A 72,089-nucleotide genomic window follows, 5' to 3' on the forward strand; every position below is an offset into this window, starting at 1 on the left:
GCTTGTACTGCCTGGGACTTAGCCACGCCTAGCAGCTGTGGCAGGTGGAACCCCGGGCCAAGTCTGTGTTTTGGACCGATTTGTTGGGCGGTTGATCGCCGATTATTTCGTTAAATTAGGCAGACGGGTTGTACCGCACTGGCAATTGGTTGTACCACCACCGTGTAAAAATGGTTGTAACGGATAGAAATTGGGGGGGGGCTATATAAGGAGGGGTTTCTTCCTCCTCCCTCTTATATCTTACCTGTCTCTCTCCACCATTGATGCACTCAATCCTTCTTGCCCGATCTCTCTCCCTAGCCACCCAAACTTGTTGTCTTTCTAGGGATTGAAGGAGGAGATCTATATCTACACTTCCACCAAAGGAAAATTGATTCCCCCAAGTTCGTGTGTGGATTTTGTCACTCTTGGGTGTTTGAGCACCCTAGACGGAAGAGGTCACCTCGGAGCCAGATTCCATTGTGCTGAAGCTCCGTGGTTTCGTTGGGAGCCTCCAATTGAGTTGTGGAGAGAGACACAACCTTGTTTGTAAAGGTTCGGTTGCCACCTTCAAGGGCACCACTTAGTGGAATCATGGCACTTCGCATTGTGTGAGGGCGTGAGGAGAATACGGTGGCCTTAGTGGCATCTTAGGGAGCATTGTGCCTCCACACCAATCCAACGGAGATGTACTTCTCCTCAAAGGGAAGGAACTTCAAGAACACATCCTCGTCTTCATCGGTTCCACTTGTGGTTTTTTCTTACCTTCACTTGTATTTACTTCTTGCTTATTATTGTTGTTGTTAGCATCATATAGGTTGCTCACCTAGTTGCATATCTAGACAAGCTATTTGTTGCTAAACCTAATTTGTTTAAAGAAAAGCTTAAAATTTGTTAGTTGCCTATTCACCCCCCCCCCTAGTTAACCATACCGATCCTTTCAACTCCGTTGACCAAGATTCTAATCGAAGCCGTTAACAGCAACCCACATATCCAGCTGATCCACCTTGGCCTGCAACACCTCGAGGAGGAACGGCCATTGTATGGTATCAAAAGCCTTAGATATGTCCAGTTTCACCAAAACGACAGGGTCACGAAGCGTGTGCAGCCGACGGGAGGTGCGATGCACGAGCATGAAGCTGTCGTGGAGTGATCTTCCACTACGAACAAACTCTGATAGTTGCCTACAAGGTGCGGCAACTCCTTTTTCCAATTGCGACATGAGCGCCTTGTCGAAGATCTTGAGTGCACCATGCACAAGGATAAATGTCCTAAAGTCCATGAGATCGACATCCCGTGCTTTCTTAGGCAGCAAGAGTACGATCGCCTTGTTGATCGCTGGCAGTCCGCGCATGTCTCCTCGGAAGAACTGGTCCATTATGTAGTGGAACGTTGGATGGGAAACAAAAACAAATCCTATGCACATACAATATATATCCATGGTGATGAGCATCTACGAGAGGAGAGATTGGATCCACATACCCTTGTAGATCGCTAAGCGGGAAGCATTAAGAAACTTGGTTGATGTAGTCGAACGTCTTCGCGATCCAAATCGCAAGTCGTCCCGCGATCCAATCACAATCTAGTGCCGAATGGAACAAAACCTCCGCGTTCAACACACGTATAGCTCGATGAAGAGATCCACCTCCTTGATCCAACAAGCAAGGGCGGAGAGGTAGATGATTTCTCCGGTAGCACAATGGCGTGGTGGCGGTGGTGGTGAACTAATCTGGCAGGGCTTCGCCGAGCTCTACCGAACTAATCAAGAGGAGGAAGACGATCTAGAGAGGAGAGGGTATCACGTGGCTTTTCAGATGATGGTTGCCCTCAAAACCTCCACTATATATAGGAGGAAGGGTAGGTAGGGCTAGCCTTGGCCCCTCCTCCAAGGAGAGAGGGTTCGGCCGAAGTGGGGAGGAGTCCTCCTCCCACAAGGGAGGTGGACACCCTAGGGAGGAGTCCTCCTCCACCAACTCTTGGCGCATTGGCCTCTTGGGGTCGGCTGTCCAAGCCCACCAGGGGATGGTACGCCACCTCCTAGACCCATGTGCCCCCCGGGGTGGGTGGTCCCCTCCCGGTGGACACTCGGAACCCTTTCGGTGCTCTCGGTACAATACCGGAAAACCCTAAAACTATTCCGGAACTCGAATTCCACTTTCCTGTATATAAATATTTACCTCCGGACCGTTTCGGAGCTTCTCGCGACGTCCGGGGTCTCATTTGGGACTCCAAACAACCTTAGGTCACCAACACAACTCAATAATACCGAAACGTCACCGAACCTTAAGTGTGCAGACCCTGTGGGTTCGAGAACTATGCAGACATGACCGAGATACTCTCCGGTCAAAAACCAATAGCGGGACCTGGATGCACATATTGGTTCCTACATACTCTACAAAGATCTTTACCAGTTAAACCTCTATGCCAAGGATTCAGTTAATCCCGTATGATATTCCCTTTGTCCATCGGTATGTTACTTGCCCAAGATTCGATCGTCGGTATCTTCATACCTAGTGCAATCTCATTACTCGCAAGTCTATTTACTCGATCCGTAATACAAGATCATGTGGCAAACTCTTTAGTCACGTTGATTGCAATCTTGTTGTGATGTTGTATTACCGAGTGGGACCCACGATACCTCTCCGTCACACGGAGTGACAAATCCCAGTCTTGATCCATGCCAACCCAACACACACCCATGGAGATACATGTAAAACACCTTTATAGTCACCCAGTTATGTTGCGACGTTTGATACACACAAGGTATTCCTTCGGTGCCAGTGAGTTGCATGAACTCATGGTCATACGAACACATACTTGACATGCAGAAAACAATAACAATAAACTGAGACGATCATATGCTACGTTCATAGTTTTTGTCTTGTCCATCACATCATTCTCCTAATGATGTGATCCTGTTATCAAATGAAAATTCATGTACATGGCCAGGAAACCTTGACCATCTTTGATCAACAAGCTAGTCCTTTAGAGGCTCACTAGAGACGGTGTGGTGTCTATGTATCCACACATGCATTTGAGTTTCCAATCAATACAATTCTAGCATGGATAATAAACGATTACCATGAACACGGAAATATAATAAAAACCATTTTATTATTGCCTCTAGGGCATATTTCCAACACATTGCCCGCATTAAATCATCCTTGATGATGCTCTAGCAAGAGGCATAGAATCTGCCCGTGAAGCCGTCCGGCCCGGGGCTTTGTTCAACGACGTACCTTTAATGATGTGTTCCATCTCTTCCTCCAAGAAAGGATCATCCAGGTGCGAAAGATCGCACGCAGGAAACTCCAACTCATCTAGCCTGATCGTGTGTTAGAGCATATATCTCCATATGTGGTTTTGGTAATTGATGACAATTCCTATGGACTAATGGTTGCCTTAAGTTATATTTATAGGATTTGTCCATAGGCACTTCTTGAAGTCCATCTGTTGGGTTCAAGGAGTTTATATGTTGACCAAGATGTTATTCAAGGTATTATCCAAAGAATGGTCATAGAAACACTAGGTTGATCAAGATCTCAGACAAAGAGTAAATCAAGATGATCAACACACAAAGCGTATAAGATGTACCGAGAGGGATCAAGTGATCCCATGGTATGGTAAGCATTGTCCATTACGTGTTTGTGTACTAACCCATGGTCTTTGTGAGACTCCTATGTGGGGGTTAGGTGTGTTTCCATTGGGCTTGCGTCAAAAGGAAGATCTCATACAACCCATGAAGGATGACGTCAAGTGGTGATCGTCATCAAGATTGTGGTGTGCAAGTTCCATTGGGCTTGCGTCAAAAGGAAGATCTCATACAACCCTTGAAGGATGACGTCAAGTGGTGATCGTCATCAAGATTGTGGTGTGCAAGTTCAAGTGGATCAGCACGAATATATCATTGAAACTATTGTCAATGATCATGTGTTGATAAGGACAACCTCATGTGCTAACAAAGACAAAATCAAGATAAGCATTCCTGAGCACTAGATGCTTGATTCTTGTGGATGTTCACATGGTGGACAAATGAAGATGAATACATAAGCTAGGCTTTCCGCATTATGTATGGGAAAGCTACTTGAAGACTTCATCATGTCTTGCTTTCAACTTGAGCCAAGAAGGAACAACAACATCAAGCTCAGGTGAAAGGGCTAACTCAAAGATATCAGCTCCTTTGACGTTAGTGGTGCGGAGTGATGATCAGCGAATAAAAGTATACACTCAAGTATGGATCATCAGTACTCTTTTATGATTCTTGAGTCCTTAGGGATCCTGCACTATTAAGAGGGGATCACAAGTTTTGCGATGTACTTGCTCAAACTACTACATCTTCACTTTCTGCTTAGACCACATCTCCACTGCTTTGCTGTTATCTGAAAACAGAACCAGTGCCTCGGACATCCGGCTTCCTCCGGACGTCCGAGGGCCGGACGACCGACTACCTCGGAAATCCGGAATCCTATACCAGAGAAATCAGAGCCATATAACTCGGACATCCGACTCCCTCCGGACGTCCGAGGGCCGGACGACCGGCTGGCTTCGGAAATCACAGCCCTTCACCAGAAGTTTGTGAGGCATATAACTCGGAAATACGGCTCCCTCCGGACATCCGAGGGCCGAACGTCCGGCCAAGCCCCGGAAATCCGGAAGCCTGCACTAGTAGAAGTTGAGTTTTATAACTCGGAAATCCGGCTCCCTCCGGACGTCCGAGCGCCGGACGTCCGACCCCCGTCGGAAATCCGGAACCTACCACCAGTAGAATTTGAGTTGTATATCACAGATTTCTGGTCTACTCCGGACGTCCGGACGCTGATAAATTCAAAATAATTCCAGCCGTGCCTACAGGCCTCGGACGACCGACCCCTGTCGGTCGTCCGGCCCCTCGCGGACGCCCGGACTTCCGGCAACTGTCGGACGTCCGGAACCTGTGTGACTTAAAGCACCTCCAACGGCTGGATTTCACTCTCCACTATAAATACCCCCCTCCCACTTCGTGAGAGGGTTGCCCAACACAGCCTTATCCTCATAAGAACACATTTCCACCTCACACACATTTGCTCACTCCAAATCTTAGATCCCAAGAGCATTTGTGAGCCCCTTTGAGGTTTGTTCCAATCAAAAGATAGATCGTCTCCCTCTCCTTCTCTCAACCCAAGCTATTTGTGATTTGAGCAAGTTTTGAGCATTCCCCGTGATCTTGTTACTCTTGGAGGTTGGAGACTCCTAGGCGGTAGGAGTTCTTCGGAGAGGAATCAATCCGTGTGATTTCCCCCGGAAAAGTTTGTGAGGGTTTGGAAGCCACCTCAAAGGCTTACCACTAGTGATTGAGAAACGTCTTCGTGGTGTTATCTCAAAGGGAGAATAGGGTGAGCCTTCGTGGCGTTGGTGTGCCTTCGTGGTAACATCCACCTCTCTAACGATGACTAGCTTCCCTCCAAGGAAGTGAACATCGGGATACATCTTCGTCTCAGTGACCTTGGTTATCCTTAACCCTAACTCCTTACTTGTGGTTTATTTGTGTTATTTGAGCATACATACATTGCATATTGCTTGTGCTCATTACATTGTGTTGGTCATTTCTTGTACAAGATTAATCATTCAAGCATACCCTCTATATCCACACGTTTATACTTGCAGCCCTTGATACATCGTGTTGATATAGTGTGATCTAGTATCTTGTGTTGTTCACCTACTTGTCGTGTGATATAGCTCAAGTAAGTTTGTGTAACTTACTTGTGCTTGTTAGTAACTGTATTGTGTCCATCTTGGTAGATCGTGTTGTTGATACACGTTGCAGTGCCTAGTGCATTTAGGATTTGTGCCTGACAAGTACCCTCTTAGTTTATTTCCGCATTAGGTTCAAGCCAAATCCGAAGAAGTTTTTAAATAGCCTATTCACCCCCCCCCCCTCTAGGCGTCATCGAGGTCTTTTCATCGTGTGCTCGAGGTCTGGAGTGGTGTCTAGAAGCCTCGTGTAGAATTCTTCCACCGGTGTCGCAGTCTCCTCGTGGCCCGTGAGGGTCTTCCCCTCGTGATGCAATGAGATGATGGCAATCTTGCGCTGCCTATGGAAGGCCTGGCGGTGGAAGTATGACGTGTTGGCCTCACCTTCCCTGAGCTGCAGCAGTCAGGATATCTGCCTCGCGATCGATCTCATGAGCGAAGCCAACCCAAGCAGCTTCCGCTTGAGCACATTGCACAACGCGTGCTCTTCGACAGAGAGCACCCGGCAGTCCATGGCCTCATCAAGTCTTGTGATCACCTCCAGAGCAATCAAGTTTTGCAACTTCACATTTCCGATCCATCGATCTCTCCACCTTTGGAGTGCCTTAGATGTGGCCCGTAGCTTGTTGTTCAGGGCCAAAAATGTGTTACCGCTCGAAGGGACTGATTGCCATGCATTAGTGACTGTGTCATGGAAGCCATCCGCCTGGGGCCAAAATGCTTTGAAACTGAATCGTTTGCCCATGAAGAAGTCTGCATTCAGATTTAGGAGCAAGCGGCAATGGTCGGAGACTATCGACCCTAGTGCGGTGAGGAGGCACACGCGATGAAGATCTTCCCAACACCTCTAGACGAAGACATGGTCAATCTTATCTAGGGTTGGATTTTGTCTCTCATTAGACCACGTGGACATCCTCTCGTTCAAGTAAAGCTCCCGGAGCTCCATCATGTTGATCTTTGCTCGGAACCGAGCCATCATTCGATGGTTCACAATGTCGTTGCTTTTGTCCTCGGGGTTCACCAGGAGATTGAAGTCCCCAGCAATCGCCCAAGGGCCCGCGTGTAGGTCCCCTATGTCAATCAATTCCGGCATGAACTTGAACCTGTCTTCATTCCCCTCAGGCCCGTAGACCCCAGTCAGCCACCACTGGCCACCTGCCATCGGCTTAACAAACATTGTGAGGGTGTTTGCAGTTTGGTGCGGGTTGGAGGCCGCGACCATTGTGCCATCCCAAGCGATCAGAATTCCACCACGAGTTCCCAAAGCCGGGAGGTACTCAAAGTTATCGAATCTATTGCCCAGGCAATGCCTAACAAGTTTGGGAGTTACAACTTGGAGCTTAGTTTCCTAGAAGCACACCACTGCAGGATTTGCGCTAGCTACAACTTGGTAGATGGAGCTGCGCCTCGCTGGGGAGTTCATCCCCCCGACGTTCCACACTAGGACTTTGGAAGGTTGTATGGCCATGAGGGAGGCCCACCAACTAGCCGACTGACACTAGGCCGCTAACTACCCAACACCTCTCCAACCACCTCGTCCTGTATTGGCAGGATGGAGGCATCCCATCCGAACAATGCCAAGATTGCCGCGATCTGGGCCTGGGTTAGCTACCTTTTGAACACTTCGTCGTACATGATCAGGTCTTCGTCCATGATCTCTTCGCATTCATTGGCTAGGCACAGTCTACGAATCACCACCCGCTGCTGCTTGGTTACGGTCGAGCCCTTGCCAACGCCCTTGGCAAGATGCACGCTCCTTCTCGGGTTAGAGATCAGGGATCTCCTCCTCCTCGGCCTCCTCACGGGTGGTGCACGGCCTGGTGGGCAGGCGAGGAGAGGCATGAGTGTGCAGTGCACCTCAGCACAGAAAGTTGCCGCCCGAGTGCATGCCGGGGTGGCCCACTCCGGAGGTGGGGCCGGGGTATGGGCAGCAGCAGCAAGAGTGCATGATGGTGAGCCTGGATCGGCGACAGGAGAAGCGGGCGAAGAATCCCTGGAGAGGCTGGCCATGCACAAATCCCCGTCGTGCATGCATGTGTCCGCAATCCCCAACTAGATGGACGCACAGGTGGGACTCGGGCCAGGCGACAGGCCAGCCTCCCCCATCGAAACGTAACTCGAGAAGCTGGCCCCGCTATATGAATCATCGTCGAGCAGTCGGTCCTCGGGTGGAATCAGCATGGGGTCTGCCAGCTACCCCTCCCCGCCCCAGATAGGCACGTCCCATGCACCCAAAAGCATCCTGGAAGAGGAGGCTATGGGATCCATGTCCCCCAATCTTAAGCATTGCATCGAGCCATCCTCCATCTGCACCCGGTGCGTGTCGCGAGCTGGCTGGAGGACAGAGTTAGAATATATTGTATAGAGATAGAAAAGTAGTTCAAACCTGTAATCCTTTTCTATCTCTACTCCTACCGTCTCTCTCTCTGTGTGTGTGTGTAACCCATCGTTTAGCGATCGTTCTCATCATCTTGTAAGCCAAGGAAGCCCTTGTATAAATACCAATGTGGCCCGAGCAAAGGGTTCAACGCTTTCACAATCTTTCACATGGTAACACAGCCTCTTCCTCAATAGATTGAAAGAGATCGCATCTATCTACCCTCCGCGGCCGAGAAGATGTACGGCACCGCCACGACTCCCAGCACCATGGGCGCATTCTCCACCGCCTCATCATCCACCTTTGCATCCTCCTCCACAGCCACGACCACCCCTCTCGGACCGCTGCCTCAAGAGAAGCTCACGAGGGGCAACTTCCTGCTATGGAAAGCCATCGTGCTACCCCAGATCAAGGGTGCACAGATGAAGCACCACCTCGATGTGAAGAGCCCAGCACCACAGGCGACTCTCACCATCACCAAGGACAGGAAAGAAGAGCAAGTCGCCAATTTCACCCGATCCCTCTGGTATGCACAGCAGCAACAACTCCAAGGGTATCTGATGGGGTCTATTTTCCGTGATATCCTTGCCTAGGTCGTCATGCTCCAGACGTCGGCCGAGGTGTGGCGCGCCATCCACGCCATGTTTGCTACTCAAAGTCAAGCTCAGGCGATCAATACTCGTATTGAGCTCACAAATCTGCAAAAAAGTACTATGACTATGGCTGAGTACCTTGGACAAACTAAAGCTCTTACAGATGAAGTTGCTTCTATCGGTGTCGCCCTCTCTGATGTGGAGATCACATCCAAGATCCTCGCCGGCCTCGATTGGAATATAATCCAGTCATGTCGATGCTCGCGGCTTGGGTGGAGCCTATCACGGTTCAGGAGATCTACAGTCAGCTTCTGAGTTTTGATGCCCGCCTCACCCTCCTCCATGCCACTAATTGTCGTCAATTGTACGCCAACTCTGCCTACCGCAGTCATGGTCGTGGGCGTGGGCAACAACACGGCGGCAGTCCTGGCTGTGGTGCCTCTCCGGGTGATGGCGGTCGCTCTGTTGGCGGCGGCTACGGTGGGTCCTCCGGCAACACCAGCGGCGGCGGCGGCTTCAACAACAACAATAGCAGTCGCACCTCTTCTTCTCGTGGACGGCCTCGCTGCCAACTATGCAAGAAACTCGGCCATGATGTGATGGACTACTGGCACCACTACGATGAGGATTGCGTCCCCGATGCATGCCATGTTGTTGCTGCCATGCATGATTAAGGAGGCGATGGTGTTTGTTACGTTGATTCCGGCATCACAAATCACGTAACCAGTGAACCTAAGCAACTTTCTCTCTAAGAGAAGTACCTCGACAATGATCAGATTCATACTGCAAGTGGTGGAGGTATGGCTATTTCTCACATTGGTCAAGCTTCCATTAGTTCCCCTACTCTTAAACGTGATCTTATGCTCAAAGATGTTCTTCATGTTCCTCAAGTTGACAAAAACCTTGCCTCTATGTCTAGTTTAGCCACTGATAACAATGTTTTCTTTGAAACTCACCCTCGTTACTTTTTCATAAAGGATCATGTCACGAGGGAACTTCTCCATCACGGTAGATGCATCGGAGGACTCTACCCAATCACACGTGGAGCACTTAGACACAAGAATCGTCGGGTCTATTATGCCATCAAACCATCTTTGGCACGGTGGCATCAACGCTTAGGACATCCTTCATCGGTTATTTTCAAACAAGTACTCAAATAAGGCAATCTTCCATTGTCACATAGTTCTGTGAGTGAGTCTATTTGTGAAGCTTGTCAATGTGCCAAGAGTCACCAACTACCTAATCCCAAGTCAAGTAGTGTGTCTCGTGCTCCTTTAGACCGTATTTTTAGTGATGTATGAGGTCATGCCCGAGATTCCTTTGGAAGAAAGAAATACTTTGTTAGCTTCATTGATGATTACAGCAAGTTCACCTGGATTTATTTGCTTAAGTATAAATCTGAAGTGTTCTCTGTGTTTCAAGCATTTCAAAAGATAGTTGAGAGACATTTTAACAGAAAAATTATCTCGGTCCAAAGTGACTAGGCAGGGGAATATGAGAAACTGAATTCCCTTTTCCGCAGCATTGGCATTGGACATCATGTATCATGTCCTCATGCGCATCAACAGAATGGTTCTGCTGAACGCAAACATAGTCACATTGTAGAAGTTGGCCTTTCCCTTTTAGCTCATGCCTCCATGCCTCTCAAATATTGGGATGAAGCTTTTATTACTGCCACATACCTTATCAATCGTCTTTCGAGTAAAGTTATTGGCAATTCTACTCCCTTAGAGCGTCTTTATCATCAAAAACCAGACTATGCATCTCTAAATAATTCTGGGTGTGCTTGTTATCCCAACTTATGTCCCTATAATTCTCATAAGCTTGAGTTTCTCTCCACTCAATGTATCTTCCTTGGATACAGTAACCTTCACAAGGGATACAAATGTCTAGAAATTGCAACCGGACGCATCTATCTCGAGGTGTTGTTTTTGATGAAACTCTATATCCGTTTGCAAAGCTTCGTCCTAATGTAGGAGCTCTTCTTTGTGCTGAAATCGCATTTCTTCCGGACTATGTTCCCCTTCCTCATCATGGGGGTGAATTAAACAAACTTGATCATGTGGGAAATTCCATCGAAACAAGTAATCTTGTTGATACATGTGCATCTTCAGGTCGTCATTTTATGTGTGGAGAACCAGACAACGATGGCGCGCGGTTCTAGGCTGATTCGGCTGATGGCATGAGATCCTAAGCAGATCAGCGCATCAGTCCTCATGATTCCACCAGCTCAGGGACGTCCAACCAACAAACAGTGACTGAGCCTAGTACGGTTGTTGTGATGAATATGCCTGAAGGGGATCCAGGGAATGCGAGACAGATTCAGTTGACTGGATCGTTGGTTGCTTCTGTGCAAAAGTCTGCTGGCAGTCAGGAAAAATCTTCTGCAACAGTCTTTGAAGAACTTGCAGTCTGTGACGAACCTAAAGACCCTCAGCCTCTGAAGAAGTTCTTCACCAAGACGTTCCTATAGGTCCAGTTCAAGTTCTTCCTCGAAGGCATACCAAGTCTCAGTCAGGTGTTGTCAAGGAAAAGAAATACACCGATGGCACAATAAGGTATGATAAAACCAAGCATGCTTTTCTTGCGACTACTTGTGAACCAAGTAATTTGCATGATGCTCTTGCTAACAAAGATTGGAAAGCGGCTATGGATAGTGAATATAATGCACTCATGAAAAACAAAACCTGGCATTTAGTACCACCTACACATGGCAATAATGTTATTGACTGTAAGTGGGTATATAAGATAAAGAAAAGGGCTGATGGAAGTATAGATAGATACAATGCTAGATTGGTTGCTAAAGGTTTTAAACAAAGATTTGGAATTAATTATGAAGACACCTTTAGTCCTGTTGTTAAATCTGCCACAATTCGACTTGTATTATCTATTGCTATCTCTAGAGGATGGAGTCTACGGCAGCTAGATGTTTAGAATGCGTTTCTTCATGGTGTTCTTGAGGAAATAGTGTTCATGCGGAAACCACCTGGGTATGAGGATCAAAGCAAACCACACCAAGTTTGCAAGCTGGATAAAGCATTGTATGGTTTGAAACGGGCCCCAAGAGCTTGGTATTCTAGGTTAAGCATACAATTACAACAGCTTGGGTTTACCCCATCCAAAGCAGATACCTCTTTATTCTTTTACAGTAAAGAAAATATAACTATGTTTGTCCTTGTTTATGTTGATGATATTATTGTTGCTAGTTCAAGTTCACATGCTACTACTTGCCTGCTTAAGGATTTAAAATTGGAGTTTGCTCTCAAAGACTTGGGTGATCTTCACTATTTTCTTGGCATAGAGGTCCAACAAATTAAAGATAGCATACTTCTCACACAAAATAAGTATACTACTGAGATTCTCCGAAGAGTGGGGTTGGAAAGTTGCAAGCCAATAAGTACACCAATTTCCACTTCTGAGAAGCTTACAATTGAGTGTGGAGAGCCTCTTAGACCGACGGATACAACAAACTACAGAAGTGTTGTAGGTGCCTTACAATATTTGACACTTACTCGTCCTGACATTTCTTATTCAGTGAGCAAGGTATGTCAATATCTACATGCACCTACTACTACTCATTGGACTACAGTAAAAAGAATTTTGAGGTATCTCAAGTTTACAAAAGGGCCTGGACTTCAAATTATCGAGTCCTCTTCTATGCTTGTCACTACATATTCACATGTGGACTGGGCAGGGTGTGCTGATGACAAGCGTTCTACAAGTGGTTTTGCTATGTTTCTGGGCACGAATCTTGTATCATGGAGTGCAAGAAGACAAGCTACAGTTTCACGGTCAAGCACTAAGGCTGAATATAAAGCTTTAGCAAATGCCATAGCTGAAGTGATGTGAATACAAACACTACTTTATGACCTTGGAATTAAGAGTCCACAAGCTGCGAGATTATAGTGTGATAATGTTGGTGAAACCTATCTCTCAGCTAATCATGTTTTCCATGCACGAACGAAGCACATTAAAGTTGATTTCCACTTTGTAAGAAAAAGAGTAGCTCAAAAGCTCCTTGATATTCAGTTTATACCTACAGGAGATCAACTTGCTGATGGCTTCACAAAACCTCTCAGTATGAGAAGGTTGGATGAGTCTAAGTACAATCTCAACCTTGGCAAGGTTTCTTAGAGGTTTAGATTGAGGGAAGTGTTAGAATATATTGTGTAGAGATAGGAAAGTAGTTCAAACCTGTAATCCTTTTCTATCTCTACTCATGTCGTATCTCTCTCTCTATAACTAATCGTTTCACGGTCGTTCTCATCATCTTGTAAGCCAAGGCAACCCTTGTATAAATACCAATGCGGCCCGAGCAAAGGGTTCAACGCTTCCACAATCTTTCACGGGCAGAGGCTGGGGAGGGGTTCCTGGTCTCACCTCGGATCACCCACAAGCCAACAGTTAGCAGACAGGAGGCAGAGGATGACGCCTTCGGGGCCCTCCCACTTTCCACGTGGCGCAGCGACATAGGGTCGCGAACCTGCGCCACTGCAGCTTTGAACTGCCCAGACAGCACCACTGACTGGTCAGCAGTGACCGTTTGAATGGTACTCTGCCTTGCCGCATGGGCCGAGCCCGTCGAGGAGCGAGGGGACACCGGCGAAGGGCCATGGCCATGGCCCGCCGCTCCAGCGTGAATGGCTTGTGAGCCACGCGTCCTCGAGTGGCCGCGGCGGCTCCCCCGATCTTCCGGCTCGTCCAAGTCCTCCTTGTTCGCCGGCGAAGACGGCGGCGGCCCTCCACCGATCCTCGGGGTGACTGTGGGAGCCTCCTGAATGACTTCACCAGCTACCAAAGGGCGTCTCGGGCGCCATTCTTCTGGCGAACCGCTCGCCGTTCTGGTTCCTCGACCACCAGGATGCGGTGCGAAGGGATCCTCGCGGGGTCGTTCGTGCGCAACCAATCCCGGAATGCCGACATGCATTCCCGCGTGGATGTGCACTCAGCCACCTTGACAATGATGTCGAGTCCCCAGAGCAGCAACTCTGTTGCGCGACGAGTCCACGTATTGGGGTGACACCCCTGAGAGCTAAGGGCACGAGGTAAGGCATAGAGGCGTCTATGTCATGAGCCTAGCGCACCCATGGCCGCAGCGAGAGCACGAACAGATCTAACATGGCGTGGCCACCTGCGACCAGGGTGTTGCGCGTGTTGATGTCTCTCCACGGAACTAGGAAGTCATTGGGGTAGAACGACCGGATGGAGAAATCCATGGGCCTTAAGCTGAAGTCTGCGTGGATTGTCGCAGCCTCGGCCGCCGAGTCGACTTTCAATCGTGGCACGTAGATTGTCACCACTACCGCCCTGGAGAGCTCTGCCTCGAGAGTGCGGGTGTCCTCCGGATCCTCCGGGAAGCAGCAGTCCACTGTCTTAGACCACGCCGGAGAAGGGGGTGGCGACGGCTCCATCGGAGTGCGGAATTGGAGGCCAGCCACACTGCGCGTCGTCCCGATGCTAGCGACTTGCACCCACGATTCAGGGTTGGGCGATGGCAGGGGCAGTCCTGTAACGGGGGGTAGGCGTGTCGCGCCAGCAGGCGGCGTGCCTGGGGGCGAAGGCGGCAACGCCGAAGGGTGCCAGGGCCGGAGGGCGAAAGTGCGTGTTGTAGTCGGGGGGTTGCGACACCGGGGAAGAGCTGCGCGGCCTCGTACAGCCCCGCGAGGTGTGGTTCTCGCTGCCGTAGTGGACGCACTGCATGGGGTTGTTGCATTCAGCGGATATGTGGCCCTCCCATCCGCAGTTGTAGCAGCATCCGTAAAGCTCCGCGGGGAGCCGCGAGTCCGGCCTTGTCCTAGCGGCGGGCAGCACGCGAGAGCGCTTGGGTGGAGGGGCGTGCCTCCACAGGGAATGAGGTTGAACCTGTCGGCGGCGCCGATGCAAGGGACGAGCTACAACCTGACCAACTGAAGGAAGGTTCGACCTCACGTATAGCTGAAGAAGGCGGGAATGATTCGAGACAGTATGAGGCAGCATCGCACGCCAAGACCCAAGCCGACCCAAGACAACATCACGTTCGGAAGGTGGCGCGGCCCAAGTGGAATTCTGGCCCATAATGGACTGTAGATAAATAGCCCTTGAACGCATCGTAAATGCTCGCGATTTGGACGAGGCTCAGGCCGAACCTGTCTAGTTGTATCCCTCTTCATGTAAGAACACGATGAACGTGCCGTAAGCGAGCAAGCGAGCGATCTCCTCACGCTGCCTCGCCACGAACCCTAGCCACTTTCAATCTGAGATCCACCCTCTTACACTTGGTATTAGATTCTTTGGTCCTGGAGCTTCCCCGACACTCATATGTGACATGGTGGCGTGACTGGCGCAGAGCGGCGGCGATGGGCCATCTCTCGGAGGAGAGTCGTGGCGTGTATTCGCTGCTCCGTGCGAATTTCACCGCTGACTTGGACCAGCGCTTCAAGGGTCACGGCGAGCTTCTTCTCCAAGCGGTCAACAAGCTCATCAAAGACAACACCGCTACACTCGACGGCTTGTTGATAGCCCGAGTGGATGGGGTGCGGGAGGAGCTTCATCTCGAGCTTGAGCATCATCGGAGCGATTGGCTACGGGAATCGTAAGCACGAGGGGAAACAATCGCTTCTTGCCTTACTGGGGGTGGCCGCAACTGTGCAGCTGACTCCCTTGGCATGGATTAGGATAACTGGGGGAAGGCACATATTCCATATGTCCCTCCTCGGGTCAGAGGTGCGTGTGATTCTACTTTCCGTGTTCGATCTCCGTCTCTGCGAGATGTTTCTTTTCCCGATGTTGCTGATGCAATGTCATTTGGTATTCGTGCGGATTTGCCCCGATTTGATGGTACCAATCCTCGTCTGTGGCAAACTCGTTGTGAGGATCAATTTAGGCTCTGGTGTACTCCTCACCATCGATGGATTTCTCTTGCAACATCTCAGTTTGAGGGTGTGACTGCTCGTTGGTTAGATCCATGCAGCGTCGTTGTCCACAAGCCTTGTGGTCTGAATTTTGCTCCGGTTTGCAGAGCCGATTTGGTAGAAATCAACATCAAACATTGTTGCATCAGTTATTCAGAATTTCGCAGACAAGTACTGTTCTGGATTATGTGGACAGATTTGCAGATCTATATGATCAGCTGTCAGCTTATGAGGAGGAGCCTAACCATCTACATTATATTGCCCGTTTTTCAGATGGTCTGAAGTCGGGTATTTGTGTTGTAGTTTCCTTGCAGAAGCCCAAGGATCTGGACTCCATGTATTATTTGGCTCTGTTGCATGAGAAACTTGGCAGTGGATCCACTCCTCCGAATGGTTATGTCCATCGTTCAGGTGCACTTTCGCTTCCTCTTCCTCCGAAACCTCATACAACTGATGACAAGAAACAATCTAAATTTGTTAAGACACATGTGACTTAAGATATATGGTATGCCTTACGTGCTTATCATAAATCCAAGGGACTTTGTTTTGTATGTGGAGAGAGATGGTCAAAGGACCATGTGTACAAATCATCAGTCGATTTACACTTGGTTCAGGAGTTGATTGACCATATTCAGATGGATGAAGGGGATACATCTCGTGTGGTTGACTCAGAGCACCTGTCTGTTTGCAGTATGCATATCTCTACTGCTGTTGTGGGAAAGAAAAATAATGAGCCAACTCTGCAACTCTTAATTGATATGCAGGGAATGGAGTTGATATTTCTGGTGGATTCTGGAAGTACACATTTATTCATTGGCAGTGATCTTCGGCATAGGCTCACTGGTGTTCAGAAGACTAGTCATGTTTCAGTAACTGTAGCTGGTGGGGGTACCTTGCAATGTGATTCAAAATTACCAAAGGCTTCATGGTCTTGTGGTGCAGTAACATTCACTAGTGATTTCAGAATCCTGCCATTAGCTAGCTATGATGGTATTATTGGAATGAAATGGCTAGCTCAGCACAGTCCTATGCAAGTTGATTGGGTTCAGAAGTGGATGTCGTTTCCTTATTGGGATAAAATGGTTACACTGCAAGGGTTGTTGCCTGAAGAAGTTACTGTTACAGTTTTCTCTATCACCTTAATCAGACCTGCTACAAAGAAAGTTCATTCTCCAGAGTTGCAGGTGTTGTTAAACAAGCATGCAGTAATGTTTGAGACTCCAACAAGTTTACCACCTAGGAGACTTAAGGATCACACTATTCCATTGATTCCAGGGGCCATGCCAGTGTCAGTAAGACCTTAAAGAATTGCTCCCCACCTCAAGGATGAATTGGAGAAACAAATCAAGGACATGCTGGATTCAGGTATGATTAGGCATAGTAACAGTGCTTTCTCTTCTCATGTGTTGTTAGTCAAGAAAAAAGAAATAGGGGCTTGGAGGATGGTGACTGATTACACGCAACTAAATGATATCACAGTGAAAGGCAAATATCCAGTTTCTGTCATTGATGAACTTCCGGATGAGCTGGCAGGAGCTTGCTGGTTTTCTAAATTAGATCTTAAAGTTGTCTATCATCAGATCAGGTTAGCACCTGGAGAAGAGTATAAAGCAACATTCCAAACACATAATGGACATTATGAATTTAATGTGATGGGGATGGGTTTGATAGGGGCTCCAGGTACATTCCAAGGCACAATGAATTATGATCTTTCACCTGTTCTGAGGAGATGTGCAGTGGTTTTCTTTAATGATACACTGGTCTTTAGCAAGACCTTGGAGGATCACTGGGATGATGCAGATGAGGTGCTATCCATTTTGAATAAGGAACAATGGAAAGTAAAGATGTTTAAATGTGAATTTGCTCAGCCCAACATTGCTTACCTGGGGCATGTTATTTCAGCAGAGGGTGTTTCCACTGATCTTGACAAAAATTTAGCAGTTCAAAATTTGCATGTTCCAAAGAATGTCAAGGAAGTTAGGGGATTCCTTGGCCTCAGTGGGTATTACAGGAAGTTTATTCAGCATTATGGTATTATTGCTAGACCACTGACTGAATCTTTGAAGAAGGATATTCCTTTTGTTTGGACTAGTATCACACAAGAGGCTTTTGTTGCACTCAAACAAGCCCTGGTGTATGCTCCTATTTTGGCCTTACCTGATTTTACAAAGACTTTTGTCATAGAAACTGATGCTTGTGAGTATGGGATTGGGGCAGTATTAATGCAGCAGGGTCATCCTTTGGCTTTTATCAGTAAAACACTAGGTCCAAAGAATAGAGCTCTTTCAGTTTATGAGAAGGAGTATTTGGCTATTCTATTGGCAGTTGATAAGTGGAGACCTTATTTGCAAGTGCAACAATTTATCATCAAGACAGATTAGCGAAGTTTGGCTCATTTACGGGATCAGAGATTGCATACTATCTGGCAACAGAAGTGTTTGACAAAGCTTTTGGGATTGAATTATCAAATCCAGTATAAGCAGGGAAAAGAGAACAGTGCAGCTGATGCTTTGTCTAGGAGACCTTCTGATGGATCTCAATTGTTTTCTGTAACAAGTGCTCAACCAACTTGGATGGCTGATATTATAGCTAGTTATGAACAGGATGATAAAGCTAGGACTATTCTGCAACAATTGGCTATAGCACCAGCTTCCAAGCCACCATATACAGTGGTCAATGGGTTACTGAAGTATAAGCTGAGTATTTGGATAGGACCTGATCTTGAATTGCATCAAAAGATTTTTGCAGCTTTTCATGATAGCCCTATGGGTGGTCACTCAGGGTTCCCAGTAACTTACAGGAGGATCCATTCACTCTTTTCTTGGGCTGGTATGAAGACTTTCATTTTACTTCAGGTACACTCTTGCTTGATTTGTCCGAAGGCAAAACCAGAAAGGGTGCCATATCCTAGGTTGCTTTCCCCAATGCATGTTCCAAAAACTGCTTGGGATACTATTTCCATGGATGTTACTGGTGGGCTTCCAACTTCTTCTCACTACAAGTGTATCCTGGTAGTTATTGACAAATTTACAAAATATGGGCATTTTATAGCTTTGAAACATCCCTTCAATGCTCAGAAAGTTGTTGAAGTTTTCGTGGATAATGTTTACAAACTGCATGGAATGCCCAAGGTGATTATTTCTGATAGGGACCCTCTGTTGACTAGCCAGTTTTGGAAAGTATTGACCAATAAAAATGGTACTCGGTTGAACATGAGCACATCAAATCATCATGAAACTGATGGGCAAACAGAAAGGGTTAACCAGCAGATTGAATGCTATCTCAGGTGTTTTATCAGTGCTCAACCCTATAAATGGAGCAAATGGCTATCACTGTGTGAGTTCTGGTACAATTCCAACTGGCATTCTGCTTTGGGGAAATCTCCTTTTGAAGTCCTGTATGGTTACTCTCCTAGATATTTTGATATTAGTGAGACACATACTATTGCTCCAATGGAAGTACAAGATTGGATGCATTCCAGACAATTGGTCACTGAAACAGTTAGGCAACACTTGCTCAGGGCTCAACAGAGGATGAAAAATCAAGCTGACAAGAAAAGAACTGAGAGGACATTTCATATTGGGGATTTTGTGTTCCTTAAATTGCAACCTTATGCTCAAAATTCTGTTTAATCTAGGCAGAATCATAAGCTCGCATTTAAATTCTTTGGCCCTTTCCTGATTGTAGACAAGATTGGGGAAGTGGCCTACAAATTGGAACTTCCAGAAGGCAGCAGGATTCATCCAGTGTTTCATGTTTCACACCTCAAACGGTTTCTTCCCCGTACAATCAGTGCTAAGAAAAGTTTACCTTCTCCTCGTGTGGCATTACAAGTTCCTCTTCAGATTTTGCACAAGAGAGTATGCCGGAGGGGTGACAAGGTGGTGGCTCAGGTTCTGGTCCGTTGGTCTGAGTCTTCTGTTGATGCTGCTACATGGGAAGTGTTGGAATTATGCCCTAGAGGCAATAATAAATGTATAGTTATTATTATAATTCCTGTATCAAGATAATAGTTTATTATCCATGCTATAATTGTATTGAATGAAGACTCATTTACATGTGTGGATACATAGACAAAACACCGTCCCTAGCATGCCTCTAGTTGGCTAGCCAGTTGATCAATGATGGTCAGTGTCTTCTGATTATGAACAAGGTGTTGTTGCTTGATAACTGGATCACGTCATTGGGAGAATCACGTGATGGACTAGACCCAAACTAATAGACGTAGCATGTTGATCGTGTCATTTTGTTGCTACTGTTTTCTGCGTGTCAAGTATTTATTCCTATGACCATGAGATCATATAACTCACTGACACCGGAGGAATGCTTTGTGTGTATCAAACGTCGCAACGTAACTGGGTGACTATAAAGATGCTCTACAGGTATCTCCGAAGGTGTTAGTTGAGTTAGTATGGATCAAGACTGGGATTTGTCACTCCGTGTGACGGAGAGGTATCTCGGGGCCCACTCGGTAATGCAACATCACACACAAGCCTTGCAAGCAATGTAACTTAGTGTAAGTTGCGGGATCTTGTGTTACGGAACGAGTAAAGAGACTTGCCGGTAAACGAGATTGAAATAGGTATGCGGATACTAACGATCGAATCTCGGGCAAGTAACATACCGAAGGACAAAGGGAATGACATACGGGATTATACGAATCCTTGGCACTGAGGTTCAAACGATAAGATCTTCGTAGAATATGTAGGATCCAATATGGGCATCCAGGTCCCGCTATTGGATATTGACCGAGGAGTCTCTCGGGTCATGTCTACATAGTTCTCGAACCCGCAGGGTCTGCACACTTAAGGTTCGACGTTGTTTTATGCGTATTTGAGTTATATGGTTGGTTACCGAATGTTGTTCGAAGTCCCGGATGAGATCACGGACGTCACGAGGGTTTCCGGAATGGTCCGGAAACGAAGATTGATATATAGGATGACCTCATTTGATTACCGGAAGGTTTTCGGAGTTACCGGGAATGTACCGGGAATGACGAATGGGTTCCGGGAGTTCACCGGGGGGGCAACCCACCCCGGGGAAGCCCATAGGCCATGAGGGTGGCGCACCAGCCCTTAGTGGGCTGGTGGGACAGCCCAAAAGGGGCCTATGCGCCAAGGATAAGAAATCAAAGGAAAAGAAAAAAAAAGGGAGGAGGTGGGAAGGGAGGGGGACTCCCTCCCACCAAACCTAGTCCAACTCGGTTTGGGGGGGAGAGTCCTCCCCCTTGGCTCAGCCGACTCCTTGAGGGTCCTTGGACCCCAAGGCAAGGCCCCCCTCCCTCCCACCTATATATACGGAGGTTTTAGGGCTGATTTGGAACTACTTTCTCACGGCTGCCCGACCACATACCTCCACGGTTTTTCCTCTAGATCGCGTTTCTGCGGAGCTCGGGCGGAGCCCTGCTGAGACAAGGTCATCACCAACCTCCGGAGCGCCGTCACGCTGCCGGAGAACTCTTCTACCTCTCCGTCTCTCTTGCTGGATCAAGAAGGCCGAGATCATCGTCGAGCTGTACGTGTGCTGAACGCGGAGGTGCCGTCCGTTCGGTACTAGATCGTGGGACTGATCGCGGGATTGTTCGCGGGGCGGATCGAGGGACGTGAGGACGTTCCACTACATCAACCGCGTTCTCTAACGCTTCTGTTGTACGATCTACAAGGGTACGTAGATCACTCATCCCTTCTCGTAGATGGACATCACCATGATAGGTCTTCGTGCGCGTAGGAAAATTTTTGTTTCCCATGCGACGTTCCCCAACAGGAAGATGTGGAATTTCTATGGCAGAAGTTTCCTCGTGCACCAGCTTGGGGACAAGCCGCATCTCAAGGAGGGCGGAATTTCAGCGGCACTGATGCAGGGGACGAGCTACAACCTGACCAACTGAAGTAAGGTTCGACCTCACGTACAACTGAGGAAGGAGGGAATGATTCGAGCCAGGATGAGGCCGCGTCGCACGCCAAGACCCAAGCCGACCCAAGACGACGGCCCGTTCGGAAGGTGGCTCGGCCCAAGTGGAATTCTGGCCCAGAATGTACTGTAGATAAATAGTCGTTGAACGCATTGTAAACGCTGGCGATTTGGACGGCGGCTCAGGCCGAACCTGTCTAGCTGTATCCCTCTTCCTGTAAGAACACAATGAACTTTTCGTGAGCGAGCAAGCGAGCAATCTCCTCACGCTAGTACGCTACCTCGCCATGAACCCTAGCCACTTTCGATCTGAGATCCACCCTCTTAGGCCTTGTTTGGCACACAGGGATTGAGAGGGTTTTTAGTGGATTTTCCCCGTTGGGCTTAAAAGCCCCTAAAATCCCAAAAGAAGCGTTTGGCACACCGGGCCTCAACCGGCCCAGCCCCAAATATCCCGTCACATCCTCCCCAATCCACGGGGCTTTCCAGCATCGAGCCAGACCTTGCGGCTCGCACACCCCGCGCGAGACGCAAGCCACGCGCCGTCACCGTCGCCTCCTCAGCCTCCGTCGCCGTCGCCTCCTCAGCCTCCGTCGTCGTCGCCTCCTCCGCCTCCATCGCCGTCGCCTCCTCCGTCGCCATCGCCTGCTGCGCCTCCGTCATCGTAGCCTTCATCGCCGCCTCCGCCTCCGCCATCATCACCGGGCGCCTGCTTCCTCTTCTTTCTAGGGCAAACTGACCTTCTCCCCCAAGGTACATGGCCCCGTCCCCTCCCGTCCCACTCCCCTCCACTCCATCTCGATCTAGGGTTTCTCAACATTGGCGTTGGTGGCTGCAGCAGCAGTCTAGATACTAGTTGCAGCAGCAGTCTAGATACTAGTTGCAGCAGCAGTCTAGATCTAGGTACATCCGCCGTTTGCCTCGTCATCCTGTTGCAGCAGCAGTCTAGATACTAGTTGCAGGGATTGAATTTGGTAATACCCTCAAACTGAAATAAAGGTGCTGCAGCAGTCTAGATACCATCCACCATCTTCCACTGGTCACTACTCATGCTAGTCTAAATAAAGGTGCTGCAGCAGTCTAGACATGTTAATTCCTGTTGTTCCTGTTGTTCCACTTTGTGTTAGATATTGAATACTGGATGTAGTGCAAAAATGTGAGGGGAGAATCATAGTGCTGCACATAAGTTTCATTTGTATATCATCAGTCTTATTATTTCTTAATTACTTACAGTCAAAATGAATTCACGGAGCCTTGAGAGAATTAGGAAGAGGAGGGAAGAGGATGAAGATGACATGATCTTTTTTATTTGGCCAACACTGTACCAGATCCTTAGTAGGATCGACAAAAATCAGCGACATAGCTCTGTCCTGTATGGCAAGAGGCGTGTTAATGAAATCCTTCAAGGTCATGTCAAGAATTGTCTGGTAGCTTTTAGGATGGAGCCCCACATCTTCAAAGTGCTAGCATCATATCTTAGAAGGGAAAATTTGATGAAGGACAAGACAATCAAGGTGGAGGAGAAATTAGCCTTTTCCTTTACATGTTGTCTCACAACGCGTCTTTTCAAGATCTACAACTAGAATACCAACATAGCGGGTGGAACTTCCATGAATACATCAAGTCTTTCTTCGACATCGTCCCGACTCTATCTTGTCAATTTTTAAAGCATCAAAGCATCGATGAACCTCATCCAAAGATTGCTGGAGATCCAAGATTCTTCTCATACTTTGAGGTTTTCACCTCAACACTTTCACTTCTTGTCTTATCTACATCTTCAGATTTTGTATATTGACTTGCAATCAATATATTCGCAGAATTGCATAGGCGCCATCAATGGAACTCATGTTCCTATGACTGCAACACCTGACAAAGCCGCTCCTTTCCGGAATAGGAAGGGAACTCTCAGCCAAAATGTCATGGTTGCATGTGACTTTGACTTAAATTTCACATTCATCTCATGTGGTTGGGAGGGGTCGGCTACAGATGCTAGAGTGCTCCAGTCGGCCTTGAACCGCGGCTTCAAAGTACCTGAAGGAAAGTTCTGTTTGGTTGATGGTGGTTATGCAAATACCACATCTTTCCTTGCACCGTATCGAGGTGTACGATATCACCTCAAGGAGTTTGGGCATGGGCGCCATCGACCACAGAACTACAAGGAGTTATTCAATATTCGGCATGCCGTGTTGCGCAACCATGTGGAAAGGGCCATAGGAATTCTTAAGAAGCGTTTTCCAATTCTTCACGTTGGTACATTCCATCAAATCGAAAACCAAGTCAAGATCCTAGCAGCTGCAGCCGTCTTTCATAATATCATCAGGATGCATAAGGGCGATGAAAATTGGCTTGATAATCAACCCAATAACATACCTCCCACTGAATTTGTTGACCTTCCAGATGATAATGATCACCAACACGTTAGCAACCAAGAGAATAACATCCCAGGTGACAACTTGAGGGACGAGATTGCTAGGAGGATGTGGGATGATTTTCAATGATGTGGGATGAACTTTTTTATTAAGGTCTTCATGTTGTAATGAGCTCTTTTGTTATGTTTGTCATGTAATAGTGAACCCTTTGTTATGAATACTTGAATGACGTAAGATTGATTCTAGTTTGATGATCCATTGATAATAGGTTGCATTTCTGCATGCCAATAATGAGCTCTTTGTTATGTTTGTTATGTTTTATGATGCTCTTTGTTATCATGTAATAATGAGCTCTTTGTTATCTTACATGTTCATCATATAAGATATGTATGCTAAAGGTTCTCCAAAGTTCAACTTGATGCAAAGGAAAGGTTTGCAGAAAAAACCTTCACCAAAGGCAATGAAAAGGGTTACTTCACCAAGAGGTATTTTCCATATTACCTGCATCTCAACTTGTATCTTTTGAAACATATTTCTTTCATCTGCACTTCTCTAATACTTGTGCTTGTGTAGTTGACAAGCCAAGGGCCCAATGGAACCGAGGACTTGAGAAGTCTTTGGTGGATTTGCTTCATGAGCATGATGATCCCTGTTTTAGAGGTGACAATGGCTGGGGAAGTGAAACATGGAACCAGATGGTCAAGCTATTCAATTGTAGGAATTATGTGAACTTTACTAAGAATCAGATCCAAGAGAAGGAGAAAGAAATGAAAAGGGACTACAGGGCTCTAAAGGAGGCTCGAAGACAAAGCGGTGTTAGCTGGGATGATGTTAGATGCACACTAATTGCCGATGAAAACCTTTGGAAAAATATGATCCAAGTAAGTTACTTTACCAACATTGCAACAACAGCTAGACAGTTGGTATTATTGTGGTATTAATCATTTTCACTATTCTTGTTTGTAGACATGGAAAAGAATTGGAAAATTCAGGAGAGGATCTTTCCCCCTATATGACAGACTAGGCGACTTATATGATGGTAAGCATAATTTGAAGAAATTAATACTGGTGTGTTGGATATTACTGCTGCTTGTTATGTCTATTGCTGCTGCTAGTTATGGGTATTATGTGTATTGCTGCTGCTAGTTATGGGTATTATGTAGTATTATGCTGCTGCTAGTTATGTAGTATTATGTTGCTGCTAGTTATGTAGTATTATGCTCAGTATGTGCTTTTAATGCTTCTTAGTATGTGCTTTGTGCAGGCCATACAGCTGAAGGAAATTACAATTTCATATCTTCTGAACCATCACATCAAGCTGGGCTGTCACAAGTACCAAGTATTACACAAGTGGAGGATGAGACTGAAGAAGAGCAGGTAGAAGAGGTAGATGCTGATGAATTGTAGATCCTAGAGGAAGAGGATATTGCTGCTGCTAGAGTTGGTGAAAAGATGGTTGCAGACGTTGATCCTGTAGGAACTGATGAACAAGTTAGTGAAAAGAGGGTTCCTGCTGCTGCAAAAATGAAGCCTCGTAAGGAGGCAAAGAAGGCAAAGAAGACTGGAGATGCGATGGTGGAAGTGATGCAGCAGTACGTGAACATAAAGAAGAAACAAGCGGAGGATGAAATCGCCCTGCTGACAAAAGAGAGTGCTGGATTAACAAATGGGCATGAACTCTCCATCAGCAGGTGCATTTCTCTAGTGCACAAGATGGGAGACATCGCACGCCATGAGAGAGCCAGAGCATATAAGGTGTTCAAAAATGTTGAGAACCGTGAAACCTTCATCACTTCCGCTGCCGAGGATGAAGCGAGTGCAGTCGAGTGGCTTCGGAGCAAAATGGATGAGTTGGCTACCTAGAAGAGGTAAACTTTCTTGGAACTTGAATATTGGATCGGTTCATAATGTTCTTGCTTGCTTGGTTTGGTTCTTGAATATTGCTTGATATTAGAGTTTCTTGCTTGCTGTAGTAGTACTTGTTTGTTGTAGGTCCATGGCTCTCTGCTCTCCGCTCTCTGGTTTTGATTTTGCGTGCTAGTCCCCAAATGCTTGTAAGGGTCATGACGTGCCTAGCTGTATGTTCCTTTAGCATGCCTAGTTGTATGTTCCCAGAGTTTATGGATTGCTGCTGATTGGGGGCAACAACAGTGCATTCATCCACAATTGCGGTGCTTGTAATTTGGGGGTTTTGTTTTGCTGTACTGGTTTTGATTTTTCTTGAACAAATGCAACTGAAGAAACGAAGAAACATACCCCCTTGTGATTCCATTCTTTCAACATGTCTCTGAATCTTACTAACATTACAAAAGGAAATGGCAGAACTAGGCCCACTAGAAAAACACAACACTGTGAGTAACTCCTGTTTCTACACATCAAAGGCGAAAAAGGTCATAAATCAAGACAGCAATGTTGCAGGTTCGTGCAGTCGAGCTTGTTTCTTCAACTTGTTGCGGAAACTTCTTTTTCTACTGAACGCCCTCTCCTGATTATGCCCAAAAATAAAGGTTATTTTCTGTAAGAATTTTTGTACAACACAATTTATCACTGCATGACATGATGATTAGAACAGAGAAGAGCCTTACCACTGGCTGGGCCAGCTCCTCTGCTTGACGAACTGCTCTCACGAGATCACGGTTTGCATCTGTATATAGGCTAGTTACGATTCCAGATTGGCCAGCTCTAGTTGTGCGACCCACTCTGTGCAAAAAGTCCACAACACAAGCAGCAAACTCCGCCTGCAGGTATAGGTAGCAGCGTTGAAAAGAACTTCTAATGAGATGATGCAAAGGAGTACGACTATCAACTATGGTTGGGTAAACAAAGGGTTTTGTTTTGCTGTACTGGTTTTGATTTTGCGTGCTAGTCCACCATGATTTCGTACCCTTGTTATTCGACATAGTTGATTTTTCATCTGGCTGTAGAATTATCAGCGGTGAAAGCTACTTCAGCTGCTAAAAGTGATGGAGTTGCTGTCACTTCCTGTTTCGTGTTATTGCAACAGCTGTTACAAAGGATTGAGCAGTAATAGATTACTGTCCATGAATTTTAGGTGTTATCTATTCCCAAATGATGCGTGTCTGTCTGTGAATTTTAGGTATTATTGATTCCCAAACGATACATGTATCCTTTTCAACTGTCTAAAGCAAGAACTTTGAGCATAATTTACTAGAGTATCACTATTGGAGCTTTGCGGTTTCCAGTTTTTACAAATTAGTTTAGGCAATTGCGTCGATCACCGTTCTTTGTTTTATCGTGTATAAGAGTACTATACTAGATCTATTGTTGTATACCATGTGTCTGATGAAACTATGTTTTTCCAGGTGATATAGTGGCAAGTTTTAGGCTGCAGAAGAATGTTTCCGAGCTCACAGGAAACATGTCTAAGCTCGCATTGGACATCTATGCGGAAGTTCACGACGATTCTTTGTCTTTGATGGAAGTTCCACCCCGTATGCGCTGCTTCCATACTTGACTTGTTATGATGGCATGATCTTTTTCTTGATTTATTTGACTCAATGGTGTGAAAAAATGATGGTGATGTTGCTGGAATGAACTGTTGTAATTGACAACTGTCATAATTATTTTTATTTGACCCAGATGTGAAATGATGGTTGTGATAAAAATCACATTTTTACATGCTGTTGGTATGATAAAAATCACATTTTTATTCTATTGTGCATCCAAAGGCTATCCCCGGCCAAACAACAATTTTATGTGTTTGAGAATATTGGGGCTGGGGTGGGAGGGAATGTAGGGAATTATAGGGGATTGATGAAGGGGAGGGATTCACCTGAAAATCCCCAGCCCCTTTGGGGCTTGAAAGCCTCCAGCGCCAAACAAGGCCTTACAGAGCCTCCCTGCAGTGGCGACCCCACTTGGTCTGCCACGCCACAGTCGCCGGCGCCGAAGCGCGGGAGGGGCCGGCCCCAGCAGTGCCGCCCTAGACAAGCGGGTCGAAGGCCGAGCCGACGACCGGTGGAACCACGAGGGAGCGAAGGCGCGGCCTAGGTGGCGGGGGCTGGGAGGGGGCGTCCGGCGAGAAGGATCCGAAGAGGGAAACTTGGAAGGCCATGCGCGCCAGGGGTGGCCGCCGTCTCTAGAGTGGAGGGCGGCGGGTGAGGTGGCCATCGAGGCCGGGTTGGTCGATGGCGCAGGGGCGAGTGGTGGGAGCGGCCATATGGATGCGTCGCTAGATTCTACTGCCTACTTGCGTCATCTTCATTGACCTCTTTTCTTTCTTTCTTTTTGCGGGATTTCATCTCCATTGATCTCAACATGTGAATTTTCATAGTTTTCGTATGTTCGAGTCTTTGACTGGTTAGTTTATTTGAGACAACTTGTTGGCGGCCGGTAGAGTAACTTACTCTTTGATAAAATCTGTTTCTTCTTTTTTTTCTCTGGATAAATGCAAGCTCACCTTTTTTTTGCAAGGAATAATAATATTTAATTATGTTTGATCGATCCAGACCATATCACACCACTTTGATGTTGAAACACACACACACACATCCCGTCCAAAATTAATTACACTAGCATATCATGCATGGATGCCCTTACGTATGTAAGTCTTGGATCAATAACGGCGGCGAGGACGTAGGTGCCGACTCGATTTGGTTCCAAGTTACAAGCGGGACGGCATGACGCCGAATTTGTCGGCCTCGGTGACGACGTGGTTGCGGGTGATGTCTGCTAGCGAGTTGCAGCCGCTGAGCGCCATGGTCAGCTCGAACTCGTCGCGCAGCATCTTGAGCACGTTGCTCACCCCGGCCTCCCCGGCCACCGCCAGCGAGAACACCACCGGCCTTCCGATCTGCATGCCATGCACACTTTTTTCACACCTAATATCATGACTTACTGAATTCGCTAGCTAGCCTAGCTCAGGACAAGAGCATGCACTGCAAGGCACTTACGAAGACGCCGGCGGCGCCGAGAGCGAGCGCCTTGAAGACGTCCGTGCCGCGGCGGACACCGCCGTCCAGGAAGACGGGGATCTGCCCGCGAGCAGCCTTCACGACCTCCTCCAGGGCGCTGATGGTCGCCGGGACGTAGTCCAGCTGCCGGGCGCCGTGGTTGGACACGATGATTCCGGCCGCGCCGTTCTCCACGGCGAGCCTGCTGTCCTCTGCGGTGATCACTCCCTTCACCAGGATCGGCATCGTGGTGATACTCTGGAGCCACTTCACATCCTGCACACGACAAGGCTACATCTTCAGTTCACACTGTTAGGTTGATCTCTTTTCTCAATGGGCCCAACGGTCCATTGAACCTTGACTCACGCCCTGATCGGGGGCGTCCAGCCCAAGTAAGGCTGGTGGGCCCCTGTCGCGCAGTGCTATAAAGAGGAGGTAGGGACCATGGCACAAGAAACGAGGTAGGGACCATGACACAAGAAACGAGGTTTGCCGCCGCCACTGGTTCCCCACTCTCTAACCCTAATCCGATCTAGAGGGATGCACTGAAGCGATGGGAAGTCCATCACCGTCACTACCGGATCTCTCTCTCCTTCCCCACCGTCGTCACCATCTCACGACGGTCGCCGGAGGGAACTCATCGAGAAGCTACAAGGTATTAATCTACTACCGCCTCCGAACACATCTAGCCTTGGCGATCCACGGGATCTATCAATGGTATCAGAGCCACGAGGCTTTAGATGAGTTTCGGTTGAAACATGTACAAGAAAAGTTTCCCCTCCCCGATATGAACCCTAGAAGGGCAAAGTTCAAAGAAAAAGAAAGCTTCACCGAAGTTCTCTCCGGCAAAGAAGCGCCGCCTCAGCCGCGCCTGTTCCTCTCGATCCCCACACGCATCGGCAAGCCGAGGTGTGGGGAAGAAGAACCTACCTCCTCGGAGGCAAGGAATGGACCTAGATCCAAAAGAAAAACAAAGAAATAAATTGGATCGGATCCGAAAAGGCAAAAAGAAACGGGATGAGGGGAACATGCAAAGAAAGGGCAAACGAAATATCACCCCACAGGGGCAAAAAGCTTCATCACCAAACCGCTCGACGGCGGCACGCTCACCGCAAGGTGGACGTGCAGCTGGCGAGGGGGATGGCAACGGAGCTGCCAAGAACCGAAAAGTAAAGGTCTGCAAGATCTCTCTCTCTCCATCACAGTAAAGAAAGGAAGAAGAAGGAACCACAGCCGACCGCTCGACGGCGGCGCACCCACCGCAAGGCGGATGCGCAGCCGGCGAGGGGAAGGTCATGGCTCCGGGGGAGAGATCAGGAAGGCAGCATGGCGCACAAGGCGCGGGACCTTTCGGTCGCCGCTGACCGGCGGCCACCACAAACCACGGCAAGAAGCCGTCGGGCGAAGTAACAGCCGAGGAGAGGCAATATGCGCCGGCCAGGAGGCTCGGCCACCACGGCGACGGAGTCCCCTACTCTCGGGCTACAAGCACAGGAGAGAAGGCTCGGCCGCCGTGGCAACAGAGGCCCTGGCCTTGAGGGCCACCGCGCGAGGGCAAGGAGAGGGAAGAGAGGCGCGGCGTGATGGCCGGCGGCCTCCTCCTCGACGGGGCATGGCAGCCACCGGCGCGAGGAACAAGAGGGGCTCGGCCACCCACGGGATTGTCTCGCCAGACGAGAGCAACGAGGAACGAACGAGCGGATGAGGGGGCAAATGACGTTAGGGTCTTGGCAGGGGATGGGCTCTAGCCCTTTTTGTTTTACCGAAAGCCACGCCTGACCGTCGGATCTCATCCGACGGCCGAGGCTGAAACCCTAGCTAAAAGAGGCTGCAGGCCACCACGGGTCTTTTGGGCCGAATCCGCCGCGCCAGGCCGAGGCCACCTAGGGCTGCACAAGAGTTGCGGCGCGCCTGGCCGAGAAGGGGCAATGCAGGCTGGCGGCACCCAGGCCGGCCCATGCTGGCCTTTTCTTTTTAAATGACAATTTTGTTTTCTGTCAAGTTTTTGGCAGAGTCAAAAGTTTTTTCTAGGCATTTTTTCCTACGAAAATATGTTTAGAAAATAGCAAAGAAAAATGTTCGAAGTTTCAGTAAAAGCAATGTTGATTTTTCTGAAAAGAAAAATAAATGGTTCTGAAAATAAAAGAAGATTTTCAGAAAAAGAAAAGTTCATGAATTTTATAAAAGAGATTATATATAAAGTTCATGAATTTTTTAATTATGACAGAACATTTTTCTGTTATAGTAACATGTTTTTTATGAAAAGAAAAATAAAAGATTCTAAAAATAAAAGAAAGATTTTCAGAAAAAGAAAAATTCATGGATTTTATAAAAGAGATTATAAAGTTCATGAATTTTTAATTTTAACAGAATATTTTTCTGTAAAGGTGCATGAATTTTCATATTCACGTTTTTCTGCTGCAAAGTAAAAAGGTTTAGTCCTCCAATTAAATTGGAACCAACGGGAAAATTTAATTGGAAGAACTGTTATTAGCAAAGTTTTTTCCTTGTGGTTGAAATAAGATTTAAACAGTTTCCGCTATGACAATAGAATGATGATTGTTTTAAAGTTAAATATGGTATTGTCATTTTCTGACCAACGTTGATGATAACAATACTATATTTGTATGAGTCATCTTATGTTCAAAGCTTAAATCTCTGATAAATTTTGTATCAAAGTGATCAATTTTCAGAGCACAGATAAAGAAATGCATATTTCGCATATTTCTGATGCAATATGGTTAATGATGATGAATATTTCATAGCAAAGTTGTTCAATAAGAATACTATCATCACATTGTTTATGAGTTATATGCATTATTTCCATTTCTGCTCAACGGTGATATGGAATTAATGTAGAAGGATGATGTTTTATTCTAATTCTGCCACCACGGTGATTTAGAATATTCCAGAAAGTTCAAAAAGGTTTAATGTGCATGATTTTAATCAGACCAACGTAGGGTTATTTTTATGCTCATTACCGTTGTTTATTGGCTAAGTTTTCTCAGACTAAAAGTTATTCAACCTTTCACTCATGAAAGCGAATGTTGGGTACTAGTGACCCGAAAGATTGAAAAGAAAGGTCATAACTTGAGGGAATAAATTCTCTCTAAAGAATGGCTTCAAAAGAAAAGAACTCTTGGATATTAAATCAAGAAAAGAAAAGAGATAGATCATTGAGAGTCTTGGTTGACGAATGTCTTTCTTGTACTCTCTATGATGGAGTCTCCTTTTTTTCAGTCAACATGATTGAAATGAAACAAGCAACATGCATGTTTAATTTGACCAACGTCGGATCAAACATGTGTGTCAAAGATAATTCAGATTTATTTCTGAATTTGATGCAGTCAAAAGAGCCAATTATGGCATTTATGTCCCTTAAAGGGAATTACCCGCATGGCGGAAAAAGTCTGGGAAGAATGCCTGCGTAACCGGGTAAAGTTGACATTGTATTATGTCAACAATCCGTGTATGGCGGGAGAAATTTTGGCAAAAGCCTTATCCTGTATGACACGAGAAAGTTATGATGACTCATGTGCGGTTAATGTGTCCCACTATGGGAGAAAAGTATGGAGTAGCTATTAAGCTTTCCTATTATCGACCGTACACCTTATGTGTAACGGTCATTACGCAATCACTAAATCCAGAAAGGATAAAAGTAACAGACGAACCTAAAGACAAGAATGATATGCAAGTGTGGCTTGCAAAAGTGACAACTATAAAGAACTCTGTTGAGTTTCTGAAATGAAATGAGGAAAAAGTACTCCCATACTAGTTAACTTATAACTTCATTTTACATGAAGTGATAAGATGAATGAGCTAGATAATCGAAGTTTCCTCATTTCACAAGAGCTATGAATGGGTTTTGAAATTGTGGCAAAAAAGTTCTTGCCACATTTCGAGGGGGAGAAAGAGACATGAAATACATTGTAGTGTATTTCATGACTCCTCTGTGCATTACATCATCTAAAGTGATCCATTACCGTCATTATGATACCCCTAAAGAAAAGAAACAGTTGTATTTTTGGATCTTTTATAGTTCTGAAAGCAGACTAAGGAATACAACGGTGGTGCTTAAAGTGCCATAAAGAAGAAAGTTTAAAGATACGCCATTTCTTCAGTGAAGATGGAGTAATCTGGGGGAGCATGTTGTATGACCTATATAACACCTGTTGTTAGCTCTACAAGGGATCTTGTGATACAGGTCCCTGTAAAACCTATTGCCTTTTGGAAATGGGTGACTATAGAATTAATTTGCCTTTTGGCAATGACAGAGCAACGACAACCCCATATGAAAGAAGTGCGAGTACTTGAGATTTTAATGGTCTCTAGGAATGTGAAAATCAGATACTTGTGATTACTATAAAGTCTATGTTAGTGAAATTCCACCATTTGTATTTCACTAACATAGACTTTATGAAGGGTCTACAAGGCAAATGTGACTCCAAAGGAAATATGTAAATGTGTAAAACATGACTTAAATCGGAAGATTTTGTGCAAAGAAAATGAGAGGACAATTGCATTCATGCAAAGTTATAGAATGGGAAATTCGTTTCCCAATTCCTATGTATGTGGATGATGTCCTACTTGCTAGTGGTGATGTCAATCTATTGCAGGAGGAGAAAAGAAGTTCTTGTCCTCAAAGTTCAAAAGAATAAAAGGGGGTATTAGGAATGTCGCATGGACATGCTAAGAAAGATCTCTAAAGTATGCATACGAGAAAACCTACGCCTGTTCTTATAGCCAAGGGTAATGGAAGTGGAAACTATGGTGTTCCAAAAGTTAATAAGAAAAGATTGTAAATGGATATGGTACCATATGCTTCAGTTGTTGGAAGCTCAAGATATTACCCTGACACAGTTCACGTATATATCCGGGTTGTTTTGGCAATGTCCATTCCATAGATAAATCAATGGAATGGAGTCAAAGATATCGGCCTCATGCTAAAAGAAATAAGTGCTCTCAAAAGATTGTGAGTACAAAGGAGGACTTGTGAAATGTATAGCGAAATTCACAATTGTCGCTAACTTTCATACTCGAAGTTTTGTGTGGAAAATCTCCAAATGAGTGAAATTATTGTCATCAATGTGATGCAATGATATGTTATAGCTTGATATGAGGCTAAGGGATAGGCGAAATGGTTAATGGCTACCTATACCTAGAGTGGATAATGGTTGACAACGACGATTACCATTTTAAGTTCTTTCGCTCCTATCACAACGAATCAAGTGTTGATGCCAAACACACTGACAAAGAGTTACATGTTGTGAAGGAGAAAGTCCGGAATTATGGAAAAATGCTTGAAGCATAAAAGCAACAAACAAGTGTTTGCAGATCTGCTTATCAAAGACTTACCGCTCAGTGTGTTCGGAGAACACACAGTCGACATGGGTTTTATGGTATAGTCTAATATTTCCGGACAATAAAGGGCCCAAGGTTAAAGAATCTGTCTCAAAATAGAGAGGTACATTGTGGCTGTCTGATTCCATCGGCAATTCAGCCGTGACGATGAAACATGCCCTATGTATTGATCTGTTACGAAACGGGTAAAGTTAAAAGTATATGATGAGATCAAGGGGGAGAATGTTAGGTTGATCTCTTTCCCCAATGGGCCCAACGGCCCATTGGACCTTGACTCACGCCCTGATCGGGGGCGTCCAGCCCAAGTAAGGCTGGTGGGCCCCTGTCGCGCAGTGCTATAAAGAGAAGGTGGGGACCATGGCACAAGAAATGAGGTTCGCCGCCGCCACTGGTTCCCCACTCTCTAACCCTAATCCGATCTAGAGGGATGCACTGAAGCGATGGGAAGTCCATCACCGCCACTACCGGATCTCTCTCTCCTTCCCCACCGTCGTCACCATCTCACGACGGTCGCCGGAGGGAACTCATCGAGAAGCTACAAGGTATTAATCTACTACCGCCTCCGAACACATCTAGCCTTGACGATCCACGGGATCTATCACACACTTCAGAGCATGCACGCCACCGGTACGAATAGTTTTTTTTTTTGGGTGCCGGTATGTACCGATGAGTGATCTATCTACCACACAAGGTTGCATTTAGATCGGTGCTGGGTTGGACCCACCTAGATTCTGTTTTCTTTTTTTCCGATGATGATACAAGACGTATACGAAAGGAATACATCGACAGGGCCCAACGATAAACCTCCTTCTCTAACAACCAGTAACGAATCTAGAACGAAATTGCAACGTAGGCTCAAAACATCATGTTTTTAGTTTAACTAGTAAATGCATTGCAATTCATACTATATAAACACCTTAGTATAATTGTCAAGTATTCCTTTCGTCTCAAAATAAGTGTCGTTGATTTAGTATATAAAATTTATACTAACTTAATACAACTTTTACGATACTTATTTTGATATGAACGGAGTAGTATATTTAGCTAAAATAAAAAAAAATTGAAGGATAGGCTTAGGCCCTGTTTGATAACAAAGAATTTTCGTAGTATTTTTAGAATACTGCAGTTTTGGAGATTATCATAGTTTTATTTACAATGAGGTGTTTGGTTGCCTCTAAGAATTGTGATTTTAAAACTGCAGTATTGAAAAAACTGTGGTTTTTTCTCTGCATAAAAAAAAGAACCCCAGACCTCTTTTTAAAAAACAGAGAAGGCGAAAAGAAGGGGTGGGACGTCGTTATCTTCTTCCCGTGTACTTGCTCGATCTAAACTACAGTAATATGTGGCGTAATCAAACAGTTTCTCTACATTGTGAATACTGCAAAAAATGTTGTTATATTAAAACCATGGTATTTTCTATCTACACATAAAATTACTGCAGTTTTTAATACTTTAGTTTTTTTACTACTTTGTTATCAAACAGAGCCTTAAGCTTATTGAAACCTCCTAATGGAATCGTCAGCACACCGTACCAGCAGAATAATCGATGGGGGATTAACTAGGCGCCAGCCCCAACTCCGGCCAGCGGGTCCACTTCCCCGTCCAGTTGTCAGCCCAGCTACGGCGGATTCATGGTCGGACGACCTTGTCTTCACCCGAGATCCAGCGAAGCAGTTTGGCGGCGACGACGTGGCTTTCCCGGCCAGCGGGAGGCCCCCGTCCTCCTTCGTCCTTGCTGCCCGTCCGCTGTCCTCGCCATGAGCGGATCTTGCAGAGCGTCCACCACGACGCGTCCCTGCGGAAGGTCGCCTTCGGATCTGACTAGTCCAATCATGGCCGCCACCGGATCCCTTCCCCTTCCCCTCTCTCGCGGACCCGACTGCACCGCGATGAACCAATGGCCATGCCCGACCTCTCAACAACAGGAACCCTTCTGGCGACCTCTCTGTGTTCCTCATGAAATTGGTTTTGTTGTGCATGATTTAAACTTGCCTTGTTTTTTTTCTAGATGGTTGGCATTCCCTGCTTCGTGAAATGGATATGAAACAATTTGTTCTGAACTTTGTGAAATCGTTCACAAATTTGTGGAATCATGGAACATATTATCAAATCTTGAAACTGGTGTGTACAAATATGCAGAACGTGTGAAACTAGCTTCAGAATACGTGTGAGATTTAATTTCTGGTATATGCCTTTGTGAAAACAGGGACAGATGCATCATAGTTTGAAAATTGGCCTAACTGACATAACATTGTACGATAATAAAATTGTTGTTGAAAGGATTGAAATCTTATTTTTTAAATAGTAACTTTCAGTCTTTTGTACAGTATGACAGTGAATTTGGTTTTCACAATGAATGAGTGAAAAAATCGAGAGCAACTAGGTAGCGAACGCTTCTTTAGGAGCTCCTAACGAGCACTCCCACGCGCCGTCATTTAGCGCGTTTTCAGCCGCCGTCATGTGTCGCGTTCTAAGCGATTTTTTTGGATTTTGTTTTTTTATTTTTCCACACGCGTTTTCAGCTATTTAGATTGTTTTTTTTGTGTGTGTGTTTCGGTGTAAAAGGTTTTTCACACGTCTTTCACACGCCACTCGTTTCAAATATGTACTCCTCTCAATTAAAAACTGCCTCCCACGTTTCGAAGGGGCGACCCTCAGAATTGGTCCGAAATCACTCTCTCGCAAAACATACCGCTTCGGCCCGCGAAATAGAAAAGGAAGCCAGCCAGAAGGGGAACGGGAGGGGCGAACAAGAGCCGACCTAGCAGGCAACCAGGCGGCCGGCGGCGGGGGCGACCACCACGGCGGCCAGTGGTGGTGCAGGTCTGTCCCTCCCCTCTAAAGCAGGTCTGGTAAGTCCTTTTTTCAACCCATACCAAAGCAGCTAATCCCGTTGAAATACTTGATGCACTTAGCTTGATACCTGATTTGGCCGAGGAAGACATGCTTCGATGTTATGGGAAGTTGGTACTCAATGATCGTCTGTTTCAAGCTCTAAAGGAGCTGCCCGTCACCATGAGGAAGACATGGCTGCTAATGGTGCCTTGAAGCTTGATGCTTTTCTGATATGTGTGTGTTCTTGTATGTCTTATTGAACATCGAACTATCTATTTTATGCCCTATTGAACTTGGAACAATTTATGTACTACTGCCACGCACTGTTTCTGTTAAGCATTTGGACCTATCCATTTGAATGATTGTGATTTATGTCCTGTACGAGACCATATTTGAGAGTATGTGCTGTTTGTTATTGTATTAAATTTGTGTTATGTTATCGTAAGAAAATATTGTTGTCATTGTATGGCCATTTGCGTTTTCCTGGTGCATTTTTAGAATATTTATTTTATGTTTATTGCTATAAATTCATTTGTAGTCAGATTTCATTTTTGAGTCATGTAGCTATGCAATTCCAAAGTTTGTCATCCAAATATGATTTGGTATTGAAATCTGAGAGGCATTTCAAGGACCAATTCACTGGACAACCAAAGAGCTGAATTCGCATTCGTGTCATTTCATTTTCCTCCATTGATTTGGAATTCAGACCAATTCAATATGGAGCTCTCCAATGGAGACATCCAAACGAAGCGTAACTGAAATGACAATGTAGAAAATTAAAATTGTTTATGCCACTCTTTTGAAAATAGTAAGTTTCAGTCTTTTGTACAATATGACGGTGAAATAGGTTTTCACAATGATTGAAATCTTCTTTTTGAAGGATCGAAATCAGTTCTTTGACAGTTTGAAATAATTATTTCAGGCATTGTGAAATATGAAATTGGAATTCCAATAAGTTAAATGACATGGTAGAAAATTGAAATTGTTTATGCCACTCTTTTGAAATAGTAAGTTTTAATCTTTTGTACAATATGACAGTGAGCTAGGTTTTCACAATGAGTGAAATCTTCTTTTTGAAGAATTGAAATAAATTATTTGACAGTTTGAAATAAGTAGTTTCACTCATTGTGAAATATGAAATTGGAATTGGAATAGTCGAAATCTGTTTTAATGTGTGAAGCTTGTAAATTTAATGTGTGAAATCCTGAAAATGAGTTCTTGAAATTATTGAAATCAGTTTTTGAAATCATTGAAATCAGTTTTCGGAAATGAGTGAGATTTGTTTTCTGAAGGAATTAAAAATAGTTTTCAAATGAGCGAAATCAGTTATTTGAAAGTTGTCCTTTGAAAGAATTGGATTTACTTTTTGGAATTATTGATATATGTAAAAAATATCTCTAAGTAAAATCAAATGAAAATCAGGAATTAATATTAAGTTAAATGGATTTCTTAATTATAATGATTATTAAATTAGCTGCTTTGGTATGGGTTGAAAAAAGGACCGCACCAGTTGCAGTCACGCTGGTGGGCTGCTGAGCAGCTGGATTACACGTGGTGGACCCTAGCGCTGAGAAATACGTATAAGAACGTGGTCTCACAGCTTTAGAGGTGGCATCATTTCATTGGCTTAAAATCCACCGGTGCACCCGTAGAAAGAGGTTTGCGGCCACGGGTAGCTATAACCAATTTCATGCCCAAATGGAGTCGGTTTTCAAGTTCAAGTAAGACTTTTCTTGTTTTTTTTTTTTTGAACATAAGTAAGACTTTTCTTGTTGGTTTACCTTCCAGCTCAGGGTGCGGTCGATTTGACCCGCGACATATGAAGCTAGTCCTGAATCGTTAGCCTGCTTGGAACACAGAGATCTCATGAGAATTCAGACAAACAGACGTCAACGTGTTTCTCTAAGATGAATTATGCACCTCACCTGGTCCATTTTCCCCAGGTCCAAACCTTCAAAGTTCTTCAGTGTCAAATTTTGTGGCAAAACAAATCTGCACCCACAACCACAAGCAGGTTGATGTTGCTCAATATAAATCCCGACATATATGTGCAGCCTGTGTGTTTGATTGATCTATGGAGAACATACCTGTTCTTGATATCAGCTTCCCTGCGGCCAAGTCGTGGGGTGTCCACGGTGAGCGCTATCGCCTTGAATCCAGCCTTTTCCGCTCTCCTCACTAGCTGCTCGACCACCCTCCTGTCTTTGTAGACCTACAAAGTTGAAATGAAGAAGTATCATTATTCACAACCCTGGGTAGCAAAATGAGAGGATGGTGACTTATATTTAGGAACGGAGGGAGTAGTATTTACATAGAGTTGGAAGAAACGGATCCCTGGTCCGGTTGAGGCAACCTCCTCAACACTTGAAGTAGCCCAGGACGACAATGTCTGAAAGAAAAATACAGCACCTCATTCTACTTCCTCACATAGGATTGTTCAATATACCGGTCAGTATAGATATTCTGATGCAAGGGGCTGCATCGACATACCATTATAGTGCCTGCTGCTGATGCTGCGCGGGCAGTTGCATACTCTCCTGATATTATTTTTAGGTCAACAATGTGCAGCAGACAAAGCAGGAACCATTTCAAAATTCTTACAACGTTATATACTTTGGTGTAGCTCAATTAAACACAATCAAATGGCATTTCAGAGAGACAATACCATCTGGGTGAGCCATCTTCTGCATGGCAGTGGGGGAAATCATGATGGGCATTGAGAGCTTGAATCCCAGGATAGTTGTTGTCATGTCGATTTTGGATACATCGATCAGAATGCGCGGGCGGAACCTACCCAAAACACATGCAGACAATGGATGGGTAAATCGGTAGTAATGCTACTCTAGCTCTGTAATGATCTAAAGCAATTTATATTACTCCCTTCATCCCAAAATAAGTGACTCAAAAGTGACTCAACTTTGAACTAGTTTACAGAGGAATAGCTCTGAAAGGATGCATTGAGAAATTACTTGAGCAACCCTATTATACGTAACTAGGAACTTGATATTTTTTCCTAAACTAGTGCTATAATATTAGACAAATAGCATGGATTTCCGGAACATTACATGAGAAGCTGATTGATGAAAACAGCATAGTTGTCCTCTTTAATTATTGCTTAGTTCGTTGTCTCTGGATGCGCTCTAAGCTAGGTCAAACTCTGAACCCCCGAAATTCAGTTGGTACAGTGTTCCTCTTACGCATTTCTACAAACAGATACGGAGATACCGTAGGAAGAAAACGGCAAGGATGGGCAGTCAGCTTACAGGATCCTGGCAAAGGCCTCCCTGTTCTCCTGGAGCGTCCACTCGTCCTCGGCACCGGAGGCGTAGTAGTCGTAGATCATCTTGGGAAGCTTCTGCTTGGCGATGGCCTGGTACTCTGTGACATTGGTGATCTCCATTTTTCTGCGCAAATCACCACCTGCACCACTCCATACAAACAACAAGAGGCCTAGTTAGTTATTAAACCTAAAGAAAAGAAAATTACTCCCTCTCCACCTAAATAATTGTAGTTAGGGAGAACTTGCAAGTGGGTGAAACACCTTGTGAAGAAGATTACACGATCAAGACAAAGAAAGAATATGGGCTAATAACACAGTAACAGTGTCCAAGAAGTGGAGCATGTGGTGCATCATAAACCTGGTAAATTACTACTTTAGGTTTTATTACCTTGTACGAGGAGGCTTGGCTGACTGTCCCCTGAAGATTGAGGGGAAGGAAGGAACTAGGGGTTGTGGTGGGGAAGGGGATTGATGCAATATAAGAGATGAGGCGCAGGAGGTTTGGGTGCATGCAGACAAAATTGCGCAGTTGAGAGAGAGAGAGAGAGAGATGAGGGGTTGTATGGATGAGATGAGCAATTGGAGGTGGGAAGAGAGGGTGGCTCTCCTACACTGCTTCCTCATCCATTTGCAACCCTCCCTTCCCTTCCCTAGAAAATCGACCGATTTATCCCCTCGGCCAAAATTCGTGATTTCTCTTCTTCTTCCCTACGGCCTCGTATCTGTTGCCAGTTTGCGTTTCAGGATGGATTCAACGATCCATCAGGGGTGCTCCAGACGTGTTTCCTGTGGGTACTTTCTTTCTTGGAGTCGAGACAATGATATCTGCATCATCATCATCCTCAGCTGTCGCAACAATCTTCAAAGCCAACTTCAGTTAAAATTAATGCAACCCGTGTAAATGTTGGTCATGCTACCAACAATTCAAGTTATTTTTTTAGCTTAACCCATGTCAATATTTCAACAGTTTGGCTGCTATGATAAGATAATAATCCTCACTTTCTTGGCAAGAATCAATGCATAATACATCTGCTTCAGTTAGCTGGAGAAAACATTTTTGTTCAAGTCTCTACTTCTGTGACACACTTACTGCGAAGATTAAATGTTTGCACTTCATTATATCTTCAAGGCCACCTTCAGTTGAAAATCAAACTAACAAATAGGGAACACAATACATTTTGCTCCGTTCTTTTCAAGATAACAGGTACTATTATTTACCCTCCACATACATACAAACAACAAAAATACTTCAATAACACTGCATCCTCCAGCAAAGCAAACTGGCCATCATTAGGCTCACAGCAGATTAAGCCATGAAAATCAGAAAGAGCAGCCCTTGTGTTCTTTCGCTAACTGCAACAGACAATTTCTCCGACTGGATACTCTTCTTCGCTTTCTGATTGATGGTTGCTGACATACATGCTTTGGCAATCTTTCCTTTGCTAACCGTATGTTTCTATTAGTTCAACAGCACATATAAGGGCAAGGCGTCTTAGTTTCCCCAAACATTGTCCCATGAGTTGTTGTTGGCTTTTGGTGTCTCAAAAAGCTGCTGGCCAGGTCCCTCTAATGCAGGGGCCTCAGTGCCCTGAACACGGCCTTTCTTTGACTTTGTTCGCACTCCTATCAGGCGCAAGACAAATCTCGCAAGCTCACCGTAAAGCATCCCAGACCGATCAAAAAGCTGCGGCAATCAGATACAAACAATGTAAGTACATGCTATTTGAACCCAATACAAACGAGGAAAACATAAAATAACAGTACCTGCAACATAGCTGTAATGAATAAATAGAAGGCTTGTGTGTTTTGTTCAACGAGAAATGCAACTCGCCCAAAGAAACTGACGGCACCATGCATCTGTAGCAAAATCCATGATTAGTTATGAAGAATTGTTTTCAAAAGATTAAGCATGTGTTAAACCGTCAAAGTAATGGGAGAACTATTATAATTCGGCAGTGTTTGATAGCAAAGTATTGTAAAAAATAAAGTACTGATAAACTACAGTAATTTAACCTGGAGGTACAAAAAGAACACGGTTTTGACATAACAAGGTATTTTGGAGTATTTAGAAACTGTAGAGACCTGTTTGACAAGAGCTTATATGCGTCAACTAAAATTAACTAGCCAGTCGTTTGAAGCAGTTGCAAACGCTCACGTTGCTAGCTAGTTAGACGTTGCAAGCTGATGAACGACCATGCACAGAGCACCGGCATGCACAAACCAGTACGAGCACAGACTAATTGAACGGACGCGCAAGCTCAATGTCACACCCATTAAGGAGGAGCAGTCAAACTTACAACGTACTGACATGGAGCAAGGACCTGAGGCTCTGCAACACGGCTATGCCAGAGGCTCACCACGCGAGGCGGAGCTCGGGTTGACGGGAACGACTTGGTCATCCCGGCCAGGCCAGTCCATCAGGCTATATAAGATCTAGTAACGGAGCGAACACGGATTGGGCGGACACGACTCAGGGAAATCAGAGAAAGCAGTGGGAAGAACCTTTTTGATTTGTCCATGGCCGCCGACCAAGACGCCATCCACACACAACAGGGCGGCGGCGGCTGCTTAGGTGGGCTCGTTCTTTTCACGTGCTCGGTTAAAAAAAAAGAGGTCCAGGGTTGTTTTTTTTATCCAGAGAAAATACCATGGTTTAGGGAATACTGTTGTATTAATAGTTTTTTGTGGTTGCCAAACAGCTCACCGTAATTAAAACCGGGGTAATCTGAAAAACTCTAGTATTTTCATAATACAAACTTCCTCTGTACCACAATACTTGTAGGTGGGGGAACTTGTATTAGTTCTCCCCAACAACAAGTATTTAGGTACAGAGGGAGTAGAAAATACTCAGCTATCAAACAGGGCCTTCAGGTGTTGTATGAATGAAATGTAACTTCACGCATGTCTATCTATAAACTTTGATATACTCGATGATAAGATCTCTACTCCAAAAAACAAATGTGAACAAGCATGGTCAAATGTTCAACATTACCATGATGACACACTAGAATGTACATTAACTAAAACCTACTGTACTTAACTAGACATATCAAAACAGGTACAACATAGAAACTCACAACAGCCTGGGCTTCAGAGTAAAACATAGTGGATAATTGGATGAAGAAACTGTAAACAAAGATTGGTTTGCTTTAGGCAGCAAATGTTCGTAACCAAACATTTCACATTAGACATTAATGAACACTCGGAAAGTTATTGCATGCTTCAATGTGCACTGGATGGTTGGACCAATTGAAACAGAACACAATCATGATCAGTGAAAAAGTAAGCAGAAGTATTATACCACACGTAGGAAGGACACCCAGAAACCCGGTGGTGCAGCAGGAGGGCCAAATGAATTTGGATCCGGATTGCCGTAAGGGCCCATACCACCCATACCGCCCATTCCACCCATGCCGCCCATACCACCCATGCCACCCATGCCGCCCATACCATAACCACCATAAGAGCCTCCCATCCCACTGTTATACATGCCTCCTCCATACATCCCGGAACCTCCATAGAGGCCGCCACCTCCTCCATAGCTGGAGTACATGCTATTCCCATAGAGCCCCCCGCCGCTACCATAAGTACTGCCATATCCACCAGCCGAACTATACATATTGGATCCGTATCCTGTTCCTGTATAAGAGGAAATGAACATTCTGAGGACAACCGTTGTTGGCAAGATATCCCCAAAAGGCAGACAAGCTTCAAATAGGCTCTAGGTCAGTACAGTAGATTACCTCCATAAGAATTTCCATAGCCTGTTTGCTGCCAAGGACGTTGGGGCATAGGCCTCGAGATGGGGTTATTTACATTGGCAGACATGTTCCTCTCTGTAGCAGCAATGGTTTCTCCAGGTTTAGCTGTACCAGAAGCTTCGACGACATCACTAGTGCTGCCACCAGATGGGGGTTTGAAAGGCAACGGACCGGATGTTCCCTCAGCCCCAGCACGTTCCCACGGTTTTGGTGGTGCACCTGGAAATTTAATCGAGCGAAGATCAGACTTGATTTCAACCACTTAGAAATCGATATGTGAGGCATAGCATCAGTGAGTTGAGAGGCATTACAAAACCCCATAGCCGGAAAATGAAAAGCATGTGACTGGCAGTGAGCTAGCAACAAACTACAATAATGAAGAATGGCCAACACAACTGGAGTGCAGAAACAGAAGATCAATAGAAGGCTACAACAGGAAATGCACAAGTAGGTGAGCTATCTTTCAGCCAAGAACCTCGTTTAGCCAAATAAGCATTTTTTTTGTCGTATATATAAAAGGGATGGGTTTAGCAACAAGAAAAAAGAGGTATATGATCAAATGCCCGATTTTAGGCTGCCTCCCAGGAAGGACTAGTTACTTTGTTACACCTCAAATGGCCCGTGTACTTTGACAAACTAGTATAAGCCTATAAGAGACGTCAACCAATCATGGAACATCAAGAGCCCCAGGGTATGCAAAACTCTGGTCCCACGAGCTAACAAAACCCTCTTGGATCATGCCAATCAATATAGAATCAAGCTCAGAGCTACAAATTAGCAGGTACTGGCACATCAAGCAGCCATCTCCGGGAACACGTCGAACTACTAACCGGTCGAACAACGCCAATTCCTAGCAAATCAACAAAACTGACGCCAGTTCCACCTTCCTTAATCCACGTCAAGATAGCTCGAGCAACCCCGCAAGAATTCATCGTCGCAAGCTCCAAGTTCGTACACAAGCACGTCCCCGCACCTCAAATCTCTCCTTCAACTGGGGAAACATCCCTAAACAACCGCTCGCCTCAAAGTTCGCGGCCGAAATCTCAAGCGGAACCGAACAAGCATACCCGAATCGGAGCGAATCCTCCGCTACGGGGTGTACTTGGCATGGAATCGGACAAATTAATCGAGGAATCGAGAGTTTGTTGGGGGATCTATCTAGGGTTGGAGCGGGAGGGGAAGGACGAACCTGCCATTGACGTGCGAGGCCTACTCTGTTCTGTTCACCGGCAAAGGCAAAGGGTCGTGCGACGCAAGCCGACCCCCGCTCGCCCGCAGCCGATTATATGTATATATTTCCCCTCAATTTTTGCAGCGGATAAAAATAGGCAGCAGTGCGTCAGCAGTCGACTGGACCGAGTTGCTCCTTTCTCTACTCCGAGCGCGTGCAGTCCTGCTTCTCGGCTGGTTCGTCTCGGTCACGTTGCGGAACCAGTGGATGTCAAAAAAAAAAATTCACCCGCGCGCCAACTCGAACGGGACAATCCATTTTATTCGCCATCGTCCGTTTGAATCCGCGAATAAAAAGTTAGTCCAACGCGCCGACTCAAACAAACACGCGTTCACTTTTTGTTCGCCTGTCGATTCATTTCTGGCCTAATTTTGAGCCTGATTTGCGTCGGCGCGGACACGAACCGGATACGCGCGACACGCGCCTACTCCCTTCCTTGCCCGTCAGTCAGTGACAAAGCGGCCACCTTTTTCCTTCACTTTCCCCAAACCCTCCCGCTCGCTCCCGCGTCCGCTCCCACCGTCATGGACGACGACATCGAGGTCGTTGCCGGCCTCGTCCAGCGCCGCCCAAGAAGAAGAAGGAGTAGACGTCCGAGGAGCGGGCTGTGAAGTAGGCCAAGAGGAAGGGCCGGAGGCACGAGCAAGATGCAAGGGGCGAGGCAGCCGCCGCCGCCGCCGCCGCGCAACAGGAAGACACCAATTTCCGGGTGAAGGCAGCGACGAGGGAGGCCTTGTTCTACCTAGGGGTAAATCCTAGCCAGCACGGGCTTGTCAACGCCGTTGGTGCCGCGTCCGCGGCCGGCACGGGCTCGTCAGCATATCCTCGGATGTTGCTGTCGGAGTTGCCGCGCGCGTCTTCCACGCAGCCGATTCCCGGCTTCCACGTCTACCCGCAAGGCAACCGCTTCTTCGAGGAATGCTCGCCGGAGGTGAGCATTGTGGCCCATTCCACGCCTGCGCCGGTGACCATCGACCTCAACGCCACGTCGATGGCACGCGGATCATCCAGGGTCGGTCCTGACATTTCGGGGGGCCGGGGCAAAGGTGAAACCCGGGGCCCTTTTAACATAAACATAAAAATCATAATTTAAGTTTTGACTTCGGCTCTTGAAAGTCCAAAAAATTACGGATAATTAGGTAATTATACAAGCATATAGCTTCGATCATGTCCTTTATTTAAACTCCAAAGCAGGTCAAATACGAATTTATAGGCTATAAATTTCGAGCCACTTTACCAAATCTAGAAAACAATCAAAGAATATTTGAAAAGTTATCTATGTCATTCATGTTGTAATCGAACACTGGTTATGCCTGAAAATGGACTAGTTCTTACTAAATAGAAATCTGCTAAAATTTGTAAAATAAAAGTTTGCCCAACTTTGAAAATGCTTGTAAAACAACAATGAATCAAAACTCGAAAAATGAGGTTCGACTCGAGTGCAATCCATAACCATTACAAAATTGATTTTTGTATCATATCGAAATTAAGCATGGACAATGCTATTTTCAAAACACTAATCTCATTCAATGATTGGATTATCAGGAAAAAAAATCTGCATCGACTTGAATTAACAAAGGACAAATTTAGGAACTAGGGACTACTAAAAAAGTTACCTTTGAGTTGTAGAACAAGGTTTAAAAAAATCACATGATTGATTTTCTGAGCTAATGCAAGCAGCCCTCGTCCGCTCTTGTCGCTTATTCCTCGCTGCTGCTGATGTGCATGCAGCTGCAGGTGATCAGGCTTGGTGAGGGTGCGACTAGATGACCATCAAGCGATGGCAAGGGTGCTCGGCGGCGGGCAAAGTCATCCGGCGGTGTGCCTTGCATGATACATCACCATCATTGATCTTATCTCTTTTTTTGTTGTTGAGAATTTCTGCTTGATTTGATATGATCGATGAGCCATGGTGTGCGAGTTTTTCTTTGCAAGAGATCGTGCGTGCATCACGCACATGCATGGTTACCTAACCTAGCAAACCCACTTGGATCAGATTTAGTCGCTTATTATTTCTCTTTGTGTGCTTCTGCTTCTACACGCAACGGCCTGAAGCCTTTGCTTCACGGGAGAAGCCGTGGGCTACTTATGTTACATACGTGAGAGGGGGCCCTAGATTTTGGGGGCCCGGGGCGGCCGCCTGATGACGAGATGATGTATATACTTCTCGCACCCCGTTGGTTACCCCAAGTGGAAGGTTGAGATGTAGTCAGGAGCAAGTTTTCCCTCACATGAGAACTGTAAGGTTTATCGAACCAGGAGGACTCCTAGGATGAACAAGTAGGTGTCTTTCACCCTGGCGCTAGCAGAAGACGTGGACTTACACACACAACAAATAACTATGCTCCCAACGAGTACAGAGAGGTTCTCAATCTCTCCGGCCTTGTAGTTTGCAAAGGATCAAAACACAAGCGGGAACAGTAATAGTGATTACAACGGAGAAGTAAATGAAAGCGGTAAATGATGGAGGTGTAAACAATGATGATGATATGGACCGGAGTCACATGATGTTCACTAGTGACGTTTCTCTCCCAAAAGACGGTAAATAGCTATGCTTGGGTAAACAAATCACAGTTGGGCAATTGACAGGATTATGAACGCACCGCAATGCTAATTATGCTACTTGATAGTTAGAGGTTCAATAGTAATGGGCAGTACGCCAAGACAAGTAGACCGTCTATTCATCAGCATCTACTTACTAATCATCCACCTTGAGATATCTATCCAGAACATCTCTCCGGTATTAAGTAGCGAGCCCCACCCAAAGTGTAAACTCAAAGCAACGGGCAACTGCATTAACGAACTATGCGTAAGGTAAACAATCCTTGCAACCGTGGTCACAATCACCGTTGTTTTCTCCCTGGTGGCAACAGCACATCCCCTAGTCTCATGTTTCTGTCACTCAAGCTAGACATCGAGGGGCATGAACCCACAATCATGCATAACGCTCCCTCTTGGAGTTACAATCTACTACTCGGCCAAAGCAATAAATAGCAACGGAGAACATGCATGAATCACTAACAAACATAATATAAAAGGATAATCAAATATATAACTCATAACAATCTGAACATAATCTCATAATCCATCGGATCCCAACAAACTGAGCATAGCAATAGCAAGAGAATTACATAGATGCCTTGATCATGTAGGGCAGCTCACAAGGACTAACCATTGAAGCACAATATTGGAGAGAAGACATCACATAGCTACTGGTCATGGACCCATGGTCCAAGGAGGACTACTCACCGCAGGTCCGGGAAGCGTCCATGGCGGTGGAGAAGCTCCCGGAGGTCAACCCTCCCTCCGGCAGGGTGCCAGAAAGAGGTCTCGTGACGCTCCCGATCTCGGAACGCTCCGGCGGCAGAAAGATGGAGAAATTCGCGATTTTGGAAGTTGTGGAAGGGTTTCTTCTCGGGACTCTAAATATAGGCTAAAGGAGGGCACCGGAGGAGGTGGGGCCCCCAGGCGGCCTCCTGGCGCGGCCTAGGGCCAGGCCGCGCCAGCAGGTCGCCTAGGCAGCCCCTGGCTCCCCTCTGGCCCATCTTCGGTGATCCGGAAGCTTCTGTTTCGCTGATTTTTATATATTTTTCCTCGATTTTTTCGGGCTTCGGAAAATTGGGTAAAAGCCCCTGCAAAATAGACATCGGCACACAAAAACTGACACTGGGTGCACTGAGTTAGTAGGTTAGTCCAAATATGTGTAAAATGATATAAAAGTGTAGCAAAACATATAACAATGTCACCCAAAAGATCATGGAACAAACAGAAATTATAGATACGTTTGGGACATATCAACATCCCCAAGCTTAATTGCTGCTCGTCCTCGAGTAGATAAATGATAACAGAATAATTTATGTGGTGACATGCTAACACACATATAAGAACTTCAAAGTAAAGCAAGTAAGATATGCAATTCAAGTCAAGACAATAACGAGCAAGAGTCTATATCTAGTATTGAATTTAGCAAAGTAAGAACATAAAGGTGCAAGAGCTCTCGCTGTCCGTGACTCGAATGTCTCCAAACGGTGTTTGCGTGCAAGAAGTGGGAGATGGGTTGAGATCATCAAATATATATTTTTAATTGAGAACTCAATCTACTAAACTTTCACATTTAGTCTCCTTCGGAATCTTATTTTGACTCATCCCCAAACCACTAGTCAGGCACAAGTCAAAATGATCCTCTCCCTTTTGACTTTGAGCACTCATGCAATGGATGAGCGTAAGCAAGATATGTTGGCACTTAGGATGGCAAATAGAATAATAATGGGGAAGGAAGACAAAAAGGTGTGGAAGGCTCACATCAATGAGGGCAACCATAGGCGAGAGAAAACCAAATGAGAGATATGATGTGAGGAGTAGGGATTTCCATGTAACGGATGCACATATGAGCTAAGGTAAGCTCTCCAATGGAACTAGTGGGGGTGCATCCAACTTGTTTGCTCATGAAGACCTATAGGTCATTTGAGGAGGCTCATCATTGGAATATGCAAACCAAGTTCTATAGTGTAAGGGTCCCCACATAGTTATGCATGAATGATAATCTCTATGTATACCTATATAGCAATGGAGTACGAGTGTGGATCTTCAAAAGGAATAGTAGTGTTGCCCCCTTCTCTCTTTTTATTTATTTATTTCTTTTTATTTTTCTCTTTTTTTGTGGCCTCTTTGGCTCTTTATTTTTATCTCTCATTTGTCCTCTTTGGGGTCTTTTGTTTGTCCTATTTGGGATATTTTCCTCACTTAATGGCAACACCCTATGTTTTACATGAATAAAAATAAGATCATCACACTTTATAGGAAGTACTCAACATAAAGACAAGTGAAAACTATCTTGATGTATGCAAATGTATGCCTCTACGAGTGTAGCAGGATATGCCATGATACTAGCGTGTCATGTAGCAATAATTGGAGCAAGTCCCAACTATCATACCGCTCTACGATCAAGCAAAAGCATGTATGACATGAAGATCAAGTCATGAGATGGTGGATGTTGCATCGCAGTGTATCTCGGAAAGGCTATGGAAATGCCTTAATAGGTAGGTATGGTGGCTGTTTTGAGGAAAGATATAATGAGGCTTATGTATGACAGAGTGTATCATGTCATAGGTGTTGGGGAACGTCGCATGGGAAACAAAAAATTTCCTACGAGCACGAAGACCTATCATGGTGATGTCCATCTACGAGAGGAGATTTGGATCTACGTACCCTTGTAGATCGCACAGCAGGAAGCGTTAAGAAACGCAGTTGATGTAGTGGAACGTCCTCACGTCCCTCGATCCGCCTCGCGAACCGTCCCACGAACCGTCCCGCGGTCCGTCCCACGATCCGCTCCGATCTAGTGCCGAACGGACGGCACCTCCGCGTTCAGCACACGTACAACTCGACGATGATCTCGGCCTTCTTGATCCAGCAAGCAAGATGGAGAAGTAGATGAGTTCTCCGGCAGCGTGACGGCGCTCCGGTGGTGGTGAAGGATCTACTCCTACAAGGCTCCTCCCAAGCTCCATAGAAATACGATCTAGAGGAAAAACCGTGGTGTTTGTGGTCGGGCTGCCGTGGCAAAAGTTGTCTCAAATCAGCCCTAAAACTCCACTATATATAGGAGGAGGGGAGGGGAGGCTTGCCTTGGGGTCCAAGACCCCAAGGGTGCACCGGCCAAGGAGGTGGAGGAGTCCACCTCCAATCCTAGTCCAACTAGGATTGGAAGGTGGAGTTCTTCCCTTCCTTCCCACCTCTTTTTTTTTCTTTTCTCTTTGATTTTATTATCCCTTGCGCATAGGCCTTATTGGGCTATCCCACCAGCCCACCAAGGGCTGGTGCGCCACCCCTAGGGCCTACGGGCTTCCCCGGGTGGGTTGGCCCCCTCCTAGTGAACATCCGGAGCCCATTCGTCACTCCCGATACATTCCCGGTAATGCCTGAAAACCTTCCGGCAATCAAATGAGGTCATCCTATATATCAATTTTCGTCTCCGGACCATTACGGAAACCCTCGTGATGTCCGTGATCTCATCCGGGAGTCCGAACAACATTCGGTAACCACACATATAACTCAACTATACTAAAACATCGCCGAACCTTAAGTGTGCAGACCCTGCGGGTTCGGAACTATGCAGACATGCCCCGAGGTACTCCTCGGTCAATATCCAATAGTGGGACCTGGATGCCCATATTGGATCCTACATATTCTCTGAATAACTTATCGGTTGAACCTCAGTGTCAAGGATTCACGCAATCTTGTATGGCATTCCCTTTGTCCTTCGGTATGTTACTTGCCCGAGATTCGATCATCGGTATCCGCATACCTATTTCAATCTCGTTACCGGCAAGTCTCTTTTTTCGTTCCGTAATACAAGATCCCGTGATTTACACTAAGTCACATTGCTTGCAAGGCTTGTGTGTGATGTTGTATTACCGAGTGGGCCCCGAGGTACCTCTCTGTCACATGGAGTGACAAATCCCAGTCTTGATCCATACTAACCCAACGGACACCTTTGGAAATACCTGTAGAGCACCTTTATAGTCACCCAGTTATGTTGTGACATTTGATACACACAAGGTATCCCTCCGGTGCCAGTGGGTTATATGATCTCATGGTCATAGGAACAAATACTTGACACGCAGAAAACAATAGCAATAAAATGACACGATCAATTTGTTACGTTTATAGTTTGGGTCTAGTCCATCACATGATTCTCCTAATGATGTGATCCAGTTATCAAGCAACAACACTTTGCACATAGTCATAAAACCTTGACTATCGTTGATCAACTGGCTAGCCAACTAGAGGCTTGCTAGGGACATTGTTATGTCTATTTATCGAGACATGTATCTATGTTTTCATTCAATACAATTATAGCATCGATAATAAACGATTATCTTTAAACAGGAAATATAATAATAACTATTTATCATTGCCTCTAGGGCATATTTCCAACAGTCTCCCACTTGCACTAGAGTCAATAATCTAGTCCTCACATCGCCATGCGATTTACATTGTAATAAATCGAACACCCATACAGTTCTGGTGTTGATCATGTTTTGCCCGTGGAAGAGGTTTAGTCAGCGGGTGTGCTACATTCAGATCCGTGTGCACTTTGCAAATATTCACGTCCTCTAACTCGACGTAGTCGCGGATGAGGTTGAAGCGTCGTTTGATGTGTCTGGTCTTCTTGTGAAACCTTGGTTCGTTTGCTAAGGCAATGGCACCAGTGTTGTCACATAACAGAGTTAATGGATCTAGTGCGCTCGGCACAACTCCAAGATTTGTCATGAACTGCTTCATCCACACACCCTCCTTTGCCGCCTGAGAGGTAGCCATGTACTCCGCTTCACATGTAGAATCTGCTACTACGCTTTGCTTGGAACTACACCAGCTTACCGCACCCCCATTAAGAATAAATACGTATCCGGTTTGAGACTTAGAGTCATCCGGATTGGTGTCAAAACTTGCGTCGACGTAACCTTTTACGACGAGCTCCTTGTCACCTCCATACACGAGAAACATTTCCTTAGTCATTTTCAGGTACTTCAGAATATTCTTGACCACCATCCAGTGATCCACTCCTGGATTACTCTGAAACCTGCCTGCCATACTTATGGCCAAGCTAACGTTTGGTCTAGTGCACAACATTGCATACATGATAGAACCTATGGCTGAAGCGTAGGGGATGGAACTCATTGTCTTTCTATCTTCCGCAGTTGCTGGGCACTGAGTCTTACTCAATTTTATACATTGTAACACTGGCAAGAACCCTTTCTTGGACTGATCCATTTTGAACTTCTTCAAAACTTTATCAAGGTATGTGCTTTGTGAAAGTCCTATCAGGCGTTTCGATCTATCCCTATAGATCTTAATGCCTAGAATGTAAGCAGCTTCTCCTAGGTCCTTCATAGAGAAACTTTTATTCAAGTAATCTTTTATGCTCTCCAAAAGCTCCACATTGTTTCCAATCAGCAATATGTCGTCCACATATAATATTAGAAACGCCACAGAGCTCCCACTCACTTTCTTGTAAATACAAGATTCTCCAATCACTTGTATAAACCCAAATGCTTTGATCACCTGATCAAAACGCTTATTCCAACTCTGAGATGCTTGCACCAGTCCATAAATGGATCGCTGGAGTTTGCACACTTTGTCAGCATTCTTAGGATCAACAAAACCTTCGGGTTGCATCATATACAACTCTTCCTTACGAAAACCGTTAAGGAACGCCGTTTTGACATCCATCTGCCAGATTTCATAATCGTAAAAGGCAACTATTGCTAACATGATTCGGACAGACTTAAGCATCGCTACCGGTGAGAAAGTCTCATCATAGTCAATTCCTTGAACTTGTGAAAAACCCTTTGCCACAAGTCCAGCTTTATAAACGGTCACATTACCGTATGCGTCTGTCTTCTTCTTATAGATCCATTTGTTCTGAATAGCCTTGCGGCCTTCAGGTAGTACTTCTAAAGTCCACACTTTGTTCTCGTACATGGATCCTATCTCGGACTTCATGGCCTCTAGCCATTTGTTGGAATCCGGGCCCACCATTGCTTCTTCACAATTCGCAGGTTCATTGTTGTCCAACAACAAAATCGTTAAGACAGGATTACCGTACCACTCGGGAGCAGCACGTGATCTAGTCGACCTGCGAGGTCCGACAGTAACTTGATCCGAAGTTTCATGATCATCATCATCAACTTGTTCCTCAACCGGTGTCGCAGCAACAGGGGTTTCCCCTTGCCCTGCGCCACCATCAAGAGGAATCAGAGGTTCGACAACTTCATCAAGTTCTATCTTCCTCCCACTCAATTCTTTCGAGAGAAACTCCTTCTCAAGAAAAGCTCCATTTTTTAGCAACAAACACTTTGTCCTCGGATTTGAGATAGCAGGTATACCCAACTGTCTCTTTTGGGTAACCTATGAAGACACACTTTTCTGCTTTGGGTTCCAGCTTTTCAGGCTGAAGCTTTTTGACGTAAGCATCACATCCCCAAACTTTAAGAAATGACAACTTTGGTCTTTTGCCATACCATAGTTCGTATGGCGTCGTCTCAACGGATTTTGATGGTGCCCTATTTAAAGTGAATGCAGATGTTTCTAATGCATAACCCCAAAATGATAACGGCAAATCGGTAAGAGACATCATAGATCGCACCATCTCTAATAAAGTACGATTATGACGTTCGGACACACCATTACGCTGTGGTGTTCCAGACGGTGTCAACTGTGAAACAATTCCACATTGTCTTAAGTGAGCACCAAACTCGAAACTCAGATATTCACCCCCACGATCAGACCGTAGGAACTTGATCTTCTTGTTACGATGATTTTTGACTTCACTCTGAAATTGTTTGAACTTTTCAAACGTCTCAGACTTGTGCTTCATCAAGTAGACATAACCATATCTACTTAGATCGTCAGTGAAGGTGAGAAAATAACGATATCCGCCGCGTGCCTCCACACTCATTGGACCACACACATCGGTATGTATGATTTCCAACAAGTCACTTGCACGCTCCATTGTTCCGGAGAACGGAGTCTTAGTCATCTTGCCCATGAGGCATGGTTCGCACGTGTCAAGTGAATCGAAGTCAAGTGACTCCAAAAGTCCATCAGTATGGAGTCTCTAGGGCATATTTCCAACAATAGGTTTGGATGCACCGGCGGAGTTTGCACCAACTCTCAATGTGAGAAAGGGCAATGCACGGTACCGAAGAGGCTAGCAAAATATGGATGGTGGAAGTGCCAACAATCGAATACTCACATTAGTCCAAAGAACTCATACATTTATTATCGGTAACTCTCTATTTAGTTAGGAAATTCACAAAGAAACAAGTACCCTGAGGAGGAGTGTTTGGGGGTTTGGTTATCCTTGCGCATCCTCGACTCATGGTAACATGAGGGTACTCTATATATTCCAACCCCTCCATAGGTTAGCGATCAATTTAGTAGCTAGAGTTCTCAACTAATTTTTAGTTTTTGAAAAACACACGGATTTCCCAAAATACGACACTTATCACTAATAGGCTCAAGCTCTTGGCACCAATAGTCCAAACATTACTCAAATCAATACCTCAAAACTATTGCAGGTTACTATTATACTGAAATAGCAACCTCAATTACCTACTCATGCAAGACACACAACTCAGTGCAATGAGCCAAATCTCTAAACAAGATAAGCATGATAATTCAAGAGAGTTCCAAAAGCAACCTAAATAAAATCTCTTAAAAAGATAAGCATTAAAACTAAGAGCTAAGCATGACAGTAGCTACGAAAAGATAAAGAACACAGACACAAAAGATAAGCATGAATACCTATGTTGTGTTCTAGAGTGTACTGGAGCGTGTCTCTCTCCTGGGTAATATTTCTTCAAGAGGAAGAGTGAGACTCAACAAACCGTCATCAACTTTGCTAATGAAGCTCTACGTCAACATGAAGCAAATATTTTGATGATTAGAAGTGACAACGGCACCGAGTTCAAGAACTACACCTTGGCTGAGTTCCTTAGTGATGAGGGGATCAAGCATCAATATTCAACACCCTACACCCCTCAACAAAATGGTGTGGCGGAGAGGAAGAACCGGACGTTGATGGACGCAGCAAGAACAATGATGGCGGAATTCAAATCTCTATACAACTTTTGGGCCGAAGCCATCAACACAGCATGTGATGCATCCAATCGGCTCTATATGTGCAAAGTCTTGAACAAGACTCCATATGAGATTCTCGCCGGAAACAAACCCAACCTCAAGTACTTCAGGGTATTCGGGTGTAAGTGCTTCATTCTCAAGAAAGGTGCACGTTTAGCTAAATTTGATTCTAGATCTCAAGAGGGCATTTTTGTTGGTTATGCTACAAATTCTCATGCTTACCGTGTCCTCAACAAGTCCATCGGGCTCATTGAGGAGACGTGTAATGTGGAGTTTGATGAAAATAATGGCTCCCAAGTGCAGCAAAGTGGTCTTTTGATGTAGGTGATGAAATTCCTCCCCGGGCCATAAGAAGAATGGGGATTGGTAAATACTCCCCATTGAGGAACCCCTTGTGGCCGAAGGAGAAGGACAATACTCTACTCAAGTGGAGCCATCACACTCGCTAGCCCCACACGCTTCCGATGAACAAAGAGAAGACCCTCAACCAGCTGAACAGGATCAAGGGCAAGATCAACCACATGAAGATGGTGATGCACCACATGATGTCCAAGTGCTTACACAAGGTTCTGAATCTTCTCAAGATCAAGATCAACTGCAACCACAAGATCAAGATCAAGACCAGCCACAAGATCAAGAACAAACCAGTGAGCCTTCTCAAGACGAAAATCAAGTTGATCAGGATGCTCCTCCTCAATTTCCTACCGCAACACCAAAGAGGGGTCGCGGTGCCAAGGCAGGATCAAAACTCAAAGCCAAGGCCAAGCAACGTGATCAAGTTGATGCTCCCCAATTAACAAGCGCGGAACTCTTGGAGCGTCGCGCAGCCAATATAGCATCCAAGCTGAGAGTCAAATCATATCTTATGAAGAACGTTCTTGGAAGCTTAAAAAGGGGAGTATCCACTCGTCAACAAATTTTAAATTTTTGTGAGCATCACGCGTTTGTTTCGTATTGTGAATCTCAAAACATACAGGAAGCGCTCGATGATGAGGATTGGCTTATGGCCATGCACGAATAACTGAACAACTTCGAGCGTAATCAAGTCTGGAAATGAGTGCCAGGACCAAAGGAGGAACATAATGTCATTGGGACCAAGGACCAAATGGATCTTCAAAAACAAGCAAGATGCCAATGGGATTGTGGTTCGAAACAAGGCAAGATTGGTGGCTCAAGGCTACTCCCAAGTCGAGGGTATCGACTACGGTGAAATCTTTGCCCCTGTTGCTCGTCTAGAATCTATTCGCATGCTTCTTGCATTTGCATCGCATCATGATTTCAAATTACAACAAATGGATGTGAAAAGTGCTTTTCTTAATGGTTCTTTAAATGAGTTGGTATATGTCAAACAACCCCCGGGATTCGAACATCCCAAGCTCCCCAATCATGTATACAAACTCAATAAGGCACTCTATGGCCTTAAACAAGCCCCACGTGTGTGGTATGAGTACCTTACTGATTTGTTACAAGATCGTGGGTTTGAAATTGGGAAGATTGATCCCACTCTTTTTACCAAGAAGGTCAAAGGGGATTTGTTCATATGCCAACTATATGTTGATGATATTATTTTTGGTTCCCCTAACGAATCTTTCAATGAAGAATTTGCTGCGCTAAAGACCGAGAAATTTGAGATGTCAATTATGGGTGAGTTGAAGTTCTTCCTCGGGTTCAAGATTAAACAAGGTTTAGAAGGAACCTTCATCAAACAAGCCAAGTACACCCAAGACATGCTCAAGAGGATCGAGCTAGAGGACGTCAAGCCGGTCAAGTATCCCATGCCAACCAGATGTAAGCTTGATAGTGATCCCAATGGTAAAGCAGTGGATCAAAAGGTATATCGCTCCGTGATTGGATCCCTTCTTTACCTTTGTGCATGTAGACCGGATATCATGTTGAGTGTAGGGATTTGTGCACGGTTTCAATCTGCACCAAAGGAAAGCCATTTTATGGCTATCAAACGAATCTTTCAATATTTGGCTCATACCCAAACTTTGGCCTATGGTATCCCAAAGGAGCAAGCTTCAACCTAGTGGGCTATTCTGACTCAGATTGGGCAGGAGACTGCGTGGATAGGAAGTCAGCTTCTCGAGAATGTCAATTTCTCGGTCGTTCGCTGGTACGTTGGTCTTCAAAGAAGCAGAATTGTGTCGCATTGTATTCCACCGAAGCTGAGTATGTTGCAGCTGGGAGTTGATGTGCATAGTTGCTATGGATGAGGCAAACTTTAAAGGATTACGGTGTCACTTGTGACAAAGTGCCTCTTCTATGTGACAATCAAAGTGCTATCAAGATTTCCCTCAATCCGGTGCAACATAGCAAGACCAAGCACATTGATATTCGTCATCACTCCATTCGTGAGCATATCAAGCGTGGTGATATTGAGGTTCAGTTCATCAACACTGAAGAGCAACTTGCAGATATTTTCCCTAAGCCCCTAGATGAAGCAAGGTTCCGGGAGTTAAGGAATGAGCTAAATATCATTGATTCAAGTAACGTGGATTGAAACTAGGCACTCTGCACCTCATTCCGCATTATATCTAGTTCTAGGTGTAGGCATGGACATAGGGGAAGTGTTGTTCTCTCAATGAACTTTCCCTCCCACCATTATGCATAAATCGATCAAGTCTTTCACATTGGCCATTATTAATGGCACTTGTGCTTCAAAGATGAGCTTTGGTCATGAACCCAAGGATAATTATTCGCGGTATCATACCTTTTGTATCAAACATAGGTGGCTCCGGCCACCGCCAGGAGGGTTATAATATTGTCAGTTAGTATATTTTGCTTGTGTCTTTTCTCCGGTACTGACTGGTATGTCTTGGTAGTGTTTTCTCGCCGGTGTGGCAATTTCTGGAATTTTTCTATATGTTCTGGAGCGGTACTACCGCTAGAGGGAAGCGGTACTACCGCCAGGGGGAGCGGTACTACCGCGATGACCCGAGTGGTACTACCGCGATGACCAGAGCGGTACTACCGCTAACTAGGGCTAGCGTCTGTACCTCCTCAGGGGGAGCGGTACTACTGCCTCATGCGGTACTACCGCGATGATCCAAGCGGTACTGCCACCTTGACTCGAGCAGTACTACCGCTAATACAAGAGCGGTACTACCATGGCAAGCGGTACTACCGCTAGGCCCGAGCGGTACTACCGCCCTGCCCGTGCCCTGGGGTCTATAAAGAGAGGGGGCAGTTTCTCTCTGCCCCATTTGTTTATTCTTCATGGAGCTCTCCCTCTCTATCTCGAGTTTCCCCAAATTTGATCTTCCTCCGCGGCGCTTCTCCTCCCGTTCCAGTTGGAGGGATTGCCCCCTTCCTCCTCCGTGTGCCATGGACTCCGGTACTGCCCCTATCCTCCTTTTGTTGTGTTGATGTTCTTGGTTCTAGGGTTAGGGGCTAGATGTATTGGCTTCATTGTTGTGGCATGATTTTGTATCGTACATGGATAGGAAGAGAGATGTTGGGAAGTGCCTCTATTTGCGTTGCTGCATAGGATCTGCATAGTTTTGTTCCCTTATGATTTTAAATTTGCAGCATAGTGGTTAGATCCATGTCTTGTTCCTCCAGATCTGTAACCACGCGGTACTACCGCCCTGCCCCGAGCGGTACTACCGCTCGCGCACGGTACTACCGCCCTAACCGAGCGGTACTACCGCTCGTAGAGCGTTACTACCGCCCTACCCGAAGCGCTACTACCGCTCATGCACGATTTGCTGCCTATGATTGCTCCTCCTTGATTTCATTTGTGTTTTCTCTTGTGTTCTGGATGTTGCCATGACTTCTCTTGTCGTTTTTGCGTGTTTGTGTTGCGTGTCTCAGGTGGTGGCTCCCCTTGTTCCAACCCAGTTCGCAACACCGAGTCCAAGAGGTACTGCAACACTGAAGAACCGAAGGTTCCAATCCTCCGAAGCGCAACATCAAGAAGACTACATCAAAGGACAAGGAGTCCACCATTGACTATGACACTATGCCTCTCGAGGAGTTTGTGCGGTGCCGAAAGCAAAATCCTTATGTCACTGAGAGGGCCCAGTTCAGGGAGGTGAAATGCTCTGGTCCAAGCAGCAGCTCATGATCTATCAAGATGTCGTCCTGACTAAGAAGAAGAAATTTGTTCTAGTGCAGTGGATTGATCTCAATCATCTCCCGAAGGATACTGCATATTTTGGAGAGGCCCCGAGTATGATTGAGCAAGTGGGTATTGAGGATATCATCACTTTTCACTGTGACTTCGATCTAGAGGTAGTGGCTCAATTCTATGTCTCTATCTACTTCCATAATGATGAGAATCTCTCTTTGACCTGGATGACTCATGGCGAGAAGATGACTGGCTCTTGGGCTGAGTTCATGAAGCTTTTGAAGATCAATTTTGTTGGGTTGTGATACGTCTCCATCGTATCTACTTTTCCAAACTCTTTTGCCCTTGTTTTGGACTCTAATTTGCATGATTTGAATGGAACTAACCTGGACTGACGTTGTTTTCAGCAGAATTGCCTTGGTGTTATTTTTGTGCAGAAATCAAAGTTCTCCAAACGTCCTCAAAATTTATGGGGAGCAGTTTTGGAAAATATCAAAAATATCTGCGCCAAGTTCCATCTCAGGGGGTGGGCCAATGGGCCACAAGCCCTTGCTCCGCCACCACCCCCTGGTGGCGGTGGGGAGGCTTGTGGGGCCCACACGGCTCTGCCGCCCCCAATTCCAGCTCTATAAGATCCCTTTCGTCCCAAAAAAATAAAAAGAGAAGGTTTTGTCGCGTTTTCGATACGGAGGCGCTGCCACCACCTGTTCTTCATCTGGAGGGCAGGTCTGGAGTCCGTCTTGGGCTCCGGAGAGGGGAAATCGTCGCCATCGTCATCATCAACCTTCTTCCCTCTCCAATTCCATGAAGCTCTTCGTCCTTCGTGAGTAATCTATTCGTAGGCTCGCTAGGCGGTGATGAGTAGGATGAGATCTATCATGTAATCGAGTTAGTTTTGATGGGGATTGATCCCTAGTATCCACTATGTTCTGAGATTGATGTTCCTACTACTTTGCCATGCTTAATGCTTGTCACTAGGGCCCGAGTGCCATGATTTCAGATCTGAAATTATTATGTTGTCACCAATATATGTGTGTTTTAGATCCGGTCTTGCAAGTTGTAGTTACCTACTATGTGTTATGATCCGGCAACCCCGGAGTGACAATAACCGGAACCACTCCCGGTGATGACCATAGTTTGAGGATTCATGTGTTCACCAAGTGCTAATGCGTTGGACCGGTTCTTTATTAAAAGGAGAACCTTAATATCCCGTAGTTTCCTTTTGGACCCCGCTGCCACGTGAGGGATGGACAATAGATGTCATGCAAGTTCTTTTCCCTAAGCACGTATGACAACACACGGAATGCGTGCCTACATCACATTAACGAACGGGAGCTAGCCAGATATCTCTCCGTGTTGTAGCTGTTGCATGATGAATATCATCCAAACCAATCACCGACCCATTGCCTACGAGTTTGTCCTACTGCTATTACTTGTCTTGCTCTGCTGCTGCTGCTACTACTGTCGCTAATGCTGTTACTTGTCTTGCTCTTCTGCTGCTGCTACTACTGTTGCTATTACTGTCGCTTGCTAGTGTTGCTACTTGCTACTGTTGTTCCTTGCCACTGTTGTTACTCGTTACACTGCTGCTACCTGCTATAATTTTGGTTCACTGGCCGTTGACGGGAACTGACAACTTCCGTCAACGCGGCAACGGAGGCGCCATTGATACAATCGTTAGGAATAGTCTGCCTGCAACAGATCGTTTGCGACACCGTTGTTATCATATTACTTTGTTGTTACTAATGTGCTTGCAGATACTAATCTTTCAGGTGTGGTTGAATCTAACAAATTCAGCTGCTAATACTCGAGAGTATTCTCTCACCTCCTATAGGCGATCAACAAATTTGGGTCAAATACTCTACCCTCGAAAATTGTTGCGAACCCACGCGCTGGTGGGCCATCAACAACATTCTTCTAGTTCCGTAGCCGGGGAGTGCTAGCAGCATTCTTCTGGTGCCGTTGCAAGGGAAGGTTTGTTGTCATCAGCATTCGTCTAGCTATCGCCAGAGATTGCAATCAACATTTTTCTGGCACCGTTGCCTGATATAGCATCTCTAGCTCTCCTAGATATGAATTGCCTGATATACCTGAGGGTTACGTTATGGAGGGAGAGATAGGTGAGGATTTTCTTGCGTGTAAGGATGCCTATGACGCTGAGAAATTACTTCTCAAGTGGAAGGAAAAATCTCGGGAAGCTAGGATGAAAAATGACCCGAAGTTTGCCACTTCGCCTATCTTTGTCACCGATAAGGATTATGAATTCTCTGTCGACCCTGAGATAATCTCTCTAGTCGAATATGATCCTTTTCACGGTTATGAGTCTGAGACGGTCATAGCCCATCTTGTCAAACTATCCGAAATAGCCAACCTTTTCACTAATGAGGAGAAGATCCGCCACTACTATATCCTTAAGCTGTTTCCTTTCTCTCTAAAGGATGACGCTAAAGTCTGGTTCACCTCTCTTGCTCCTGGATGTGTGTGTAGTCCCCAGGAGATGGTCTATTACTTCTGTGAGAAATATTTCCCTGCCCATAAGAAGCAAGCTGCCTTGCAGGAAATATACAACTTTTCTCAACTCCAAGAAGAGAGTCTTCCACAAGCTTGGGGGAGGCTCGTCCAGCTACAAAATGCTTTGCCTGATCACCCTCTTAAGAAGAACGAGATACTTGATATCCTCTATAACGGACTTACCGATGCCTCTAGAGACCACTTAGATAGTTGTGCCGGTTGTGTTTTTAGGGAACGAACTATAGAACAAGCTGAGACCCTACTGAATAACCTCTTGATCAACGAGAATGCTTGGACTATTCCCGAACCACCTCCTAAGCCAACTCCTAAGAAAAGAGGTATTCTATTCCCCAGTCCCGAAGATATGCAAGAAGCCAAGAAATCTATGCAAGAGAAAGGCATTAGATCTGAAGATGTGAAAAATCTACCACCTATCGAAGAGATCCATGGTCTCGATAACCCGATACACGTAGTAGAAGTGAATTCTCTGCGTAGGTTTGATGAGAGTGATATTCCTTTTGATAAACCTGCTAGCCTATGCTTTGATGAATTTGAAAACTTTGTTGCCAAACAACAGAGTTTCAATGATTATGTTAGTAGACATTTGGAACAAAGTACTCGTATGCTTAGCCATTTAAGTGCTTGTGTAGACAGAAATGTAAATGATCTGAAGCTTGTGAGTAAACATGCCTCTATGATTACTACTCAGGTAGAACAAGTACTTAAAGCTCAGAATGACCTGCTCAATGAACTAAATGAGAACTCTGTCAAAGTCATTACTAGAGGAGGCAAAATGACCCAGGAACCTTTGTATCCTGAAGGTCATCCTAAGAGAATTGATCAAGATTCTGAAGGAATCAATGCTGATGCACCTAGTCATCCTAAGGAGAGGAAGAAGGATGATAGAAACCTGCATGCCAGTTCACCAAATACTATCACACCTGAAGAACCTAATGATATTTCTGCGTCTGATGCAGAAACACAATCAGGTGATGAACATGAACCTGGTGACAATATGGACAGTGATGTTCATAATGCTCAACCTAGCAATGATGAGGATGTGGAGATTGAACCTACGGTTAATCCTGATAACCCACAACCTAAGAAATACGATAAGAATGACTTCACTGCTAGGAAGCATGGTAAAGAAAGAGAGCCATGGGTTCAGAGACCTATGCCCTTTCCTCCTAAGCCATCGAAGAAAAAGGATGGTGAGGATTTTGAGCGCTTTGTTGAGATGATAAGACCCATCTTTCTGCAGATGCGGTTAACTGATATGCTCAAGATGTCTCCGTATGCCAAGTACATGAAAGATATCGTGAGTAATAAACGGAAGATACCAGATCTTGAGATCTCCACCATGCTTGCCAATTACACTTTTAAAGGTGGAACTCCTAAGAAACTTGGTGATCTCGGAGTGCCCACTATACCTTGCTCCATTAAAGGAAACTACGTAAGAACTGCCTTATGTGACCTTGGAGCCGGTGTTAGTGTTATGCCGCTCTCTCTTTATCATAGACTTGAATTGGATAAGTTGACACCCACTGAAATTTCTCTGCAAATGACTGACAAATCAACTGCTTTCCCTATCGGCGTTTGCGAGGATGTGCCTGTTGTGGTTGCTAATACCACTATCTTAAGAGATTTTGTTATCTTGGACATTCCCGAGGACGATGCCATGGCTATCATCCTCGGAAGACCCTTTTTAAACACTGCAGGGGCTGTTATAGATTGCAACAAAGGCAATGTCACTTTCCATGTCAACGGTAATGAGCACACAGTGCACTTTCCAAAGAAACGATATCCAGTACATTGCATCAATGTTATCGAAAAGACTTCATCGATTCTCATTGGGAGCTTTGAATGCCCTATTCCTCGTGTCAAGATGAAGTATGATTTGCTTGTTCGGGAGATACATATCCCCATCGAGGTGACTTAGTGGCTATTCAAAAATTCTCCGTTCTCTCTTGCGATTCAAGAAGGTTTTGTCATAAGGACTTGATCAATCCCATTGACGGATTTCTTTTGATGACCATGAAACGGATGAATCAAGGAGTCACATACCTCTGTTTTAAGTTTTCCTTTTCTTTTGCTTGGAAGAACAATGATAGAATTAGTTTAGTTTTTCCTGTTTTCTGTTTTAGCGTCCCGGAGAAAAATACCTCGAAAATAAAAGTTCTCCGATGGTCCTGAAAATTCAGTATGATTTTTTATGGAATTTTTGAAAATTTCTGGGCCTGAGAGCTAGCCTGGGGGCCAGACCAGTGGGCCAAAAGCCTTTCCACCGCCACCTACCCCCCTGGTGGCGGGGTGCAAGCTTGTGGGGCCCACAGGCACCCCCTCCACTCATTCTAGGTCCCAGCCTCTTCTTCCACCTCGAGAAAAAATTGTTTCGCAGCTCAAACCCGTGTTCTTGCTCATTTGGCTGTGATTTTCGATCTCCTTGCTCAAAGCACCATTCTCCGAACCGTTTTGGGGAAATTACTCCTTGGTAAGTGACTCCTCCATTGGTCCAATTAGTTTTTGCTCTAGTGCTTTATCCTTCGCGAATTCTTGCTACCTTGGTGACCCTGTTCTTGAGCTAGAAATGTTGATTTTAGCTGGTCCCAAGTAATTTTAGCACGTGATACGGTCTCTAGGCACTAGTAGGAGTAGTTGCTACAAGTTGGGTTAATCCTTATTCACTTTTCTTTCGAAGTCTCTAAAAATTTCAGAATTTTTCAGAGCTAGAAAAGGGAAAAGATGAGAAGGTTCTTGAGAGGCTCTTCAAGCCGTAACCACAAGGAGGATGAGAAGAACCACCCCAAGTATGTAGTCCCTCGAGTCACTGAAGTTCGAGCGTGCGAGTGGCCAAGTAATGAATTTTTGCGCGCCGCCAGACTTTATGAAGACTTTTATTACTTGGTAGAGAACGCAGGTCTTACTGCGTTTGTTGAAGATAAGTGCCCACAATATCTCCTCCTCACCAATATTTTCGTTCAAAGCTTCAACTTTTATCCGAGGAAGAATCCTCCCATGGTTGAGTTCATGATATACGATGTCCCGAGTGCATGACGCTGCAGGATTTTTGCAATGTATGCAAATTACCTTATGTTGGGGATATCCGTGACCCTCGTTCACGGGACTTGGAGGATTTCATTGGTTCTATTGCTGTTGGAGAGGAGAGAGGAGTGTCTCGCGCTAGAATTGCTAGCATACATTTTCCCATGCTTCGGTACTTCTCACTATTTGTGGGAAAATGTTTGATAGGTCGTGGGGAGGCTGGATCACTTAGTTCTCCAGACCTTGCGGTTTTGCGCGAAGGCCTTTATAACGATAAGACTTATAGCTTGGGCGCTATAGTAGCTCAACGGTTGAACCTGAACCGTTCTAAAGGTGTTGTCTATGGAGGTATCTATGCTACCCGTCTTGCCAGACACTTTGAGATACCGATTAGACTAGGAGAGGAAGGAGAGACGCTTCTCCCTGAGAGATATCTGGATTATGACAACATGGTTCGCCATGATTTTCTGGATAGAGATGCTAGTAGACGGATGATTTATAACCTGGTGTTTAGTCAGGGTACTCGAGAGACTATTTCTTTGCCTGCTCCTTCTTTGTTTGATCTTCATGCAGGCAGGTGCACTATTATGCCCGCGGACATCTACGTATATTGGGACTTGGCCCAACCACAGACGCCCGTGCCCGAGCCGCCAGTCGAGTACCAGACGCTAGTTTATCAGTGGGAGCCAGAGGAGCTCACATAGCAGTGGCATCCACAGTCTGCTTGAGAGTATCCCGGAGCTGGTTATTTCGCACTTTGGGAGTAGACCAAGCTAGGCCAAAAGCCTAAGCTTGGGGGAGTACGTGTTCTCATCGACTTTACATTCATGCTTATGCTTTCACTTTGTTAGCCTGTGTTTACACTTTGCCACCGTATTATCCATGCTAGTTTATTTTCGTTTTCTTGTTTTGTGTCCTTTTGAGAAAATCCAAAAAGATTTTTCTTTCTTCTTTTGCTTGTTGGGAGCTTTCCCATGTAAATAGTTTTCTTTTTCTTTGTGTCAAGGTAGAAGATATTGGTTACAATGTTTATTGGTTCTTGCATGCTTACCTATTTAGCTTTCAAAGAACCATATTACTTTATCTTCTCCTTTGTGTTTGCCTGCAGATTCAGCTTAGTCCATTGCGCTTATTATCGTTCTCATCGTTCGATCGTGCAAATGAAAGGCAACAATGATGATATATGATGAAGTGACTGAGACTGAAAAGCTGGTATGAACTCTATCTATTTTGTTTTTGTAAATATGACTAGCTTGTCGACCAAGATTTAGCTTTGTTGTGAGAGAACCATGTTTGCAATGACAACTTAGAGGTCATAGTTTCTACGTGCAGTTCCAAGTAAATTTGCATGTGCCATTCTCTAAACCTTCAAGAAATAATCTGTTTTGCATGCCCGAACCGCACATGTGGTGACAAAGGGCTATTGGTATCTTCCATGCTAGGAGTGTTATCCTCGACATGTGTTTATTCACAGTCATTCACGAGAAAGGGGCCGGTAATTGGAATGCCCAGTTCCACGCTTAAATCTAAAACATAACTGTAAAACAAGACCCCCCCCGGATTGATGTTAGTATGGACGGTACCCGAGGATTCGGCTAGCCGTGGAGTGTGATTGATTGGTGGTGGGGGAGTTAAAACTTTACTTTTCTGTTTGGGAACTGCCTATAGCATGAGTAGCATGGAAGATATTGAGAACTCTTGGTCATTGCGTTGACAATGAAAGCATGCCACCCAAAATTATTATCTCTGTTTTCAAAGCTTGAGCTCTGGCACCTCTGCAAATCAATGCTTCCCTCTGCGAAGGGCATGTCTATTTATTTTCCTGTCCAGTCATCCTCCTCTTATATAAGCACCAATTAGAGAGCACCTCTGTCATTTTTATGTTTTGCTTTTGATTGATATTGAGTATGACTATGACTGGATCTTCGTTGCTATGAATTACAATGTTTAGTCAGTCCTTGATCTTTGAAAGTGCTATGCGTTTATGTTTTGCGGTCTCAGAAAGAGCTAGCGAGATACCACCTATTCACATTGCTTCATGCTTGTTTTGATTGAAGTGTTGGTATTTGAAACTCATTATTATTTGCTCGTTAGCTGATTATGCCATTGATATTAGTTTACCATGAGACCTTTGTGTCATTTGCTTATGTGGTTAACTTGTGATCTTGCTGAAATTCTGGTTATGAGTTAGACATATTTGCAACAACAAGATCAAACAGAGTTTGTCAAAGTTTTTTTTTCTCTCTCAGTTTGTCAACTGAGTTGCTTGAGGACAAGCAAGGTTTTAAGCTTGGGGGAGTTGATACGTCTCCATCGTATCTACTTTTCCAAACTCTTTTGCCCTTGTTTTGGACTCTAATTTGCATGATTTGAATGGAACTAACCTGGACTGACGCTATTTTAAGCAGAATTGCCTTGGTGTTATTTTTGTGCAGAAATCAAAGTTCTCCAAATGTCCTGAAAATTTAAGGGGAGCAATTTTGGAAAATATCAAAAATATCTGCGCCAAGTTCCATCTCAGGGGGTGGGCCAGTGGGCCACAAGCCCTTGCTCCGCCACCACCCTCCTTGTGGCGGTGGGCAGGCTTGTGGGGCCCACACGGCTCTGTCGCCCCCAATTCCAGCTCTATAAGATCCCTTTCGTCCCAGAAAAAATAAAAAGAGAAGTTTTCATTGCATTTTCGATACGAAGGTGCCGCCACCACGTTTTCTTCATCTGGAGGGCAGATCTGGAGTCCGTCTTGGGCTCCGGAGAGGGGAAATCGTCGCCATCGTCATCATCAACCTTCTTCCCTCTCCAATTCCATGAAGCTCTTCGTCTTTCGTGAGTAATCTATTCGTAGGCTCGCTGGGCGGTGATGAGTAGTATGAGATCTATCATGTAATCGAGTTAGTTTTGATGAGGATTGATCCCTAGTATCCACTATGTTCTGAGATTGATGTTGCTACTACTTTGACATGCTTAATGCTTGTCACTAGGGCCCGAGTGCCATGATTTCAGATCTGAAATTATTATGTTTGTCACCAATATATGTGTGTTTTAGATCCGATCTTGCAAGTTGTAGTTACCTACTATGTGTTATGATTCGGCAACCCAAGAGTGACAATAACAGGAACCACTCCCGGTGATGACCATAGTTTGAGGAGTTCATGTGTTCACCAAGTGCTAATGCGTTGGTCCGGTTCTTTATTAAAAGGAGAACCTTAATATCCCGTAGTTTCCTTTTGGACCCCGCTGCCACGGGAGGGATGGACAATAGATGTCATGCAAGTTCTTTTCCCTAAGCACGTATGACGACACATGGAATGCATGCCTACATCACATTGACGAACGGGAGCTAGCCACATATCTCTGTGTGTTATAGCTGTTGCATGATGAATATCATCCAAACGAATCACCGACCCATTGCCTACGAGTTTGTCCTACTGCTGTTACTTGTCTTGCTCTGCTGCTGCTGCTACTACTGTTGCTACTGCTGTTACTTGTCTTGCTCTGCTGCTGCTGCTACTACTGTCGCTACTGCTGTTACTTGTCTTGCTCTGCTGCTGCTGCTACTACTGTTGCTATCACTGTCGCTTGCTACTGTTGCTACTTGTTACTGCTGTCACTACTGATGTTCCTTGCCACTTCTGTTACTCGTTACACTGCTGCTACCTGCTACAATTTTGGTTCACTGGCCGTTGACGGGAACTGATAACTTCCGTCAATGCGGCAACGGAGGCACCATTGATACAATCGTTAGGAATAGTCTGTCGTCAACAGATCGTTTCTGACACCGTTGTTGTCATATTACTTTGGTGTTACTACTGTGCTTGCAGATACTAATCTTTCAGGTGTGGTTGAATCTGACAAATTCAGCTGCTAATACTCGAGAGTATTCTCTCACCTCCTATAGGCGATCAACAAATTTGGGTCGAATACTCTACCCTCGAAAACTGCTGCGAACCCACACGCTGGTGGGCCATCAACAACATTCTTCTAGTTCCGTTGTCGGGGAGTGCTAGCAGCATTCTTCTGGTGCCGTTGCAAGCGATGGTTTGTTGTCATCAACATTCGTCTAGCTATCGCCAGAGATTGCAATCAGGCTGCATAACCCTGTTGGTATGCGCCCTCATCGAAACCGTGATACCACCCCAAGGACAAGCTGATGCCTTTCTATGTCAGGAAGGGTGTGCTCATTCCTTTCTTGGATATCATGCATGGGGTCTTCCGCAACACTCTGTTCCCTCGGGTTGGTAACAAAGACGAAGTTCATTCTTATCTGGTGGACATGCTCCTGATGTGTCAGGAAGGACGGACACAGTCCAATGGGCCACTCAATGTCCCAAATGTGATGTTTTGCGAGCTTCAGATGGCCATATACAACCGTAGGGTTCACATCTATGGGCCTTACTTGTTCTACTACATCAAGACTAAATGGGTTGAGTCCTTTCCTTGCAGGGCCTTTCCTGCACCCATAGAGTTCTTCAGCCATGACCCCATCAAACTGCGCCAGAAAGAGAACTGGGCCAACACATTCACTTCACGTTCTATTGATCACATGGAGACTGGGGTGGAGACTGCTGCTGTTGGGGCCAAGGGCGGCCCTACTTCATAGACCCGTTCCTCTATAGAGCCATCTTAGACTGTGAGATCATCTATCTTGTGCCTTTATCTTTATGCTCACATGTCTATGTTTTCATTAATATGTTTTTGTGCAAATCCGGTGTTGTCATCAATCCACCAAAAAGGGGGAGATTCTTAGGGAATATTTTGTTCTAAGTAGTTTTGGTGACTGATGACAGCACCTCTGCGGACTAATCGTGTGCATTGAGCATTTCAGATAATACATCACAGGGCACAAGATGTTTCATTGCCCCTCGGTGTTGTTGGAGCACGGTGCTTCCTACGGTTCTCTTTGGTAGTGTTGAGTAGTAGGAAAGTCGTACTATTAAGAGGGGGTCCGCGTCAGAAAGGTTTGGGTGGAATCAACTCACACACACGCACATTTTCTTTCCACCACCTTCTCTTTGCGGAAATGGAACACCCGCTTTGTCTATCCTTGCATTTGCAAAGGGTCCAGCGGTAGTACCGCTCGCTAGCGGTAGTACCGCTCCAGGTGAGCATTAGTGCCGCTAGCTGAGCGGTAGTACCGCTCCAGTCGAGCGGTAGTACCTCTTAGGGACGGTAGTACCTCCCTCTCTGAGCGGTTGTACTTCGTCGGACTTTTTGCGAATACTTTTCCAGCCGTGGTAGGCTCGGTAGTAGTATTCCTACTATCGTGGCTTTGAGTCTGCCTAGCGATAGTACCGCCTAGGTTTGTCGGTAGTACCGTTCCTTCAGGCGGTAGTACCGCTAGGGACAGCGGTAGTACCGCTTCCCCCAAGCGGTAGTACCGCTAGGGGCATGGTGATAGTGGGGGTAACAGTTGGACTTGTTCCCCTGCTATATAAAGGATTCACCTACCTCACGAACCCTACCTTTACCCTCTAAGACCCCATTGTTGCTCCCTAACCTCATATGTGCCCGATCTCTCTCCCTAGCCAATCAAACTTGTTGATTTCCTAGGGATTGGTTGAGAAGGCCAAGATCTACACTTCCACTAAGAGAAAATTGATTCCCCCCACTAATCCCTTGCGGATCTTGTTACTCTTGGGTGTTTGAGCTCCCTAGACGGTTGAGGTCACCTCGGATCCACATTCCATTGTGGTGAAGCTCCGTGGTCTTGTTGGGAGCCTCCAAGATTTGTGTGGAGATAGCCCCAACCTTGTTTGTAAAGGTTCGGCCACCGCCTTCAAGGGCACCTATAGTGGAACCATGACACCTTGCATTGTGTGAGGGCGTGAGGAGAATACTGTGGCCCTAGTGGCTTATTGGGGAGCATTGCGCCCCCACACCGCTCCAACGGAGACGTACTTCCTGTCAAAGGGAAGGAACTTCGGTAACACATCCTCGTCTTCATCGGTTCCACTTGTGGTTACCTATTACCTTTACATTTTGTATGCTATTGTTGTAGAGTATTTCTTACTTGCTTTAGTGGTCATAGTAGGTAGCATCATATACGTTGCTCACCTAGTTATTATTTTAGAGAACCTTTATGTTTCTAACCCTAACTTTTTAAGAAAAGCTAAAATTTGGTAGTTGCCTATTCACCCCATCCCCCTAGTCAACCATATCGATCCTTTTAGTATGGAAGCAACAATAGTTTTACTTACATATCTCACAAGGAATCTAGAGGGCATTATACATGGAACCGAATCACTATATCTACCTCTATCTATCGGTGAAAAAGGTTCAGTGGAGGGTCAAGCAGGACGGCAATGGTGATGAACACAGAAGAACTCCGACGAACTCCATTAACAATGATGGATTAACGGATAGATCTAAGGGGAAGAAGAGAACTTACATGTCGATGCTGACGGTGGCGGAGAGGATCCGCAGTGCAGAGGCGAAGTCGTGCGATGCGACGGTCCTATACTTCATCGGACAACGATGGGAATGCGACGGCGGCGGCGCTGTGAAAGTCCGAGCTGGAGCTAGAAGAAGTGGAGGTTCTAGGTAAAAATGAAAAGGGCCCTCGTGGGTATTTAAAGGCTAGGAGCCGAAGTG

The 72,089-nt window shown here is 45.5% G+C and overlaps 1 protein-coding gene, 2 long non-coding RNA genes, 1 other non-coding gene and 1 pseudogene across 6 annotated transcripts; 3 read left to right on the top strand and 2 right to left on the bottom strand.

Moving 5' to 3' along the window:
• The first annotated feature begins 8,238 nt into the window (after positions 1-8,238).
• Positions 8,239-10,092, top strand: LOC123430074. Its single transcript, XR_006622848.1, has 2 exons — positions 8,239-9,477; positions 9,657-10,092. It is a non-coding gene; the product is annotated as an uncharacterized LOC123430074 (long non-coding RNA).
• Positions 8,866-9,003, top strand: LOC123433772. Its single transcript, XR_006625089.1, has one exon. It is a non-coding gene; the product is annotated as a small nucleolar RNA Z247 (small nucleolar RNA).
• An 18,177-nt stretch (positions 10,093-28,269) lies between the features above and the next one.
• LOC123426254 (peroxisomal (S)-2-hydroxy-acid oxidase GLO5) lies at positions 28,270-40,856 on the bottom strand. 2 transcript variants are annotated; one of them, XM_045110052.1, is made up of 10 exons: positions 40,626-40,856; positions 40,221-40,377; positions 39,623-39,747; positions 39,448-39,494; positions 39,269-39,346; positions 39,045-39,169; positions 38,883-38,949; positions 38,739-38,801; positions 28,762-29,037; positions 28,270-28,661 (listed from the first exon to the last, which is right to left on the bottom strand). In XM_045110052.1, exons 2-10 carry the CDS (start codon positions 40,355-40,357, stop codon positions 28,473-28,475), a joined length of 1,107 nt encoding a protein of 368 aa, XP_044965987.1. In that variant the 5' UTR covers positions 40,358-40,377; positions 40,626-40,856; the 3' UTR covers positions 28,270-28,472. The 2 variants fall into 2 exon arrangements, with proteins under 2 accessions (XP_044965987.1, XP_044965989.1); XM_045110054.1 differs by lacking the exon at positions 40,626-40,856 and adding an exon at positions 40,499-40,523.
• On the top strand, positions 34,543-37,423 carry LOC123426256. Its single transcript, XR_006622125.1, has 2 exons — positions 34,543-36,945; positions 37,038-37,423. It is a non-coding gene; the product is annotated as an uncharacterized LOC123426256 (long non-coding RNA).
• A 475-nt stretch (positions 40,857-41,331) lies between the features above and the next one.
• LOC123426255 lies at positions 41,332-45,295 on the bottom strand (annotated as a pseudogene). Its single transcript, XR_006622124.1, has 5 exons — positions 45,188-45,295; positions 43,981-44,217; positions 43,539-43,876; positions 42,002-42,094; positions 41,332-41,921 (listed from the first exon to the last, which is right to left on the bottom strand). The product of XR_006622124.1 is annotated as a peroxisomal membrane protein 13-like (transcript).
• Between the last annotated feature and the right edge of the window lie 26,794 nt (positions 45,296-72,089).

This window comes from Hordeum vulgare, chromosome 2H (genome assembly GCF_904849725.1).
Source record: "Hordeum vulgare subsp. vulgare chromosome 2H, MorexV3_pseudomolecules_assembly, whole genome shotgun sequence".
Taxonomy (NCBI): Eukaryota; Viridiplantae; Streptophyta; class Magnoliopsida; order Poales; family Poaceae; genus Hordeum; species Hordeum vulgare.

Bases quoted from the DNA above. Each gene is read 5' to 3' on its own strand.
- LOC123426254 (XM_045110052.1), bottom strand. From the start codon at position 40,357: ATGGAGATCACCAATGTCACAGAGTACCAGGCCATCGCCAAGCAGAAG. The intron at 39,495-39,622 runs GTATTGTCTCTC...AAATAATATCAG, and splicing joins GAAGATGGCTCACCCAGATG to GAGAGTATGCAACTGCCCGC. The intron at 38,802-38,882 runs GTGAGGTGCATA...TGTTCCAAGCAG, and splicing joins ACCTGGGGAAAATGGACCAG to GCTAACGATTCAGGACTAGC.